This window comes from Passer montanus, unplaced genomic scaffold (genome assembly GCF_014805655.1).
Source record: "Passer montanus isolate IOZ18808 unplaced genomic scaffold, ASM1480565v1 scaffold121, whole genome shotgun sequence".
Lineage (NCBI taxonomy): Eukaryota > Metazoa > Chordata > Aves > Passeriformes > Passeridae > Passer > Passer montanus.
Window position 1 is genome coordinate 93805 of NW_024358834.1, and position 71850 is coordinate 165654.

The following is a 71850-nucleotide window of genomic DNA, read 5'->3' on the forward strand; positions in this document are numbered from 1 at the left end:
GAGATACTTGAGGTTTAGGTCTCTGCAAAACTGAGCTTCTTGAGATTTAGATCACTACAAAACTGCGACACTTCAGATTTAGATCACTGCAAAGCTGAGATTTAGATCCCTACCTCTGTGTGCTTTTTGCTGTGTCCCAGGATGCTGCTGGGGTGCTGCAGGTGGTTGTTGGTGCTGTGGCTTTTACTCTGTGGCCCGTGCCCAGCGCAGCCCTGGCTCTTTGGAGCTGGGCTGGGGATGTGCTCCAGCTGTGTGGAGGGCTGATCCTTTGGGTTGTGCCTTCCTGGCACTCCCCCCACCCAGGGACAGCAAGAGGTCTCCTTGCTTTCTCTTGATTTCTGTACTTTGATTTTGTGTTGGGAACTGCCCTAGTTTTAAAATGCCTAAATTTGTGTGTCTCTGGTGGACCCTCATGGTGACTAAAATCAGTATTCCAGAGCTGTGTCTGTGCTGCTTTTCCCTGCTGAGCAAGAACGCTGCCAGAAAAAAAAAACAAAACAAAAAAAACCAAAACAACAACCAGCTCCTTATTTTACATTTTATTTATTTTCTTTTTTTTCCTTTTTTTCCTCTTTTTTTATTTTTTTTTCTCAGGGAATAACTAAAAGCTACAGAGGCCATAAAGGATGTAGCTCATTTTATGGGCTTCACTATTGGTGCTCTAAAACAATTTTTTTTCCAGAAAAACTTTTTTTTCAAAAATCAGCATGTAAACAAGAAGCCACTTCAGCCTCACAGGCCACGCTGCTGTGATTTCCTCCCTGCTGTCTCGCTCACCAGCCGCCAGGAGTGGGCTGAGGAGGTGTCCTCCTCTGCACTTCCACACTGAGGGTACACCACAAAGCACAGCTTCTGCCCCCAGCACGTCAGGGACTCTGCAAGGAGCAAATCACCAGCGTTACTGGGTGGTTAGTGGGGTCTTCTACACAAAAATGTGATGCTGGAGCCACGTGGGAAGGATCTGCCCAGCCCTGAGTGCCCCCTCCCACCCTTCTCTCTCCAGCTCAGTCAGCCAAGTGTTCCTGAAGCAGGGCAAGTGAAGGTGGGACAGCTTTAGGGACATCTTTCCCCAGCCCCTCACAGAGCTGCCAGTGCTGCCTTGGCAGGCTGAGGGGATGGGATGGCATCCATGGGATGGGGGCATGGCATGGCACAGCATGGCATGGCTGCCCTCCTGGCACTGTGTCAGCCCAGCTGCAGTGACCACTGGCCATGGGGAGCTGCTGGCAGTGGAGCCAAGTGCAGCTGGCAGAAACCCTCCAGTGAGAGCAGAGGGCTGCAGTGTCCTGTTTGAAATTCCTCACCTTGGAGCAAAGTGATTAAAACCAAGCACAACCAAAACACAGAAGACAGAATTTAAGCAGGGAGGGCAGGGAGGCAGACAGTGCTGGCTTACCTATTAGCCTATTTACACACTTTGGTTTATTTCTCCAGTAGACTCCAAGGAAAAACACTGGCACTCCAGTTAAAATGATAATGAGTCCAACCCCACAGACGATGGGCTCGGAGTACAGGCTGAAGACCAGCAGAAAGGCCCAGAACGCCAGGTAGGTGATGGGGATGAGGAGGTTCACCTACCAGGAGAGAGCAGAGCAGAGCAGGACTGTGCAGAGCAGTGGCTGTGGGGTGGGGGGCTGCAGGCAGGGCAGGCTCCAGGCCCCCCAGGCTGTGTCCCCTTCCCTCCACCACCGTTCTCCCCTCTGCATATCCCAACAAGTTCACAAGAGACCTGCCTGGGACATGGTCTGGGAGGTGTCCCCATCCCACCCTTTGCACGACTATTACAACCCAGAAATGTAGCTGTAACAGTGTCACCTTGATAGGTCTGAAGATTTTGGGTTTCTTCCAGCGTAAAACAATCAGGCCTATAATGGTCACTCCATAGCAGAGGTAGTTAATGAACGACACGTAGTTGATGAGCGTGTATGTGTCTCCAACCAGCATGATGATGAGCGTGGCCAGACACTGCAAAGAGAGGAAGCACAGCCTTCTTCAGCTGTTACTGGAAAAGGCAGCTTAAAAGCAGCAAAACCAAGCAGAAATCCCATTAAAGCATTAAAAAATCCCTTTGTTTGTGGCACCTGCTGAGCGTGTGCTGCTTCCTGGGGCTCTGTTCCTTACCCCAGGGCTGTGCCACCAGGGCTGGGGCTAAATGGGTATTTGGGATGATTTGGGCCATGCTGAAGCCAGAGGCTAGAGGGTCTGTTTAAAAACACCCTGGGGTGCTGGCACAGGTGTCTCTGCTGCCCATGAGTAGGCAGGCAGGGCTGGGAAGGCTGGCAAACCTCCCACTCCACCTTTTTCTGCGAAGTGTCTTAAAAGCTGTTGAACCTTGTGGTGAGGACTCCAGGTGAAAGGGTTTCTTAGACTTTACATGTTGTGTTTCAGGCACTGTGCTGTTGCAGGTGCTCTGTATATTATAAAGAATTAGAGGTTTGCCCTTTCTCTTGCTGCCTCATGTCACAGCTGATCAGCATCATCAATCTTATGAGCAGTACTAATGTTTGGAAACTGGCAGATGGATGGTGGACATTTCCTTGCTTTTGCTTGCTTTTTTGAACTCTATGTCTGCCCAATGCTGATAGGGAATTGATTTTCACCTTTTTTGCTTTTATATTCTCTCTATATTCTGTACACATACATTTGTAGTGCTTTATATTATATACACTATTATAGTATTGATAGCTAGCTTTTTACCTACTCTATTAGACAGAAAGACAAAATAAATTCCCCAGTGGCTCCAAGCTGGGGGTCCAAGTTTAGATTTTCTGGAAAGCCAAGGTTAAAACCAACTCTCTGAGACACATTTTCATTAACAAAGTTTAGGTCCTATCTAATTGGGGGGGAGATTCAGAAAGGGTTGACCTGAGGGGGATTGCCTCATCATTTATGGGGTTTCTTGTCAGTTATGCTAATTTGCTAAACATATGGAAATTGTATGCACTTGATGTTATGTGTGCATCTTCGTCGCCTTCAACCGAGTGAGTTGTGCACCTGAGGGTCCTTGTGAAGGTAACTCCTTTTCAGCACCTGTGTCTAGCTTGTGATTTTGGGACCAGCAAAAAGGCACCAATACTGTAAGCCCAGGAGAGCTGATTTGGGGGCCAGGGCACTGCTCCTCGAGCCCCCCACCCACTCTTGGCTACCACAGGGGCTGAGCACTCACCTGCACAAAATACCAGCCCAGTGAACACTGGGGCCCAGAGCCTCAGGGAAACTAAATATCCAGATCCTTCCAGAGAGTGCTCAAGATTTGGTTTGTGTTGATCCAGACTCCCTTTGTGCTTCTGTCTCTTTTTTCTCAATTAGCTCTTTCCATAGTAAATTCCTCCCAGGAGGGAAGGTTTCTGCACCTCCAGCAAAGGAACTGAGCACCACCACAGCCACACACCCTGTTGGTCCCTCTGTTCCCCTGTTCAAAGCCTTGCAGGCTTGGCAGGGGGATTTCAACACCTTGAACTGTCTGACCACAAAATGGATTTAAAATTGGGCACTGTCTCATATCTGACTGTCATACAACACAGACTCTGCTCTCCCCTGCAGTGTCACTGTGTGCACTGTGTCACTGTGTGCAACTCCCTGCTGCCACTGAGGGCTTTGCAGTGATGGCACTTGAGTGGCAAGATCCATGTGTGGGTGACCCTGATGTGTCAGATCCACTCACAGTGTGGGTGCCATCCCCCCGTGGCTGAAGGGGGGTGCTGCCACTCCCCACCATCCTGCAGAAAATGCTGCTAGAAAATAGTTATTTCTGAACAAATAGATACTAATAGTAGAGTGTAGGCAGCTACAACGGCAAACAGGGCCACAATTTAGGCAAGCCTAATTAATACATCAGGTTCCTTGTCTCTTCCATTGAATCACACCTAGCTGAATCTTCCATCGAATCACTCCCCACAATCCTATAAAAAAACTGCAGTCCAAGTGTTACATTTAGCTTGGCCCCTTGATTTTTGGAACTAAAATAGTAAATCAGTGAAAATAAAGGTCTCATTGGTAGTGTTGAAATAGGCATTCTTGATGTACAAAAAAACTGCTCTCCATGCAGAGAGCTAGATATGATTCCATGGAAGAGACAAGGAACCTTATGTATTAATTTGGTTTTGCCTAAATTGTGACCCTGTTTGCTGTTGTAGCTGCTTACACTACACTATTAGTAGCCTTCTATTTGTTAAGAAATAACTATTTCCTAGCAGCATTTGGAGTGCACTGAGCTGCATTAAAACACCTTCAAACGATGAATTAATGTGCCATGTTGGTTCTGTGATTTGCACTGTGGTTCAAGGGGGTTGGCATGGCATGGATCAGCCAACCCCACAGGCAGCCTGCTCTTGTTGGGGCTGCTCCACAGAGAAACAGCCCCTGACACTCAGCTGTTGTTTCAGCTGGTGTATTTTTAAGGACAAAGGAGCTCTGCCCCTGCAGAACACAGGATCCCATCCCATGATGTCTGCCCAGGGCAGTTTACCTCAAACCTTCAATGGGCAATACACAAGATGTTTGTGATGGGGCACTAAGCCCCAGGAATGCCATAAAACCTCAACAAAATGCATATTTTATCATAAAAGCAGAATGAGCTTTTATGGTGGAAAAAAAAATCTTATTTGGTGAAATAATGGGTGTATTGTGCCAGAATTGCTGTTAGAGCCAGGAGACATGTAAACATGCATCTTTCTAGAGTATCTGGGGTCAAACCCTCGTGGTTTTGATATCAGTGGCAAATCTGCAGTTGGCAGCTGTTGATGCAGCCAAGATTTCAAGGAAATGGCCTTTGGGGAATTCCTTTGCTTGGGCCCTGTGGCCATGGACAGCAGCAGCACAAATAATTTTTCTCTTTGTCATTTTCTATGCCCCTGTAAAACCCTTCACGCATTCCAGCTGCACTATCAATAAAAGCATACAAATCTGTTTTGAATAATAACTTCCCTAAGTCATTAGTTTCGTGGAAATTTGTACTGTCTGAAAAGTGAGGGGAATCTTTTTCCCATGGGAGCACAGCAGGAACTGGATCCCCAGCACTCCTCACAGCTGGCCCCTTGGTGTCTGGGCTTTGCAGGTGACCTCTTGTCTGCCTGGTGTGCCATTCAGCAGATTCCCTACAATAATCATTGTCACTACTTCATTTTTTGTCCTGTGGAAAAAAATACCTGTGGCCCTCAGAGAACTGCCTGGCTACCCCTCACAATGTGTCTTGGTTGTTGAAAGTAATTTTTGGAGCACTTTGTCCTTTTCCTGGGCTCCCCATATCTCTGGCTGTGGTGCCAGGACCTAAAGCTGCCTTGCTGGAGTGGGATCAGTGACCATGGAGGTTTCCAGATTCTGGTGGGAAGCAGGCAACGTTGGTCTAAGGAACCTGTCTTTTCTTAAATGAAGTGTCTCTGTTTCAAAAGCCAGTCCCTGTCTCTTGCTGCAGAACAAGAATTAATGAGCTTACACTGCAACTCAGGTTATGAGGGAAACCCTTCAGGTGCCGAGGGGAGCGAGAGGAGGAGGAGGAGGAGTTATTTCTGAGGCTGAAGGCTCTGGGGCAGATGGAGCTGCTCAGCTGGCACCTGCCAGCTGCCATTCAGGGTGACCCACTGATTCAGGGGTAAAGCCACCTCTCAAGAGTTTTTCCAGCTCCTCTCAGGGGTTTGGTGTTTCTAAAAGCAGGTTGCATGGTGACAGAGCAGGGGCAGTAACTTACACAGATGAGAAGGGCAGGGATGGGAGTGCAGTTCTTGACATGGATCATGGCCAGCAAACTTGGCAAGTGGCCTTCCCGAGCACCAGAGAAACACAGCCTGGAAATAAGAAGGGTAATGATGAATCCACTGGGTGTGCAACAGCCTCTCCAGTCCCTAGCCACACAACACCTCTTATCTCAACCACTGCTCTGGTTTTCTCATGGAAAGGAGCTGTGGCTGCAGAGACAGCAGCTGTGTCCCTGGGGAAGGGTATTTAAACTAAACCCTGCAGGGTACAAGGCCTTTAACAGCTAATGTCACCTGGGAACAGACCTGCTCTGAGATGCCAGAATACCTCCAAGGACTATCTGCTGGCCAGAGCTGTCTCTTTACCCAGTGAGGGGTGAATGCTCTGAAGGTTGTGTGGGTATTTACAGTGTCAAAAGGGGTTTGGATAAGGTTTAACATGCCTTAGTTTTCACTTTTTAGTGTATAGCCTGTTACATATGCACTCCAATTTGTTGCATTTCATCATACCCATGAAATGGTTGGGAAAAATAATTTTCCCAAGGTACTTCAGCTGTTTTCTCAAAAAACTTTGTAACTTCTAAATTAAATTAAGACAGGTCAGTTATTATAAACAGACTTTATTGGTTACACTCTTACAGACTTTACAGATTCTGGCCCAAATATCAGCAGTATGCATGCAAAGCATCTTGCTTGAAAGGTGATTTTCCAGCATTAAAATGCCTGTAACTGAGTACAGCACCAGGCCCTAAAACTCCTCCTTGAGCAAAGCACAGTTTAGCTGTGAGCTACTGGAACTTTATTGACATAAAATTACTTTGGTTCCATGCCAAAGCTGTGTTTGGCTCTTTCTGTGAATTATTCCACATCTGCAAACACTTTCAATAACTCATGAGGGTTAATTTGCAAGAAATTTCATGATTCAATATTACATTTGCTGATTTGAAACAGAATAATTCACAACTGATTGTATCCAACACACCCAACAACAAACTCATGCTCTACAACATCCAAAATGTCTAGCTAGCATTTCTCTAGCAAATGCAATTAAAACAGCCCCTCCCCAAATCAGATAATGTTCATAAAATTGTACTCCATCTAACCTTGATGAGGTAAAAAGGTATCCATTTATTCCTCCAAATGTAGATAGGGCCACTGAGACTGGCATAACCCAGGAAAAATAGCCCAGTAACTTTTCACCAAATGTCTAAAGCAACAGAAGGCAGAGAAACTGAAACACACTGCAAAGCAGAGCACTGAAATCAAAGTGTGTTTGACACATCCAGGGAATGGTTTTACTTACTACCGCCACAGCGTTGGAGGACAAGAGCTCTTGGGGAGACATGGCAGTGAAATATGCAATGTTGGTGAACGTGTACACAAATGTCACCAATGGGATGGATATGAATATGGCACGAGGCAGGTTCCTAGTAAAAGAATGAGGAGGGTAGATAAGAAATTACAGTCATGCACAGCGAGACCACGACGACGGTGTGGGGCCTGGGGCAGTCATGCATTTGGGTGGTTCCTTGGTGTTTTCTGAGGGAAGCAGAGCTTCCCCCAGCTCTCTGACCACTGCAGGTTAGGGAAGGCCACAATGGAATGCTGTGTCTGCAGGGAGCTCCAGGGGACAGATACAGGAGCTTCCTTGGGGCTCTTGACTGGGACTGGCACAGAGCGGTACTGAAAAATCCCCAAAAGCCCTGGGGACAGCACCCTGGGGAATAAAATGTCTTGCTTTGCTTTACCTTCACCTGCTCTGAAAAGGAAGGGGATCCTGTTGTTCAGCTGCTGCCCTGGCCCATTGTGTGCCCTGAACCTGGTCAGGACATACAGCTTACAGTAGTACAGATGCACTTATCTCCAGCCCAGAGCCTTCCTAGAGGTGCACACCTGAGCTGGTCTGTGGCTAACAGAATGCATTTTTCTCTCAGAAAATTTGTGTCAGATTTGGGAATAAAGTTTTTAGAAAGCATGTTTAACCTTGTGATTTGTGAATTTGAATAGATTTAGTAAGAAGTAGTTTTGTTTGTCCAATTTTTTTAATACTTTAATTTCTCCACTAAGGCTGCAACAATAATAATAATAAAAAAAAGCCCATTTGCTCCATTCTCTCTTTATTTCTCAACTAAGGCCATATTTACCTTATTTAAATAATAACTTTTTTATTATTCAGCTTTGAAATCATGGTGGCCCATTAAAATATTGTTGTTTAATAATGACCACACTTTCTTTATTCCTGCCAAGATTTCTGGACACACACTTTGCCACTCGCTGGTGTGCAGAGATGTTCATAAGGCTGTAGCTTTAATTCCTTCCCATCCAAGCTGTAACTGCTTACATTTCTTGTTGTTTAATTGCTGTGTGCACTGGATGCTCAGAAGTAACTAATGCTCCAAGAGCTGCTCCTGACATTTGCCATTCCACTTTATTAACTCAGAAATGCTGAAACATTTAAGCTTTGCTGAACTAAAATTCCCTTTCCCTCCAGCCCTCTCAGCCTGCTTGTGATAAATCCTTTGCAAGCCCTTCCCACAGCCAGGATCAGCAGTGACCCAGGGTAAGCTGCCTTGGCAGGAGGGGCACAGAGTGCCACTTTCACTGCACAGCCAATCATCCCTTTCAGGTGTCTGTGGGAAGCTTTGGGTGAAAAAGCAAAGCAACTTCCAGGGAAATTCAACTTTTTTAAGACAAAGAAGATTCTTGCTGCAGATATTTGTGTGGCACCTCACCCATGGTTAATTTTCTCCTATGGAAGGTTGAGTACGATTGAATAGTGACATAAAGATACTGCCTTGTCTGTGGGGTGCTTCCATTCAGTTCACACCTAATTCCAGTGTTTCTGTAACGTGCCTGCTATCTGTTCTGAACAAAACTCTCTCTCCTTTAGAAGGACCAGTCCCACGGACACGGAATGCCATTGCAGCCCCTTATGAAATGAGCAGTGCTACCAGACAGCTCCAAAGTCCTAGCCCTCCAGGGAGAGCATCAAGGAGTGGATACTTGCCTGCGGGGATCAACCAGCTCGTCTCCTTTAGAAGGACCAGTCCCAGGGACATGGAATGCATTGCAGCCCCTTATGAAATGAGCAATGCTACCAGACAGCTCCAAAGTCTGAGCCCTCCAGGGAGAGCATCAAGGAGTGGATACTTGCCTGCGGGGATCAACCAGCTCCTCTGTGACATAGTTCAAGAAGTTCCATCCACTGAATGCAAAGGACCCTTGAAGAAAAGCTAATGCTAAATGTCCCACAGATGGAGTCATCCAAAATCTGAATGCATTGCTTGGTGTCAACTCTTTGTAGTTTCCTGCATAGAGAGTGCAAGCCAGATGTTAGGTCACACCTACCTACCTCACAGGCTTCAAAATAGGTAAGATTTTGCTTTTTATTCTTTATTAGAACTGAGACTTCATGCTGTTCCTGCCACCATGGGCTGACACAGCAGCTGCAGTGCTTTCTGCAGGACAGGGTCCTGGTCAGGCAGTTCAGGCTCCCCTGGCACCCTCCACCACATCTGTGCCACAGCAGCTCATGAGACCCTTTGGCAACCTGCACTGGCTGAGGGTGGATCCTTGGCAGTGCAAATTCCTACCTGCCCTTAATGCCAATCTCTTTTACAAGAGTTTGGTGTTGTTTAGTAGATATCCTTGAAAATAAAACGTCTATGTGTCTGAAAGATTTGTCAAGACTGTTGGACTAGCACCACTAGGAAAACAAGTTTTCTGTTCTCTGTAAATGTCACATTTCTTCGTCCTTTATATAACTCATCATATACATGATAAAAATATTACAAGTCTTTTGTACTTTTGGCTTTCCAATGAATGGTGAATCAGCGAGACATTTTTCACCTATCTTTAATCTTATAAATGACTTTTTGTAGGAAATTGGACTAGTGCCTGAAATGAAGCAGGTATCTTCCTGCCCTAGGCAAGGTATTGCTTATTCCTTTTACATCCAGAGCACTTCAAATTCAAGGAATGCACAACAGATTAAAAATGTTAAGTAACTATTCCAAAGAGAAAAGAAGTTTTCTGCTCTCTGTAAATGTCACATTTCTTTGTTCTTTATTTGACTCATCACATACATGATAAAAATATTATAAGTCTTTTGTACTTTTGGCTTTCCAATGACTGGTGAATCAGTGAGACATTTTTCACCTATCTTTAATCTTATAAGTGATTTTTTTTTAGGAAATTGGACTAGTGCCTGAAATGAAGCAGGTATCTTCCTGCCCTAGGCAAGGTATTGCTTATTCCTTTTACATCCAGAGCACTTCAAATTCAAGGAATGCACAACAGATTAAAAATGTTAAGTAACTATTCCAAAACGTTGTGAGCTGCTCTCCTTTATTCTGTCAAAAACCTACAAGGGGGACTGGAAAGGGACTTTTTTAGGGGGATACAGCTGATTTCTCCCTTGTGTCATACTTCCCCAGCTGTGTCAGTGTGCAGTCCCACAGCCTGGCAAAACCCAGCACACCTTCAGGTCAGTTTGTAAGGAGGAAACATTGCAGTGAGGAGAAAAAATCAAGTCTATCAACAGCACCATAGCAATGTTAGAGCTGTCTCACAGAGTACCTTTAAAGATCTGTATGAAGCCCACAATAATGATTAGGGTCAGGGCTAGGAGTTTTCCTGCTGTGAATATATCCTGAATGCGCGTCGCCCATCGCACGCTGGAGCTGTTCACCCACGTCAGGAGGACTGCAGAGCAAAAGACTGAATTCAGTGAAATGAAATTATGTTTATCTAAGAACATACAGACAAAGTAGTGACAAACACACTCATGTTCCTGCAGGGAGCTCTAGCGTGGCTAGTAATGAGGGTGAGGAGGAGCATTGCCTTTCCCAAGCTGCAGGGCACCCTGGCAGTGACCAGCCCTGTGGGTGCTGCCAGAGGGGCTCTCCCCAGCTCAGTAACTGTGCCTGAGCCGTGCCCAGCGTGCCAGGATCATTGGCTACTCACAGGAACAGGGAAAGTGTTCAGCCCTGCAGCTCAGGTTTGCTTCTGCCAGCCCCAGCAGTGGCTGCTGCAGAGCTGGCTGCACGCTGCCTGCTGCACCCTCACCTGTGTGATGTGAGAGAAGATGGGAAGAGCTCAAAGGTCACCTGTGCCAGGTGCCCATGGTTCTGCAGCACTGCCCATCCCACATGCTCACCTGGCACCGCTTTCCCTGCACCCACAGGGGTTTGGGTGCCTTTGTGGCTCCCTCCAGGCACTGCAGTTGCTGTGGGCACATGGAAAGGGACAGAATTGCCCCATCCTGTCACAGTGCCTCTCCTGGGAGCTCCCCACTGGCCTTTGGAGCTGGGGCCCTGACCCCAGCCTGGCTGCAGTGGCCCCTCCAATGGTCCCTTGTAAAACCAGGGCAAGATTTGTGTGTGTGCAAGAGGCAAATACTTACGTAAACACACCATGGAGAGGATCCTGGAGGCATTGTAGGGGGGAATACAGTTAGGGAAGACAGGCTGCAGGACATAGTTTGAGAAGGTCAGTGCAATGACAGCCAGACTAGTTGGGTACATGATAAGCACCGCACTCCACAGCAGCAGAAACCTGGAAAGACAAGGAAAAGCACAAGAGAGCAGTGCTGGTGCTGTGCTGGAGGAGGGCACACACAGCCAGCTGTGCACAAGGTGTCAGGGCTGAGCACCTCCATCCTGGTCACACACACCAGAGTGACTCCCCTCAGCCCTTCTTCCATGTTTACAGCAAAATCTGTATTTTAAATGAAACCTTGTAAAGCAAAGCATGGTTTAGGAACGTGTGGAAGAGCGAGGATTATGACCAGCAGGCATGTTTTGGTTTAACTCTGTGTCTAGAAAGGAGCTCTGCTGCTCCTGGGCTGACATGTCACCACAGCAGACAGTAGTCCCCACACTGAGGGCACCTCTGAAGGGTTTTGCCTGCAGCCATAGGCAGCAGCTGTACTTTTGGGGCTGCTACCAGCTCCCTGCTGGTCACTGGGGGCTTTCTTGTCACCACTGGTGTTGGCTCTGTGACCCAGGCCAGGGCAGATGTGCTGCAGTATTTTGTGATGGGTCTCACAGCTGGGCTGGCTGCCTGCCTCCAGCTGTGGCTTAAGGTGATTGCACCCAACAAGGTATTGTGCAAATATAAAGTGTGAGATATTTTGGTTTTTCATTCTGTTCAAAGAGAAAAAAAAAAAAGCTAAAAAGGCAGCAGTGGATGAGGTAAGTATTTAAAAATATTTGAAATATTATTATTTCTATAGTGAGTAGTCATTGCAGACAGTGAAGTTTTTCTTGCCATGCATATGCACACACAGACACACACAGTTCACATGCATGCACAAATATAATATGCAGGGATGCATGACACAAACGAGGATTTGAAATGATATTTCCAAATATGACAGTACAATTTCTATATCACATGGGTAGCTCTTTAGGGGCTGCACCCGCCCAGGGTGCTCCCTGCTTCCAGCCCTGAAATGTGGCACAGCTGAGGGAGCCTCTCTCTGTGCCATCAGCCTGGAGGGAGTGCTGCTGGCTGGGTGCTCCTCAGCTGAGGTGGAGAATGTCTCTCAGTCCCATCCTTCACTTTGCCTTCCTGTTCCTGAGAAGGATGGGGCAATTAATTAACAGTTAATTTGGTAACCAGACCAATGTAAGAGCTGGGTACCTTCCCAGCTGCCACTGTAGTTTTTTACAATAAACTCAACAGTTTTTTACTTTCTCTTTATTTTGTTGTGTGAATCAGTTTTTGGTTTTTTACCCCACTCAATTTCTAAAGTTTTTCATCGTGGTTCAGAGCAGTTTTCTCCAGTGATTGCTTTGTGCTATTTGGTGTTGTTGATGATGTACCCAGCTTGGGACAGCTCTGCAGATCCTGCTTGCTGAGTTAACTCAGCTGGTCCACACTGAAGAATAAACAGGACCCAAAGACTACAATAACAATTAGCTGAATATGATTAGGATACTGATGGTGCTGCCTGGGCTCAAGCTGTTTTGTGTGGCTGTTGACTGGCAGGGCCCAGGCAGAGGCTACCAGTTTTTCCCTGTCATGTTTATCTTCACCCATACAAATTTTATACAAATTTTTAGCCTATACATGTAGGCTGAGAATTGTGTAAAATATTCAGTGGGGGGAATAACTCTGAACATACTATTTCAGGCAAAATTGGCCCTTGTTTCTGTGCTGTAATATGGAGTGTAATGTAGCTGGTATTGGGAAGAGCATGGTTTAGAAGGGAATGGATTAATGACAGTCATGGAATTGAAATGCAGGATTGATAACACAAATTAAAGCAAATGCATTATTTAGCAGAGGGGGGACAAAATTGCACTGTCAAAGGTGAAGCTCAAAAGAGAGATGGCAGCAAAACAAGAAGGAAGCTTTGCCTAAGGTGTAGGCCCACTTTTATGGTGTTTCTATAGGTAAGTTTTAATCAAAACCTATTTCTGAGGAAAAGATCACCACGCTGGTGACTGAGATCACATCCCATCCCCAGACAAGCAGCTGTGGGGGCCAGGGGCAGTGCTGCCATGTGCTCACAGTGCCAGCAGCTGCCAGGGCAGCATGAGGACCTGGAGTTTTCCTGGGAAAATGGAGAGATGGTGGGGAGATGATGTGGGAGATGACACAGCATAACACACCTGGAATGAGGTTGGCACACCTGCGCTGGCATGTGCTCACATGAGGAACTGGAGCTGGCTGGGAATGGCTTTCCTGGGAAAATGGAGAGATGGTGGGGAGATGATGTGGGAGATGACACAGCATAACACACCTGGAATGAGGTTGGCACACCTGGAATGACTTGGTTCTTCAGAAGGGAAAGTGGCAGAATTATTGTCCTGAGGGCTGAGCTACAGCACTGGAGATGGGGATGGAGATGGAACTCCACTCTACAGCCTTTCACTGTTACTCAGTAGCTGTGATTAAAAAAATAAGAGAAGCTAAACCTTCTCTTGTTGCTGACTGAGAAGTGATCAGATCTTTTTAACAGGTTTGAGACAGCTGAATGTAAAGAAAAAAGAAGATGCAGCTCTTTGGCTGGTTTTGCTTGGTTTTGGTTGTTTGGGGTTTTTTTTTTCTGAACACTGGAGTTTGTAGGAGAAATCTGAGCTCCTGCACGTGCTGGTGGTGAAGGAGCTGGTGAAATAACCTCTGTGCCTGTATTCTAGCACTGGCTGGATGGCCTGTAAGATGCAGCTCTTTGGTTGGTTTTGCTTGGGTTTGGTTGGTTTTGATTGTTTGGGTGGGTTTTTTTTTTCTCCTGAACACTGGAGTTTGCAGGAGAAATCTGAGCTCCTGCATGTGCTGGTGGTGAAGGAGCTGGTGAAATAACCTCTGTGCCTGTATTCTAGCACTGGCTGGATGGCCTGTGCTGTGTTTGGTCGTTGAGCCTGATCCAAAGTTCACTGAAGCTAATGGCCCACAGTCCCATCAGTGTGTATATGACTGAGATCCTCTCTACTCAGAGCCCATGCCCCTGCCTTAGAAACAGCCCAGAGTGAGTGGTGCCAGCAGCTGCTCCTGGGGAGTGTGACATTCATGTGGAGTGCTACTCATCCCTGGACCAAAACGGAATTTTTTTGTAGTTACATCTGCATAGTAATTCCCTCACCTGTGGAAAGAAATAAACAACATGGTTTCATCTGGGTCCTAAATAATCTAGTGGACTTGGTGAAACTGGTTCTCAAATATCTATTTGGGATGTGCTATATTCCCGATCTCGAATTAGATGTGTTATTTGTGGATTCAAAGCAGCCTGTGAAAATACAAAATTCCAGTGTACCCTACCTGTGCATCACTAGCAAAAGAAAAGGGTTTGAAACAGGTGCTATAGTACAACTCACCTCAGTACAGTTCAGGAAAACTGAGCTGGTTTAAGCTGGAGCCAGTTAGAACACTATTAATGCCATCCTACTTACTGCCTTTGGAAAATTCAAAATTTTGCAATAACAAAAAAGAACCATAAAAGTATATTTGAAGCATGTTACACTTGCAGTTTAGAGTGGCACTTATCAAAGCTTTGGCTGCAAACTCTCCACTGATTTTGGTAAGGACACCTGCAGTCAGCAGGCTGTGCTGGTGAAGCAGCTGTGTTAGCTGCAGCATTACTGCTGAGCTTTCAGGAGGAGTTGTATTGATCAGAAGCTCTCTGGAGGGTTTTTCGTGAAGCTGGATTTATTAAGAATACCTGTTAGGCCTTTATTTATTATTTGGGGTAATGTTCTTTTTGCCCAGACTTGCAGGCCCACATGCATGCAAGGAGAGCTGTGCTCAGAGGGCTCCTGCAGCACAGGCTGTGGGCATTCCCTGCAGTTTGTGCTCACACACAAATGTTATTTAAAACCACAATAATTCCTAAATAGAGAGGAAAGCAGACTCTTTCTCTGGTAACACTGGAACCCTTCCTCACCTCTTCCTTCTCCCTTGGCCACAGGAGCTGGGCAGTGTCTCTGCTCAGGGCTGTCCCCAGCCAAGGTTTGCCACCACCACTGCTCAGCAGTGTTTCAGGCTGTCCTCGAGCTAGCCAGGGCTGCTGCTCTGCAGCCACAGCTCCTGCCAGCTCAGCAGATGGCCCTGTCCTGCCTCTGCTGTTGCATTCACCTCCTTACATCACACCTAGCCATGTGTGTGATGAACTTTTCAATAAAAAGTTATGCATCCAGCTATCAGTACTGCCAGACACAGAAGCTGGGGCATGAAGTACTCCAGTGGCTGTCACAATCAAATAGTATTTCTTTGTGCCTTGTATAGGCAGGAAAACCTGCATAGATATATATATATAAATAATAAATGGGAGGATTTTGGGAGACTGGGACAAGACAAAAGAAGTGGAGTTGCTGTGGTCTGGGTGGGTACAGCATGTGCACTTACAACAAACACCTTTTTATGAATAGACCAAAACATCCAGCTGGTCACTGGGAAAAGCAGATGCACAGGAAAGGCAGGGGCACCAAAGCTTTGTGTGCTGAGTTTGATGTACTCAGCTGTAGAAGGATTACATCAAAAGAGAGCAGCAGAGGTTTTTATCCCAGGCAGGCACAGTGCAGGCCCCTGGAAGCTCAGCCTGCCTGTGACCTGCCAGTGCTGGATGGGCACTCCCAGGTGGGAACCTGGAGGTGCTGGAGCTCCCCAAAGCTGCAGCCTTCAGGTGGTGGCTCAGAAAAGGGCAGCAGGGCAGAATCCCAGCTTGGCTTTACTGGAAAATATGACCCAAATTCCCCTTTTATGCCAAAACTGCCTGATGGTTTTTGTCTAATGCAATCCTTTGTCATAATAGTGGAACTATTTAGTTTCTTGAGAGAAGAGCTCACATCTCTACACAGGAAGGATGGGAGCACTACTTCCCTTCAGGTGACAGGTTGTGCTTTTTTGATATTGCTTGTGCATTACAAGCCTGGACACCAATTAATGCTGCCCAAGCAGAATTTCCTGCCTTGGGAGGTGAGACTGTCCCCAGGGACATGCTGGGGAGTGATCAATCAGAGGGTGTGTGGTTTGTTACAGCAGCTGCACAGCTTGGTGTTTGCAGGGATCAGGGAAGTTCTCTGAATGTGGCAGAGGGAGCTGAGGAGCAATTTAAATTCATTTTAATTAAATTACATTTAATTTTAGTTGCACTTGATTTCTAAGTAGTTTCATTTCCCCCCCTAGGAAGCACAATTCCTCTGGCTTTGTGGATCTCATGTTGCTGGCCTCCTTCACAGTGGTGTTCCAGGGATGGGACTTGTGGCAGTTTGTGGGGTTCTGTGCTCTCAGCCCCCTGTCCCAGCTTGTACACACTGCTCCTGTCAGCAGGCAGTGGCCTGGAGAGCAGGAGCTCTGCTGTGCAGCTCCTGCCCCAGGAGGGAACACACCTGAGTGGAGCTGGGATTTGGTTAGCCAAGCCAATGCTGTTGTTGCTGCTCTGTGATCTCAGTGTACTTTTCTGTGCAAAGCAGGACAGCAGTCAGAGACTCCATCCACTAAAGAAACACAGAATTCACGAACCAGCAGGAGGCAATGGCTGAAGCTTGACAAGCATCAGAAATGCACCTTGTGAGCAGGCAAGTCTGCAGTGCTGGCTGTGCCCTGTGCCTGTGTGACACTGGGCTGAGGCAGGCATGAGAGGACAGCCTTTGGGACAGGGTGACACACTGCCTGTGTTATGCCTGTTCTGATTTGTCCTTGCTCAGCAGCCAGCAAAACTGTTATAAGCTCATTTTCCATCTAACATGAGAAGGAATTCTCTGGTTTGGTGGGGGTTTTTTCCTTAGTCTTTCTCTAGTTTTCTGTACTGGTGCTTATTTTTCTTAACTAAGCCACCAGCACATGTTATGGCCTCTCTACTCACAATGAGAGAGCTGCTAAGAACATTCTGGTGCTACTCTAGTAGTCTTTGAGTACAGGCTGACAGCTTAATTTATTGTGTGGAATACATCAAAAAGCGTACAATGAAATAAAAAAGATAACCTCCTCTCACTTGTCCCTTCCTCACCTGGCCACACTACTCCCTCAGTACTATTTTCAAAGAGAAATCCTTCCCTGAGTTAGCATTCCCCCCTCTCTGTGTTTACAACTCTTGGTTATTCTGGACAGCAAGTCAAGCAGCTTTGCTTTATTTTGGGGAGTAGCTGCAGCCTGGCCTGGGATGGGTAAAGCTCCTCAGCACCAGGCACTGATCATTGATGGCTTGCACACAGGAGGATCACTCGGACACAGCATCACCCTCTTCTGCCCTGGACTTTGGGGCAGTGAGGGAAGTGAAAGGATCTGTCACCTTCTCTTGAAAAACAGCACTGGGAGGTCTGTGTAGGGACAATTTGGTATTTCTAACAGAGAACAGAAAGATTGATTTTGCTGAAGCATTTTTATTGACAAAGGTTGTCTCTTCCAAGTCCGATGGCTTTCCCACACCAAACACACGACAGAAATGTGCTTTCAAATGAGTTTATAGAGACAGGGTACTTACCCAGCTAACCCACCAAAAATCTCTGTGACATAGGAATAATCCCCTCCCGACTTGGGGATGGTGACCCCCAGCTCAGCGTAGCAGAGCGAGCCCAGGGCAGCCACGCCTCCACCGAGCACCCAGATGATGAGAGCCAGGCCCACCGAGCCCGCGTGCTCCAGAACTCCCTTCGGGGAGATGAAGATCCCAGAGCCTATGATGTTACCTGCAAGGGACAACACGTCAGCAGTCAGGACAAAGAAAGGAAATAGCTGGCTTTTATTTATTCTGAACAAGACAAACAAGCCCAGAGCCCCCACTCAAATAAAAAACTCAGCCATGCCACCCCCGTGCTCCCCTTTCAGATTTTGCATGACTGCAGTTTTTTCTGATTATGCCCTGACAGAGGTGTTGCCAGCAATGAAAAGTGGTAAATTTGTGTCCACCTCTGCTGAAGTCTCAGCTGAGGATCCATGAGTTTTCTGCCATCAACTTCCTCAGCTTGCATAACCCTCAGCTGCCATGCCCAAGCATATTACTGCAAGGAGTAAGAAGTGACTTTGTACTGAAGACTTTTCATCCACTCCTATGAGGAATTTGAACAAGTTAAGGTCCATTTCCAGGGAGTTTGGAAGGTCAAAAAATAAGAGAGTAGCATTGTCTATAACGATGGGCCCAAAGGGCGTGTTTGCCACCAAGGATGGATTTAAGATTGAGCTTGAAAAAGTAATCTCAAAGCCTGAAATATTAAAAATCCATAAAGCATTTTGTACTTCCAATACCTGTGCTGCTTAGTGATCGGCCATGAAATTTAAAGTTATAATGTGGCATGGCTAAAATATTGGACAATATGAGACAGTTGAGATGATGTGAGCTGAAGCAGTGCCGGGTGTAGAAAAGGAGTGCTGGAAACCTCCAGGTGCTCTTTTTCCATGTGGGGCCAGCGTGTGTTACATGGTGGGTGAGCAGCTGGCTCAGGGTCGGGCACAGAGGGTGGCAGTGGCCGGGGTGACACCAGGCTTGCTCAGAGTCTGAGCCTGCTGACTGTGATTGGCCATTAATTAGAAACAACCAACATGCCCCAATCACAGATGCACCTGTTGCATTCCACAGCAGCAGATAGTTATTGTTTACATTTCTTTCCTCAGGCTTCTCAGGAGAAAATCCTGGCAAAAGGATTTTTCAGAAAATATCATGGCTATGCTCATGCATATGGGGAAAGACCTTAACTGATAAAATCCCCTTAATGATCTGCTACCTGCCAGCATACATACCTGTCTACCTGCATTTTCCACAGATCAACGTGCCTGAAAACACTGCACTGCTGGGAGGAGCTGCTGGTATTCTGGGGAGCATGCTGAAGTTCAGACATAGTGTTTTTTACCAAGACATATCTGTAGGTTTCCCTTGCCTCCTTGGGATGGAGTCACATTCCTTTCTGGCCACTCCAGCACTGACCAAATGCCCAAAGACAGAATAACCCCTAAATGGGTCCACTGCCATCTCCTCCTGCTCTTGTTCACTTTAGCTCAGGTTTGCTGCTATTTTTGGCAGCAAAGAGCAGATGCAAATGCTCACCCTTCAGCAGGCTCTCAGTTTCCACCCCTATCCCTTGGGTCACCTTTCCATGTTGTCCATACACGAGGAAAGGATGCAATCCAAACACAGCCTGGCATCCCTCAAACTGGTAATGGACAAGAAACCCAACATTTCAGGGTGTCTGCAGAGCTGCTCGTGCTGCTGGCAGGGGCTGAGCTGGGCTCTCTGTACCACTCAGCTGCTGTGGGGATGGACAGACCTGCAGCAGGGTGGGGAATGGAGACACAAGCATCAGCAGCACCGTGGGAAGCAGTGTGACCTGGCCATGCTGTGATGAGCCCAGGGGAGAGAGCTGGCTCCTGGGGAGGTGTAACTGCAGGGAGCAGGTTATGGTAAGACTGCCAAAGCAGTCCTCCTCATCTGCAACTCTGAGCTGGAAACAGCCAGAACTTTCTTTGTTTAAGGAGAATACATTCTGGGTGTAACTATCTGCAGGACAAGGACCAGACAGATTTCTGGATAGTTCTTTCATACAAACATTCTACTAATTTATTTTGTAAATTAAGTAGTGAATCATATTATTAAAAAATGTAATATCCTTCATGACTGAATAAAGAATAAGGCAAAATTGCCTTCCAAAGTCATTATGGATTTCATATTACTTTGCATTCACAACATGTGCAAAATCCATATCAGTAGGAGTGGAAGTGCTACACCCCTTCTGATAACAAAATGTTCTCATGAAAATCTGCCATGAATGTGGTAAATGTGCCCAAAAAGTACCTTCACTTCACTTGGTGTAGGACATGTTTAAAAATAGGTGTGGTGGAGATACTGAAATGCTCCAGAAATTATGGTGTCAGAAACTGCCTGATGAGAAGCAGTTTTCAGGAGGTCTTGGTCAGCAGGAACTGGAGGGAATTTGGTGAGCAGCTTTAGGGGTGAGAAAATGCAATATGCACTCTTTCCCATACATACCATGGTATTTTGTCATCTCTTGTTTCTTGGTGTTTGTTGCCTTTTTTCCTCCTTTTCACAATAATATGGAATACTACGACAACCTCAGCTTTTGTTTAAAAATTATGTTACCAACCCTTATGAGTCAGAAGGCAAGCAAAATATCCTGAAATATATATATATCACTTTTGAGATCTTATCCAGTGTCATGATTATTATTATTTTTTTTTTGGGACAATGTTGAGAGCAGTTTCCACATCCTAGAAAAATAGGAAATGGGGGAGGGGAATAAAAAAGAAAAAAAAAAAAAGGAAAAAATGTCTGTGTCTTTTGTGTCTTTTTATCTCTCCAGTCAAGTAACATATCCAGCAGTGCTGGTAGTAAAATTAGTAGAATGTTTGCATGGAAGAACCATCCAGAAATCTGTCTGATCCTTGTCCTGCTCCTGCAGATAGTTGCACCCAGAAATTATTCCCCTCAAACAAAGAAAGTTCTGGCAGTTTCCTGCTCAGACAAAGCTGCAGATGGGGAGCCCAGCCTGTCCTCTGTGAGCTGCTTGCTCAGCCCAAGCAGCCCAGCTTGTGGCTCCTGGGTGGGGTGAACCCAACCCAGCTCTGCCACACGGCTGTGAAGGGGTCCAGCCTCTGCCATCAGCCATGCTCCATCTCTCACTCAGTGCAAGTGGGTCCCAAACCTGGTTTTCTGTGAAAAGAATGCCAAACCCCCCACCCTTTCAAATCTCCAGTTGTTTGTCTAATTCTGTTTAGGATCTTTTGTGACCTGGCCCTGTAGTGGGTTTCCCACACCAGTCACACACATGCAGTGTGTAGTTTTGTTCTGAGGTCAGCACCTCATGTAGAGCTAAACCATTTGGGAACTGTGGTAATGATGTGAACATTGGGACATTGGGTTTATTGGAAAATCCAGTGTTTTCATTTTGCCTTTGGCTTTTGAACTATGAGAGTGCATTTGGGGTCAGGTATGGGGTTTTGATGTCTTTTAATATAACTATGAGAACTGAAACTCATTTCTTAAACAAAAGCTGAATCCTCACCAAGACACTTCAAGAACTGCACTTTGAAGGAAAACAGTATCCCTGTGCTTGTGAGAAAATAAAGGAGCTTGGCAATACTTGGTATATTCACTTAGTATGCAAAATCCTTAGGGCATCTTTTATTCATCTGCAGCACACAATACACACAGACTATAAAAACAGTGGATCTTGCAGCCTGTTGAAAGTATCCATCAGTTCTGTAAGAATAGATTTATTATATGTAGAGACCATATTTGGTATTCCTTGGATAAAACCAAACAATTTCCTGTATAGCTAGCAAAGAAAAATATCACTCATGCCTTTTTATTGCATGCACATTTCTGTAAAGATCTGTTGTACATCTGAAATTCTGAGTGGATCAGTAATTTGTCTAAGCAGCTCTTTCCCCTTCAAAGTGAAGTATTAACAGCAAAGAAATTCTGTGCCTTTTTATTCTGTTCTGGGCACAGTGAGGTAAATCAGTTTGTGCCTAGTTGTTCAGTGAGGGATTAGAGCAGGCTGAAGAACTGAGCACGGTTCATGAGCAGAATCCTGCCAGACTGCTGCAGCAGTCACTCACATTCCATGGAGTGTCCTCAGGGGATGGCACTCCACACTCGGGGTGGGCACACAGCACCCAGTGCAGGGCTCAGGTGGGCAGGGTGATGCCCAAAGGCAGTGCTGGGTTAGCAGACACAAAGCCTGGGTGTCCTGCTGCCCTCAGCGCTGGTGTGCAGGTGCATCCCCTGGTTACTGAACCACAAGAGGAGCCAGTGAGACAGCTCAGTCACAGTATGAGCATCATCAGAGATGATATCCCAGCTGCAGAGTGGGTGTTTGACTGCTGCAGCTGTGACAGATGGTCTGAGTGTGTGTCTGGGTATATTTACTGTGAAGGGCAAGTCTGGCACCCGTTACTGGGTGTCAGTGTGTGCAAGCTGTAGAAAATGGAATTGGTTTTTTCTTTAAAGTAAATGTTGTGACCAACCTCATTCAGGTACAGCTCTCTCTTGATATATTGGTATACTGTATCCTCAACAGGCAGTTTTCATTGAGAATAGAATAACAATCAAAAACTTCTCCCATTCTCTCAGGACTCCCACATCTAGGTAGACATTGCCCAGGCCAACAGGATGACAGTCTGTGTCACTGCTTAAAAAAGTTCTCTTATCAACAAATGCTGAAGCTTTGCATCCTGCCTAGGAATTATAAATAAATATATCTTTTTCAGTAGAAAATATTGTAAAGAATTGAGAATCCTGTTTGGCAACAGCAACAAAGAAGCTTAATCAAAAGGAATTGTGCTTTGCAAACTGTTTAAATCCAAATTAAATATGAGGTGGATTATGTCAATAATGGTGACGATGTAACTCATCATGATATTTATTTATGTACGTATTTAGCAGAAATCTGCTAAATGAAGCAGCTTCTGGTGCAGCTAATTGCCAGTTAATTGGCTGCCAGGAGTTAAACACTCCCAGCTGAGGATGTTAGTGACCGGTTTTGACTGCCACTGCCCCTTTGTGAACTCAGGGCATGACACAGATACAAAACCAGTCAAGAAGTAAAATGAGCAGCTCATAATTTTGGTGCAAACTGGAAGTTCTGTGGCAGCACAGACAGTCCCAATGGCTCTGTTTATTCACAGTCAATAAACTTGCTGCTCTCTGCCCTGGCTGAGCTGGAGCTGTGGCTCAGCTCGTGCTGGGAGAGGAGGCTGCCATGCACCACACAAGTGCACATCCAATGCAAGGACTGAAGTGTCCCCTCCTGCCCCACTGAAATACAAAGACTAAATGAAATTCTGAATCAAGACAACAGGCCTAAAAAATTGCTAGGCTGTAGGGACTCGACAGAATTAAAACCATCAAACACTTCAAGTGAGTTTTCTTAACCTCTAATCAAACATGAATTTAGGCTATGTGGCAGTTAAGGGATTGGATGCAATTTCCTGGAGTTCTTTGTTTTTAAATAACATTCAGAAAACTCTTAATGAAAAACAGGTAAAGAATGAAAGGATCTATAAAGCCTGGAATTAAAATAATAGCCATTTAATTTTATATGCAAGTGAAAAAATGGAACTTCTGTATCAGTGGAAAATGAATTATGGCTGCTCTGCTAATATGCTTGCAAAAAAACCCCCTCAAAAATGTCTGTAAAAATAACAGTGATAATTTAATGTCTACAGGGATTAGTATTTAACAAAATTAAACTTAACACCTGACTTCAAATATTTATGTTAAAATTCCTAGCAAGTCAGAACATGACCAGCCATTATAAACTGCTGTTCCAGCATTCCAACTGGATTTTACTGTGTTAAGAATTTATAATCTGATTATACTACACACAACTTTAAAGATTTTAAAAATCAGGCTGCTTCTAATACTGAAAGGAGAGTTTTCTTTAACTTCTATTAGATGTATAAAGATGATCATTTACCTTCTGAGCACCAATATGCAGGTGTAGTCCATGAGGGCCTGAACAACCAAAATTTTCTAACCATGAAGGTGAGGATAGAACAGAAAACTGAGTTAAGAAAAGTAAATATTTCAGGCATAGATTCACTAATGGTACCTGATGCAGCCTTACAAGGTGTGCAACAGTCTGTTCCAGTGATTAGGGTTAGATTTTGCTATTGCATGAGGTACTGTGGAGAGCTGTAAATTTAAATTTCTATATATTAAAAATCAATATCTGCTCAGCAAGGCACAGCTGTGCCCTGCCCAGCTGCACGAAGGACAGGGAAAAAGCAGACTTGCCCATCTGGGGGGAAATGGGCTGGAAATATTTGTTATCTGGAGAACCTGAAGAGCCGTGGCAAGGATGGAATATCATTCTTATCCTGAATTTTAGCGAATGTTACTGTGGGTGCCAAATTTTTGGGTTTCTGTTCTCAACCAGTCTGCAGGATGATGGCATGTATCCTTCCCCAGAGAGAGAACAACCTCTGCCCTCTCATCTGTTATTTTAAGAAAATATAGGACTTATTGAATTGCAAAGACCACTGATAAACAGAACTAGCAAGTGGATACACCTTGTGCATGGCAGCTGCATTGTTGTGGTTTTAGGAGTGTGTTAGGCAGCTGTGCTGCAATTAGATGAAAAAATCACAATCTAGAGAAGAGCAATCAAGGTAAATTTGTGCTACCCTCAGTCTTCACAGGACCTTTAATATATCTGGGCCCATTTGAATGGTTCTTTAAAAGTAGTAAGCTGCACATTTGGCTCTGGCTTAAGGTATATAAACTGCTTAATGGTGATGGTTTGTTTGGGTTCCCTTTCCACTGGCAGTGGAAGGCAGCCCTAAAGGAATGCAGTACTCTAATCCTGCAAGATGCATTTATGGCACTGCAGTGCTTTGCTATTCAGCAAAGCCTGCTGCTTGCCACAGGAGACTGACCATGTCAGGCCATTAGTAATCCAACCTCTGCCAAAGTACCCAGCAGCTTAAACCCCCAAAACTGTGGTGATTTAAAATTTCTACCTTTTTGTAAAATTAGTGATAATTTGTCAATTACTTTTCTTCAACAGGAGCAGGTTAACCAAGAGAAACTTCATCAAGAAAGATTTCCAGCCTCTGTTTTAGTAACACGGTATTCACAAAATACAGCAGCTTTCAAAGGAGGTTCCTTTGGTATGTGTTGACTGCTTGTAGGAAGGGCACAGCTGTACCATAAAGACCTCACTAAAGGAGATACCATGTGGGGATATTCTCATTATAGTACTTGAGTCAAATGCAGATGTTCCAATAGGCAAAATCAGCACTGGAACCTCTGATCCAGTTCTCTGGCTTGCAAGCATCATGCTCTCCTGAGTGTGTATGTGGGCATACACTAGGTTTGATAGAGGAATTTACAAATCCTTTTGTCCTTTGGTCCAAAATTGCAGGGCCTACAACTGAGAGGGAAACCTGGTTGTCCCCATCAGTCAGAGGCAGTCCTGGCCTGCTGGAGAGCAAACATTCAGGTGATGTGTGCAGAGCACAGATCTGCACTGAGGCAGCTGAATGGCCAGAGGTGCTGGGATCAGGCCTCTTAGGAGCACGTGAAATAATAAAGATGACAGATGTCTGCTAGTACATGGTTTTATTCAGTTTTATTTGAGTAACACTGTTACAGTGTGTTTATTTCAAAGAAGAAGTTAAAGCCTCTATGATAGGATTTTGTTGTTGCTCTAAACTGAAACTCCTTTTATTCTGCTAATCCTTTCACAGGCTGCAGGCTCTGTCTCCTCTTTTCAGGCACACAGTCCACTGCTTTATTTCCTGCTCCTCTGTTCTGACTCTTGTACTTGGTCTGACTTCTCTACTTCCTTAACTTCTGACTTGCTCTCCTCTTCTCTTGCCAGCGTTGGGGTATGTGGGCTGCATTTCATTACCATGAGGAGGAAACCTCAGCCTCCCTTGCCCTTCTCCGTAGCTGCAACGATAAGGCAGAAACATCAGGAAAAGCCTTCTCCTGGGGACTGGGTGACTTTTTCAGTGGGATATTCCCACTGTGAGCTCCCACAGGGCAGCCGTGCCAGGAGGGGATTACACCCTGCTGCTTTTGCTGAGCTCCATATTGCACCTTCCTCCTTTGCCTTATTCCTTGTCATCAGGGGTCTTGTCAGGGTTTGTTGCAGGGCAGTGCTGCCAGGTGAGGATGAGGGAAGCTCACAGACAGCTGCAGAGCAGTCCTTTTTGGTGGCTCCCACTGCATCCCCACTGGCAGTGGCACCTGGGTCTATGGGGAACAGAGGCTCAAACTTCCCCCCTGTGACACATAAAGGAGCTACTGTGACCCTTGAAGCAAAGGAGAGAGGCTCAACCCTCCTACTAATTTCCAAATTCAAACTGAATGCCAAGCCTACCTTGGTGTTGTGAGAGGGATGTGGAGGAAACCCCTGTGCCAATGCCTGGACTGCCCTGGCTAGAAAGTGCAGCACTGCCCACTGACTGCTCCCTATAAACACTGCACCTTTATGTTGCTTTGGCCTTTGGTATCTGTCCCTATAAACACTGCAGCTTTGTGTTGTTTTGGCCCTTGGTATCTGTCCAGCATCTGGTTTATGTGCTCTCTGGATCTCAATATCCTGACTGGGAATTTTACCTGCAAATGGCAGAAATGTGTTGTTAAATTCCCTGATGGGGAAATGGGCAGTGTGTAAAGCTCTGCCCTGCAAGCATGCTGGAGGACATTCTCTAGGACACTGTGTGACTGATAAATTCTGATAAATTCTGGTTTTAAGGAAAGCACCTGACAGTGGAGATTGGTCCTTCTGTGGTGGCTGAAAGGGCAGATGCCAGCCCATTCAGCTGATTTCATGTTTGTCCCTCTGCTGAGAAATCCCACAAGTGACAGCTGCATCTCTGGGAGCACTCTGACAGGGCCCTCTACACTTGCAGTGATTTTTGGTATTTACCAAGAAGAAAAGCAGTTCCAAAATGCTGCTGTAAAGCTCACCAACTCAGCTGTAAAAACAGCCAAAGAGTTCAGCTGTGCTGGGGAGTGCTGTGGCTCAGACAAGGACAATATGACACATACAGCTCTTTACCTGGCCACTGGTAAAGTCCCCTGCACCACCTTTGAACCATAATTTGTTTTATGGAAAACGCTGGATATTTTCCTGTTTTTCTCCCCCTTACTCTCTTCCTTTTTCTCATTGTGATTGATCATGGTGAACAGATTATTCAGTCTGGAAAATCCATCAGCAGCTGCTGCCCAGTGGGAAAGCCTCTTGCTTGCTTGTTCATTCCTGAAAGCTGTCAGTCCTCATGGATGTGTCATTGGCCAAACCAGAAAGATTAAATAAAACATCAGGATGCAATTTGGAGAGTTACACAGCACACAGAAGGATTTTTTTCTTACACAAGTCTAGGCTCTAGAGGAAGAAACCAGCCTGGAAGCTGGCACATCTCTCTGACCCCCCCATTGCTCCACACTCCCTGCTCACCTCTGCAGCTTTCTGCTGTGAGAAGTGTTCCTGCAAAGTAAAAACTTTGTTTGTTGTATTGGTGTCCTTGCAGCCCTCAGCTATGGCTGCCAAAAACCCACATGTGCTCTGCACCAGCCAAGGGACAGTGTGGGGATTTATGGGACAGTATTACAGGAATGAGAGGTCTGGAGAAAAAACACAGCTTGAACTTGATTGCTCAACTGCAAATAAAGCAAAACCTAATTCCCACTCTTGCCTCTGATTTTCTCCCAAATTACTGGGTTTTATGCCTTCTGCTCTGATCCCACAAAGATGAGCCCTGCAGAAGTGTCCTCAGACTCAGGCTAGCTGGTGGATTTTTGACTGTGCTTACACAACTTCTGCAAACTTGGGATCCATTAAGAGCATCTCTAAACCAGGCATCACTTAGTCCTTGATTTCTGAAGGGGTATAATGGGAACTTCAGTATGCCAGACTTTTCAGGTAAAGCTTATTCTTCAATATTACCCTGAATATTAAAAGGCTAAAATGTTCAAAGTGCCTTCCTGAATTGAAATTCCTGGCAATACATATTTAAAACAAAGCTATATGAAAATGGCAGTAACAAATCATCCAAATACATCAACTGTCATGTTATAGCTCATGTTATTGAGAAGAAAGATTGATTCAGAGTCTCCTGTAAGGTCTGCTGCCATTGTCTAGGATCTTACACAACTTTAATTTGGATGCAGATGTAAACAAGACATGAACTTAGCAAAGCTTGGGGTTGTTGCAGGTTTCACACCTCCTTAAACGGATATCATTCAATGCTTGGAGTTTACATTCTTCTGGCTGTAAATCTGTGTTAGTTTTACCTCTTAGCACGGTAACCTCAGCATTTACATCTCTAAGTGGCTTTATCTCTGTTTTATCAGGGAATACAAAGATAGGCAATGGTCAATGAACTGAGGTGGAATTTAAAAGAAAAAAAAAAAAAAAAAGGTATTTATGCTTCCTGGGGTGTGCAGCACAGCTATTGCACAATGATCCCTGATTTAAAGCTTGCACTTGTCTCAAAATGCACTTTGGTAAACAGCTCAACCTGAGTTTAAATGAGATTACAAACACCTATCAGCCCAGCATACACTTAACAGACACCATATAGGATGCTGTGTTGCTGTCCTCATGTATTTAGAACCAGTGCTGACTTGTATCTTGACTTTATTTTTAAATATATAATTTATTTTAAAGAACAGGTTTAGACATTTTTACTGCAGAGAACTAGAAGCTCCTGGAGTTCCAAAAGAAATGGCAGCTTTTCTTGCAGTTCTTAAATATCTTTGATCTGGGAATTTAAGGACCTGTTGTAATAAGATCAGGAGTTAGCAACATTGCTATATAATATTCTTATGCATGTATGAATCTTGTATTTGCATATATCACAAGTATATTTTGAAATTAAGTATCTTCAGAATTATGTGACTTCGTGTTGCTCACTGGTGTCTTTATGTAACAGGTTTATCTAAGCGGTTGACCAGCTGTATAAAAAATTCATCAAAAGAATGTCACTCCTGCCCCCTGAACAGAAAAACTTGTTCATAGAATAGTCTGAGTGCACAGAAACATGGAATATAAATTAGCTAATCCTGCAAAATAGATGTTAACACAGACTTGAACATCCCTGCCATCACAGTGTGTGGGATCCTGCTTATAATCCACACCTTCTGTTACAGTTTTGTAAGAGACTGGAGATCTGTCTTGTTTTCTTCTTTCCTGGTTTCCTAAAGTATCAGACTTATGTTTGAAGCATGTTCTTTATAAATGTCACTTTACAGAAGTTTTCTCCTTGGTTTTTGGTTTTTCAGTTCTATCCTTCTGAGCAGCTAAATCTCAGCCAAGAGTTCCTCAGACTGTTTCAGAGGGCCTCAAAAGGAAACAAAGGCACTTCAATAGATGGTATAGTCACAGCCCTCTCTTCAGGGAGGACCTGTGAGGTGGTGGCTCAAAGTGAATTTGCTCCTTGTGCCCTCTGTGTGCCCCTTTCCCTGTCTGAAATACAGAGGATGATCCCCCCTGCTGCAAAGGGCAGCCAGGATGCTGCTCCTGTCCCTGGCTACGTTTGGTCAGTGACAAGAATGTTCATTTTTGGATTTGTGGTAAAAGGAGTGAGTGGGACTGGCCCCTGTAAGTTCAATTAATGAGAACATATGACACTTTTGGGCTTTGCTCTCTGCAGTGCAAGCTGAACACAGCAAGGTTCATTCTCTGGCTGCCAACCTCACCCAGGTATGTGGGCAATAAAGGATTAATCAGTTTTGCATCTAGTTGCTTTCATTTAATTTAAAACCTGATCCTGTGAGACAATGAAGTCCTCCACTCCTGTTGCCTTCAGTAGGATTTGAGGGACCAGTTAAGAAAAGGGACTTTCATTTTCTGTCAGGAGCACAAGCATGTGAAGGAGAGCTATTCCTTCTGCATGCACTTGTAATATGTACAGGATTGGGCACCTTTTGTAAAGTCTGCTTAAATCTTGCTGTGTTGCTAGGGAACTGGCCCTGTCCACAACCAAAAAACATGGAGACATTGTGTCCTACTGGTTTCTGGCAGAGTTTACCATAAGAAATGGCTTAATTGCAACAAGATCTACTAGCAGGAGTACAAAAAATGTGATTTGTCAGCTTTTTTGTCAGCTTGTTTTAAAATTACAAATATTTTAATTCTATCACACACATGGAAATCCCTTTCAAGCTAAAGGCTAGGCATGTGAAGACAGCACCAGAATCAAACACTTCTTTCCTTTATTCTTTAAAATACTGATTCAGCTATTTTTAAGTTTATTTGAGTCAAAGTACAGAGTTTGCAAGCTTAACAAGAGCAGGATTCTCTCTGCTCTTTTGTACTTGACTAAGGCTATTACTATTTTCAAGACTCTTATAAAAATACTTGATTATGTATGTTTCCAAAATGTATGGTTTTTCAAGTTTTTAGACTGCATTTAACAGCATCAGAAAAAAGAAACCTGTATTTATGGAGACCTAGAATGATATTTCTGATACAGTTTCTTATCCCTTTCAGGACATCAGAACTACCTGAGTTGTTTTACATTAGTGACAAAACAAGGCTTGAAACCCCAGATACCACAGAGTAAGTCTGCTATCAAAACAGGACAAAATCTGAGCAAAGAAAATGTAAGCCATGGGGAAATCAAAATGAAATATAGTCTGAGGTGACCTCCCTTAAAACAAACAAGTAAATCCTGTCCTATTAAGCTCTCAGGAGAGCTGCTAAAGAATTTTGAAATAATCCAGACAAGGAACTCAACCCCACATTTTCATTCTTGTCAGTCCTTTTCTTGCAACTCCCTAAGAAAAAATGATCCCTTGTGTGTTTTGTACAAAAGAATGAATTTTTATGATATAAAAGCACACACTTTAAAGCTGTAAGTCCTCATTCCTTGGCAGTCATTATCTTCAGGTTTATGGAGAAACACATATTGATCCTTTCCAAGGCACAGGTGGGCAGGGAGGCAAGAAACTCTTCTGGATTCATCAGCCTTCTCCATGGGGCCTGACCAGGAGCAATCTCACAGCACAATACCATTAAAAACCTGGCATATATGGCACCTGTTAATAGCTTTTTCTCCTTCTTTCAGGATAGTTACACAATTTAACAGCAAAAATATGGAAGACACTGAGGAACTGGGAGGCCAGCCCAGCAAGGATGTTTTTTCTTGTCACACCTGTAGCTGATAATGTCATATACGTGTACACAAGTGCAAAACTTCTTGTCTTACAGAGAAGGTGTTTCAATATTCAGACCTCAACTTTTGTCTTCCACTGTCTGGATGCATCTCCATAAGAGAGCAACTTTTTATACTGACTGTGTGATTTTTCTAGCCCAGAGTTAATGTGCAATAATTAACCTGCCTGTCTGTTGACCAGTGCTTCATGTGAATTAGAAATTTTCTGATGGGCAGCCTTGTGACTTTCATTGCCACAGATCACATTAGTACTGTGGATTTTAGCTCTCTGACCTAGTGTAATCAACAGAATGAGATTCTTCCTTAACTTGATTTCTCCTGGTATTTGTGGATGTAAATAAGGCCCTTACATTGTTCAAACATAATTTTTTTGTGGTACACTATTTTAAGATGTTTGGCCTGATCTAGATTAAGCAGCTTCATATAACTGATGAAAGAGCTATTGTATTTCACAGCAGAAAACTGCCCCTCATCCAGATCACTGACCTATTTCTTGGAGTTAGAGGTAGACTTTTTAAAGTTTTACTGATTTTAAATGGCATGTTTTACACTATTGGTATTTTGGTCCCACATCTGAAGAGTGATGACGCCATTATTTAAGGATCAGATACAAAAGAATTCAACTTGATTTTCAGATGCAAAAGGATTTTAGTTTTCTGTAAGTTTTGGTACTATTCTAAAGAAAGTGTTAAATGAATCAGAGCAATTCAGCTCCAGGGATTATTCCATTACTCAGTGATACTGAAATTCCTCAGGCTTAAACATCAGCAGTATATTCCTCACCACTTTCCTTGCTCTGAGATCCAGTGGAATTTGTCTCTATTGCCTGAAAGAGATGATGAACCATGTCTAGAAGGAAGAATTTAAACAGTTCACCCTAACACTACACTGGTTTGTACATTACCCTGCAATCAGAAAACCAGCATCTGCACGTTCCTGAAGATGGGAGCAGTCTGTAGACAATCACTCTTCAAATCTTGCTTTTCCCTCCTGACTTGCAAAGGCCAGTGCCAGAAGAAAACATGAGGAGAATAAAGTAATACTGCATAAAGAGATTTTGTGGAGGCTGACATGAATAAATGTATTTACTACTACACATATCTTTCCTCTGCAGGACAACAGGGCTTGCATATTCTCTATGCTCTCTCACTGTACAGAGAGGGCTACAAGCATTTTAAAAGGAATTAGGGTGTTGAGATGCTCAGTCAATGTTGGAATGCTGGCTCCCTGCTCTTTGCCATGGAACATCTGCTAAAGAACTCTCTGGGAGAGTTCTGGGTTTTTAAGGACCAGCAGAATAACACAACGCTGTTAGGACGTTTTATATTTGGGGCACTTCAGTACTGACAAATGCCTTCTCATTTTATCATGCTGCAATTAAGATGACAAAAAAGTGTGGCAGCTAGTAGAAACTCCCCCCACAGTACAACAAAAAACAGGGTCTCAAAAGGAAAAGTTTGGCACATGAAAAGCTGCAAACAAAAAAAAGCTAAACCTCCACCAAACCATTTCTGCTTGTTGTGAGCCTGCCAAAGCAGAGCAGACTTTCTCAACAGAAAAGGCTACATTATGCTAGAAGGAAATGAGCTGCAAGGCACAGGAAAAGGGAACACGAGTGGAGATTTATGGCACTGCTGAAAGCAGGCACTGTCCTGCCAGATCAGGAGTGAGACACTTACCAAAGGATGCTACCTTTGTTAGTTCATCTGTCAAGGAAGGAGTTTCTGTTGCAGGGTATCTGAGCTCCTGGCATTCACTGCAGAGAGCTCATTGCTTCAGCCTTGTGATCAGAGTCGCTGTGTCTCAATCAGAATTTCCTACTTTTTTTTTTAGAAGGTAGGAAGGTACAAACCCCCTTAAACTAGCAAACCTCACCCAAACGAAATCCACTCAAACCAAAACCATCAATGAATACTTGATAGCTAATGACATGGAAACAGAATTGTGTGGCAATAGTTGCAGAAAAATACAAATTCAGGTTTTATTTTTTTCTCTCTTCATATTCTACATGTGAGACTTCACATGCTGAATTCTCCTGGATGTAGACTGCAGCAGAAAGGCACATCTGTGGAAAAATAAAATTCTTTTCTTTTTCCAGAAATATTCACTAAAGAAAAATATAAAGTTAAGGCTTTTAGGTCTCTTCCCCTGCTTCAGGAATTTCTAATTACAGCTCCTTTTTAGGCTTCCTCTGTAAGTCAGTTTAGTCTCAGAGGTAAGCTGCTAGCCCAGAGAAGCTGCAGAATCTCCCTGAATTTTTACCAACCTTAATTTGAACTTTGCCATGGTTTTTACTTTCAAGTGAAACTACAACTTGTTTTCAGCTCCCTAAACTCAAGTGAGAGTATGTTTGAGAACTGTATGTTTGAACACCCTTGAAGAATGTGGGAATATGGTACAATATCATGCCATAAATGAAACTTGCATTTTGGATGAGCATCTGCTGGGCCAAGAGAAATATAGGTTGGATATCAGGAAAAGCTTTTCACAGAAAGGGTGATAAATTCTGGATGTGTTTAACAAAGCTTGGATGTGGCACTGGCTGCCAGGGTTGCATTGAGATGTTGGGGCTGGGTTGGACTCGATGATCTTGAAGATCTCTTCCAACCTGGTGATTCTGTGAATTCTGTGATCTCCAGCTTTCTTTTTTTCCAGCTGCAGGATCAGATCTTTCTCAGCAGTATGAACCTTTTTTCCTATTGGGTACCATACCAAATTATGGATACTTATCAGATTAAATGTACATATGCAATGTGGACATGTAATTTTCAGTAGCTTTGAATCTGAGCCTAAGCCTCTGGGCTATATGGAAAAAAACATTCACAAGTCCCTCAAAAGTGTCTTTGTGGTTTCTCACTAATAAGGAATACATGCCATTTATCTCAAACAAAGATTGACTACTAACTTTACTCATAATTTGCATTTATGAGAGGACAAGACACTGAATTACAGTTCTCCACAGTCCAAAGCTAGATCCTGAACTATTGCCCTGAAAAAAAACCCCAAAAGTCGTGCATTTGTAAATACTTTGTGTGTTCCATGAGTAAGTGTCATGTGGAACTAAATGCTCAAAATATTAATTAGCAAGGTATGCAACAGATAAGGAAGGCTGACTCCTTTCTAAAAAAAACAATTTTTTTTTGAGAGAGAGAAGCATTGAAGTGTAATCTGTATTACTGTCACAAGTCACCAAACAAAAGTGTGTCCTGAAACTTCAGCTAGCTATAAAAGTGAAATGCTCTCTCATGGATTCAGAGAGGGAGAAAACTCTTGCTGCAACAACACTGTTTTCTGTGACTCCAGGCAGGATCACAAAAATCAGGAAAAATCATCCAGTAATGGGATGGTGGTTCTCTGCTTTTTTTCACACATCTTTCTTTCTGCTGCAGGCCTGTAACTTGGGTACTACTCCAGAGAAGTACATTGGGTCTGACTAGCAATGATCTCCCAATGACTTGAGATGTTACTTGATTAACAGATGAGTCTGATTCAATGACCAAAACCCAGTCCATGTAAGCAATGGGGGCACGTGAAACATGAGCAGAGAGGATACAGCAAGCAGTGTGCATCAACACCTATCCACTTCCACTTGAAAAAGAGGAATATGAAGGCTATTCCCACGTGTTCTCTCTCCCCAGTGCTAAGCTAGCTGCTTGCTGAATCCTGTTCCTGCCTAGGTTTAGGCCAACAAGGACTATCTGTGGGATTTTAAGGGATGTCAGAAGGGCAGCAGGCACAGCAGTAAGGAGACAGCTAATTGACACACAGGAAGGCTGGCAAATGGTTCTTTGTTACTGAAAAAGTCACATTGGAGTGCTGCAGTTGGAAGTGACATTTATGCAAATAAAAACTTCCATGTACATACATATGCAATTATTTATGTATAAGTATGATGACAGGCAGATATAATTACAACCAAGCTGTTCTGTTGATGGATTACCATGGTGTGGGCAGTAAATTGCACTACACCCTAGGACAACTGTGCCTAAGGAAGCATCTCTGATGGAAGGAGCTCTCTCAGCTTGAGGGCATTCTGCTGAGACCATCCACTGGGCAGCTGACTGAGGTCAGCTGGCATGGAAGTAACCTCTGCTGCTCTCTGGGCAATTGGACAGATAAATTCCAGAAAGGTACTTCCAGAACTAGCAAAAACTGAACATACTGCTCACTGGTCAGCTGAACACAGTTTTGGTACTGTCCCTGGACCTGAATCAGGACCCAGTTTATAAGGGATCTTACATCAAATTCATGTGTGAGCAGGGTAAGTACCACAAGCATTTTTTAAGCAATGCCAAGTCAGCTGATGCAGATAACTTGACTGCCTGTGCTCAGCAAAATGAGATGTATTTAGTTTTAGCCGACATATTTCATTGTAGTTCAATTTGTAAGCCTTCTAGTAGGTCTCATATAACCTGATATTAAATCATTCACAAGTATACAACAGATTTCATCATAATGTTAGTATGACCCTGTGGCTACTTTCTTGCAATTTTACAACCACACAAATAAAGGTTTTAAGAGATGTTTAACTGTTTGTTTTATATAATGTTACTTGACCTGTATTAAACAGTCAAACAACCCTTTTTACATGTGTTATATATGCAATTTGTGAATACAGTTAAATATATATTTCTACGTAGGAATGGTGAATTTTGTTGTTCAGACCCAAAGAACCAGGCTGGTATAAAACATTAATTAGCCTGCACTTTCTAGTTCTTGTACTTTTCTAAAGAACAATGGAATCTGTTAGAAATTACATCAAGTCATGGAACTTCTTACTTAGCTTTTTATCTACACAGGCAAGACTCCAAGGAAGGCACTGTATAGCTAAGGAGCCTGTGCTTAAAGAAAATGCACACATTTCTAATGTGGAATGGTGAATTTTGTTGTTCAGACACAAGAACCAGGCTGGTATAAGACATTAATTAGCCTGCACTTTCTAGTTCTTGTACTTTTCTAAAGAACAATGGAATCTGTTAGAAATTACATCAAGTCATGGAACTTCTTACTTAGCTTTTTATCTACACAGGCAAGACTCCAAGGAAGGCACTGTATAGCTAAGGAGCCTGTGCTTAAAGAAAATGCACATACAATAATCTTAATTACACACACAGTTCTGCAAATGAGATGTAAAGCCAGCTATGTGTGTGTACATGAAATAACTGTTCAGTTAAATACAGCATTGATTTCTGTGTCTGCTAAATAAAATCTAGTGTGGATTTCAAACAATTACTATCTATATGTTACTATCTAGGACATAATAACACATAATGTATGTCACTACTTTTTAAGCTGTATCACTTCATTTCAGTATTGGCAAGCTTGATTTGCAGTGCATGTGAGTGCATTAGGTCATTAATGTCTGGAGCCCGTGAGAGATTTGTTTCCACTGTATATAACCATGTTTGAGACAGAGCAGTTTGGGTGCTTCTCCAGCATGTCTCAGGCACTTTCCAAAAGTGCTCTTTCTGTGACAGAGATTAATTGCCAGAAAGATTTGCTGCTACTACTAAACACTCTTCAGTTTTACAGTCATTAACTACCAGTCTCTATTTAGAGTTAAAAGGTTTTGTATTCAGTACTTATATTTACATCAGGATACTCAGAAGAGCTGTCCTCTGCCTCAGTGTGAAATAAACTTTGGAAACAGCCTTCTTCTCTAATCAGGCTTGTTTGTAAACAAGTAAAAAATATAAATAATGAAAGACTTCTGTTGTACAAAAGCTAGGCTGCTGGAAGAGATCAGGAGACTGTTCTATGGGGTGGATATAGGAAAGACACATTCCTAATTTGATGTAGTTTATTATGCATGGTTTTTTGTTAGATGAATGGTACTTCTTATGGCAAACCTCTCAAACCTCTATAAAAGGAGGATAAAAATTTGAAAGGATGAGTTTTGTGAGTGCATTAAGACATCATAGTAATTTATTGTGTTGATAAATACCTCTGTTGTAAAAGTAGTAAGAAAATTGCCCTACAATTCAAAGCATGTCAAGAAGATTGAAAAGGAAGACCTGTTTTCCAGGGAATTAGCACAGGGTATGGCAGCTTCAGGACAACTGGCAGGATGCAGGCTGCCTGTGCCCTCCCTGCTCCCTGAACCAGGATGTGCCCCATACCCACAGGGCAGGCTGAGCCCCAACAGCCATGGCATGTTTAACCTGGATCTACCCTGAGACGTCGTTTTTATTCTCTTGGTTCAACCCTGATGGAGTGCTACTAACAGGCTGCAAATTCTACAGACTACATCCTGCCATTAGGGGAATACCCTCAAATGCAGTGTGCTCCCACCCCCAAGGCTTCTCTTTCACTCATGTCACTGCTTTCTGAGTGCTCCCCAGCACTGTGTGACTCCCCAGCTCTGCAACTCATATAACACCTTATTTTAAACAAGCAGAATTAGAAGGCAACCACAAACTTATTAATCATGTGTTTATGAACTCATATTTAGAGTATTTTTCAAATACTGCCTCATGTTTCCTCTTCTTAATTACTAGCAGATTATAATTCTCTATATCCATCCTGCAGCTGATTGGAATTGTAGAACAGTCAGCTAAACCAGAACATTCAGTGTAATGCTGGCAGATCACAGCCTCAAACTTCTTACTTGATAACATAAAAATATGCTCATACATTTTCAGTACCTGCAAGAACATTTAAAGACAATTAAGAAAGCATAATCCTTATGTCCATACAGAGCAAGGAGAGTTTTTTTTCAAAAGCAATTTCTGGTTTTCTTGGTATCTCTCAGTATGACTGCTGTGGGATGCATCAGAATCTGATGTCTCAACCTTTGAAATGGGTTTCCCTCCTCCACTCAAAATCAGGAAATCCAATATGATGGCTGATGTAAAAGTCCAGGTCTGTCCTTTGGTCTGTTCCACACTGGCTCTGACACACTGACTGCATCTGCTTTTTCCATGCCATTGAATCACTTGGGAATAAATCTTATGGCTATGTTAAATTCTATCAAACAGAAAATTTGTGAGTTAATTGGTTGCCTAATATCAACCGGGACCAACTAGTTTATTTTATTTTATAAAGGAATTTTAAATAAGATTTCATTGAGTTAACTGCAGTAATGGCTTGCAAGCCAATCTGATGTAATTTACAGTGTCCTCTGATTTGAGGCTGTCATGTTTTATGCAGTGACACCTACAAAGTCAGACTATATTCCTACCACATACCACTTTGTTACAGAAGACTTTGATATGTGATGTAATTTTATGCATCTGCACACAAACAAATCAAACTAAAAAATAGGATCCTATGGTTGTGTTTCAAACATTTTCTATGAAAATATGGAGAAATTTGCAGAAGAATTTTTAGACTTTATGTGGCAAAGCAGATAACCTTCTCTAATACTTAGACCACTTGAGAGTACTACAGTTTATCAAAAATGTCAGTGCTGTTCTCTGCTCAAATGCCCCTGATTAGATGAGAGGCTGTTTCACAAGATTTATTTTGGACAGGCATGACATATGAATTCTGCTTGCAGGATATTGCAAGTAAGGTTGATGAAAGGTTGACTGGGAGAGAAGGGTAGCAGTCTCAAGGTACCATTCTGTAACACCTAGCAAACAATAGAGATGCCATAAATCTTCCCTATGGCCAACAGCAACTCGGGGGATACCTAACCCTGGAAGTGCCTTGCCTACAGCAACGTGCAGCACCAATACTTTGCTCTAACACAAGGTCATCTGTGCTCCACTGAGATCCAGAACCAAGATTTTCCCATTAAATATGCTGAGAGATTCAAAATAAAGGTATATTTGGATATGTAGAACACATCTCCCCAAAAACTGCAGACACAGATTCAGATTTCAGTGTTTCACTATGGGAATGGACTGAAATATTTTCCTTGCATGTAAAAGCCTTGACCACAATGGTCACATTCAATGGCATTGATTTTATTTTTATTTATTTTTTATTTGGAAGACCATATCCACCTGCATTGGACATAGAGGCATACATGACTAAGAGCACAAACTGCAGTGATCTGCACTGTGATCACCTATAGGAAGCGTGCAGTGAAATCCTCTTCCTCAAGCTCGGTGACATCAACCACAGAGTCACATCGGGGCGTCCCAGCCTGCTCTGCCACGGAGCAGTGCATTCCCACGGATGTGGCAGATCCTGCTGTGCCCGCTGTTACCTCCCTGGGCTGCCGTGGACCTTGTGAGTGTCACTGCGAGCCTTGTCCCCAGGCCCTGGCGACAGGAACGGCTGGGGCTCAAAAACCCTCTACGGGGTTTTGAGGCTGACTGGGTTAGTGCAGGCTGCTTTTATTCACCAATCTTCCTGCCCCACGCCTGCCCCCACACCTCCAGCACCGATGGAGCACACGGAGGGACAGAGCTGAGGACACCGTGCCCCAATTTCCCACTCCTGACTATTTCGGGAGCAGCAGCTCTGCCCGCGGTGTGAGCGGTGTCTGCTGCGGGACAGCCCCGCTGTGCCCATGGCTCGGGACAGCCCCGCTGTGCCCATGGCTCGGGACAGCCCCGCTGTGCCCATGGCTCGGGACAGCCCCGCTGTGCCCATGGCTCGGGACAGCCCCGCTGTGCCCATGGCTCGGGACAGCCCCGCTGTGCCCATGGCTCGGGACAGCCCCGCTGTGCCCATGGCTCGGGACAGCCCCGCTGTGCCCATGGCTCGGGACAGCCCCGCTGTGCCCATGGCTCGGGACAGCCCCGCTGTGCCCATGGCTCGGGACAGCCCCGCTGAAGCCGGCGCTGCCCCACCGCGGCTCCGGACACCCCGGCAGCGCCTTCGAGAGCCCAGGCTGCCACCTGCGCTTGGCAGAGCCCCGATCTCAGGCAGATAGACGAATCAACCTGGTTTAGCGCCGCAGAAGCCTCAGCAGCTCACCGGGCATCAGGAGACCGCAGGAAACTCCCGGTGCGGCGCCCGGCTGCAGAGTGTGCCGAGGGGCTGGCCGCAGCGGCAGCTCAGCACACGCCGTGTGCCAGCCCCGAGCCGCTCGGTGCAGCCCCGCGCTGTCCCCCCCGGTGCCGCGCACCTGCCCGCGCATCCCCGCACCGCCGCCTGGCCCCGCGCCGGCCGGTCCCGAGCCGCGGGGCTGCGAGCGCTGCGGCCCGCGCTGCCCTTACCGATGATGATGGCACAGGCGCTCACCAGCCCGATCTCCTTCTTCAGCGCCACCCGCGCGGGGCCGCCGGGCGCCCGCTGCTCCCCGCCGGCCATCGCTGCTCTGCCCCGCGGCCCCGCGCGCATGCGCCGCCCCGCGCGGGACCCCTGAGGGCGGCGGCGCCTGAGGCTGCACCGCCCTCCGCACCTGCGAACCCGGGGGGCCGCGGGGCCGGCAGAGCCAGCGCTCTGCGGGGAGGGCTCAAGCCGAGCGCCGGGCTCGGACATTCGGCGTGCCGGGCAGCGGGTCCTGCCCCCCGCCGCGAGCCAGCCCGGCGCCGTGCCCGGGCCCCCTGGCGACCGCCTCCTCTTGGGCTCCGTTAGTTGAGGTAGTGCGATAGCGGAAAGAACAAACGTTTCATTGCTTGTCATCGGTACCGCCAGAGTTAAAACCAAGACGGCAATGCCCAGGGTTGGCTGGTTTCCGTAATTTTTACTTTAGTTTCTCGGCCCTTTCTTCCCACGTTGTTTGACGCTTCTGACGGGATCCCGCCCCGGCTCCCTGGTTCCTGAGGGGCTGAGGGGCTGCCGGGGCTCCCTCCTCCGTCCCCCACAGCCCCGCGGGGCTCGCCGGGCCGGCTGCGGCTGCTGAGCTGCAGCTGCGGGTGTCTGCCGCGGAGCGCAAGGAAAGAAATGCTTTCTTTCCTCACACAGGAAAGAATGAATGTTGCGATGTGCGTTCGGCAAATCTTTGCTCTGTGAACAAACTGCCTTCACAGGAATGTCAGTGAATGAGGTCTGCTCTCATATGATATCAAAAAGCTCAATCGTAGCTTGGGGACCTGGGCTCTTCCCTCAAGCTGTAACAGCCGAGGGTTTATTGATGGCAATGCCCAGTTCGTCACTTGTTTGTAAGAGGAACACCTTCCTGAGAGCATTTCTGTGTTCAGAGAAGACCCCCGCGTGGGTGACCTATTCTGAAAGTGCACAGGTTAGAAAATTTCCTGAGAAGATTTTGTGGTGACTGACAGCGCGCACCAGCTGCGAACAGTGAGGCAGTGGGAGCTGGTTGTGGCGGGGTGGGACAGGGAATGTCTGGCTTTTCACCTCAGCGAAGGAAGTTGGGAGGTTTCTGTGGTGACACCAATCTGATTTTCTTTGTCTTCACAATGAAAAGTATGACCTAACAACTGGTAAGCCTTTTGAGAAAATCCGTGGATTATTCTTAGAAAGCTGATAATTGTAAGTGATTTTGCTTTATACTGCTGCTTTATTCTGCTGCTTTTATAGAAAGGCTTACTGATTTTCAGAGGCTGAGGCTTGTTTCCTAAGTGGATCTACTGCTCTGTTTCTGAACGAGCTGCCTCACTAACCACTTCTAAAATGTCCTTTTATTGAATTACTATGTGACAAGAAAGTTTGCAAGAAGAGTTACTTTTTGAACTGTATAAACAGTACTACTCTTCTCCTTTTAAAGACCACGAAATATATGCAAAGACTGGAAACAAAGTTTCAGGTATTCAAAAGTAACCTGATGTATTAGGTGTTTCTTCAAGCTGCCCTAATTGATTGCTTCCCAGCTTTGTTTCTTAGTAACTCATGTATAGTCTAGTAAGTACCTCTGAAAGTCTCTACATGTTAGCCTTGTACAGGCGTTATAATATATTTTGGGAAAGTTTTCTATGATAGTCTATTTCTTTTGTGAAAGCTAAAAAAAATTAGTTTCAACATCATTTTAAAAAGTACAAAAGTTAAGAAATGTGAATGAATGGTGTTTCTAACTCAATAGAGTTTCAAGAACCTAATGAAATTTAGTCTTAATTAACCTTTACAGAAAAACCACACAATCTGTTAAGTGAATGACACTTAGAAGGATAACACTGCCCTTGCTTTCTTTGGCTGTGGTAAGTGTTGCTTTGCTCTGAATATGTGTATGATCTTTGTGGTATTGTGAGGAAGAGAGAAATGCCAGCCAGCCCTCTTTACTGATTAGTGAGCAACAGAGCATGCTGGCTGTGGGATGATGGAAACGAATACTAGAATTCAATTAACTCTAATAATCTTCAACTGATCAGTAGCTGCAGGATTTTTTTTTATTTTTTTTATTTTTTTTTTTAATTTTAATAATCTGGCCAGTTTAGAGGGCTTTGCCAGGGAAAATGCTGGATATTTGTGCCTGTGTGTACTCTGCCTGCTGACAGGAATATTTTGTTCTGTAATTGTTCTTTAAGCCAAGAGGAACAGCTAAGTGACTGTGCCGATTTAACAGGTAATAAGAAGGAAAAACCTAACAGTAAAACACCAGAAATGTCTCCTTAGGAGAGGCAGTCAACAAACCATTAAAGCTGTGAAAAGCAGAGGAACCTTAAAGCATTTTGTCTTGCTATCCAGTTTCACCTCGGGTGTATTTTGAACAAGGCTGAAAGAGCTGGCACTGGAGAACCATGGAGTGAAATCTCAGCTTCATCCCAGTGAAACCTTTTGCAGCAAAAACGTTAATGAATGGCCACATCTCACTGTGGCTGAGAATGGCAGGATATTGTCTGTTACACCTCACAGTTCCAGCACCAATCCTGCTTTGTCAGCTCGATCCCTGAGGGCAGCACTGTGCCCTTGCCTTTGCGTGGGGCTGCTCCCAGGAGGAACAGACGCCTTTGTTCCTGGGCAGCTGTGCTTCAGGGGCTTCTGGCACAGCAGACCACAACGCTCAGCTGCCTGCCCAAGCAGGGACCTTAAAAATGTTCCAGCACCAATCCTGGTTTGTCAGCTCGATCCCTGAGGGCAGCACTGTGCCCTTGCCTTTGCGTGGGGCTGCTCCCAGGAGGAACAGGCACCTTTGTTCCTGGGCAGCTGTGCTGCCAGGGGCTTCTGGCACAGCAGACCCCAACGCTCAGCTGCCTGCCCAAGCAGGGACCTTAAAAATGTCAGTCTGAGGGGACCTTGCCCTGAGAGAGGAAATTAAAAGTATACACTTGCCTTTTTCTCGAGATGCTTAGCATTAATTTCATAGGTGCCTCTTTGTGGCATCCCTGCCAGAATGCACTTCCTGGTGCAGGTCAGAGCCCTGTGGGCAGCTCAGCCTGGTTCTTGGTGGGCACATGGGGTTGTGGGTGCTGGTGATGATGGAGGATGGTGGCTGTGCAGCAGCAGCACAGTCTCTTCCTGCCACATGAGACTGAATTCATTCCCTATGGATTAAAGGGCAAGGGGGTGCAGCCAAGAAATCTGTGCTAGTAATTTAATTTAGAATTGTATTCCTCGACCACTGTAGAGAATTTAATTTTTCTCATTTGTCCTGGGACAAATTCTTTCCCTAAATCCATATAAAGAACACTGATTTACTGATTCTTTTCCCAGGGTGTGCCTAATAATTTACTTTCCTTTTCAAAGTTTTGAGTGTTTTACTACTGGTGAAGGATTAAGCAGGTGGCTGTTTACAACACAAGTTTTCAACATGCCCACATCCATAGCAGAACACTGGAGTGTAAAACAGCAGTGAGCCAGAAACCTGTTGGAAAAGACAGCAGTGACAAAGGTTGCTCACATTAACTGCCAAAAACTGCTCTTTCTTTATTTTCTTCCTATTTTTTTTTCAGGCTGAGTGCCTGCCTGCTACACTGTGGTTTTTGCATGAGGGTGAAGAGAGGACTCTTCTCTGTTTGTGGTAGTGTTGGCTTATTTAGGTTGTGTATTTTGTCCTTCCTGTTGTTAATATAGTTTCAAAATGAGCAAGTCAGAGGGCATGTAGGTTCTAATTAGTAGTTATCTGAGGCAACTCTTAGAGCAGAAAACTCATTGAAATTGTTTTGGATTTGAACATACTGTATCTACTTGAGTGACAAAACGCTAGAAAGCAAAAAAGCCAAAGTTCTTTGTCGGAAGGCAATTGCTGCATAGCAACTGCATAGAGGGGATGCAGTGAAGCTTGCATGTGTTCTCCTTTGTTGCTATTTTTGTCCTTATTTTCTTCATGTTCTGAAATGTACAGAAATTCTTGAAGTTGTTGGAATGAGTTATTTCATTCATTGCTTCTTATCCTCTAAAAAAGAGAGAAGCAAATAACGGCAATTTGAGTTTTGTATTTTGGGAAGAAAAAATGAAATTTAATATGCTATTCGTGAAGGGATGCTGTGACTGAGATTTGAAATGAATGTGATCTTTGATATATGGAAAGCAAGGTTAAAGAAATGTAAAGATTCTCCATGATAGCAGATATTTTCCCCTGTCTGTTCATGAAGAGATGCTGTGACTGAGATTTGAAATTAATGTGATCTTTGATATATGGAAAGGAAGCAAGGTTAAAGAAATATAAAGATTCTCCATGATAGCAGATATTTTCCCCTGTCTCACTCCATTTTTGTATCTATCTACACAAATTTCTGTTTTTCTAAAATATGACCAACCTTACAAAACCAAAACTTACAAGAGTTATTAAAACATAATTCAACTTTGAACTTGATAATTCAACTTTGAACTTAATGGGAAACAGTTACTGGGAAGAATAACCTGTTTGTTGTATATTGTTAAATAAAACAGTGGGCTGGGTGGCTTAGCAAAAGGAAATTTGGAGAGTAATGGGATTGTAAAGTGTTTCTTAATTGCTAATAAACTTGTGAGTAAGGCTTTCCGTGTTGTGTCTGCGGAAATCTCATACAAAATGTGGGAGTCTGATGTTAACTGTCCTCTGGATGTGCCCTGCACAAGTGCCTGTTAGAGGGGTTTGGCCACCCCTGCAGCTGACACTGCAATGGGATTGCTGTTACTCTGTGTTTTATCACACTTCTGCAGTGGGACAGAAACTTGTTAGAGCATTAGGATTAAATAAGAACACAAACAGGAGAAGGCCACCCATTAGTGGGAAGTGACATCAGTGGGAGGGACTCAGGAAGCCTTTCCACTTCAGTGTGGAGGTGTCCCAGCAGGTAACTCTAAATGAAGCCCAGGTGCAGGTGGATCAGTTCCTAGTTGAAAGCATCCTAGTCTCCATCACCTTTCTCTATTGTGTTCAGTCTCTAAGCCAAAGGTGGAAACAGTGACCTTTGTATTTCTGGTACTATTTTCTATTGTACATCTACATTATAGAAGAAGGCACATGAGTATGTGACTCCTGGTTTTCAGAAAGCTGTAGAAGAAGAAGGCACATGAGTATGTGACTCCTGTGTGACTCCCCAGTGCCACAAGAAAATGGGGATGTACATTTGAAAAGGAAAGGCAGAATCTTTTTCTCTAACTCAGTGAAGTAGGAAAATGTCCAGAGTAGCTTTTATTGTGGGTAGCTACTCTTCTCTGTAGTAAGGGCAACAGGAGAGAGGTTCTTTCAATAGTGGAACTGTTCTGGCATTATGTTAAAGAGGCTCATAGGATCACAGACTGCTGAGTTGGAAGGGACTCCAAAGGATCATTGAAGTCCAGCTCCTGGCCTTGCACAGAACACCTCCAAGAATCACACCAGCTGCCTGAAGCATTGTCCAAATGCTTGGACTCTGGCAGGCCATGGTGTATGCCTTCTGAATTCTGCTGGGTACTGCATTTCTTTGAGAAGAGGCACAGGTAAGGCTGACTGTTTGCACTGACTGATGCAATGGTTCCATGACCCTCTGCAGGATCTGGGAACTTTAATTCCATCATTTAGGAATCTCAGGAAGTTCTATAGGTAGTGTCACTGTGCTTTGTGCTCCTCTAGCAGGAGTGTTGGGCTTGTGCGCAGCAGGGCCCTGCCTGGTTTTGGTAACTCCATAGCTTCTATAAAGGACAGTATTTTGACAATGTACAGAAAATTCAGGGCCAGCTGCTTCACATCCTTTGAACAGCACACTTTTATCTGTAGATTCTGGTGACTGGAGTGTTTGCGTCTTTTAGGTAGATAAAGTTCATCAGGTATGAACCGCTAGATACTTAGAAACCATTAGATACACAGATATCTGTGCAAAAATCTATTTCTAAATTTCCATCTACATGAAATGGGTCATTTAATGTTCAAATTCTATCATTCTATGCTCTCTTCAAAGACATTTCATGATAAATCATAAGTAGATGAGTGTAAGTAAATTATGTGAAGAGCTATTTGTGGGTTGTTGATGAATGAGGTTTCTGGAGGCAGAGTTATTGAACAAACCTAGTTTGAATTAAGCATTGGTTCATTTGGTGTGTTATGAGAGTCCCTTGAAATGCAGGGTGAAGGGGAATGAAAGGATGATCAATTTCAGAATAAGCACTTGTTTTATGCATCTTTTTAAAGCTCTCTGACAACACTGTAGTATTTCACTATAAAAAGCAAAAAAATGGTCTTAAATCACCAATATAAATCATGTTGACTCAGGCATTTAGCTTGAGGTTCACTGGAACTTTTCATATCCTTTACAGAAGGAAGAGAACCACCAGGTCCTTTTCCTCTTCATTGCTACCTACCCTGCCCTTCCCTGCTCTGCATAGGTATGGTAGATCCTTTTTCTTCTTGCACCATTTTTTCAGCTGCACATCAGCATCCTAACTTTACACCATTTCACCAGTCAGCTGAGATTGTCCTGAATTTTATCCCTCACTTCTGCATTTGGTGAACCCATGAATTTTTAGTGTCTGTTTTGTCACTCAAAGTGAATTATATTGGTCCCTGGTTAGATTCCAGGTGAATCACTCAGAAATTTCTTTCTGGTCTGCCAGTGCATTTTGAATAATTAAATCAAGAGGGGCAGGGTTTTTTATTATTTTTTAAAAAAAACAGTTACACAGGTAACATGAAAATTAAAACTTGGCTCTTATTTAATATCTTCTTGCTTATGGACATAACACATTTGGTAGAGTTAAAGCTCTAGTTTAAAGGAAGCTAGTTCATCTCTACCACTTCCTGTTTATCTACTTAAAGCAGTTCCTCATCAGACGTGAAAACCACGACTCATGTAATGCCCTCTCTGCGAACTCTTGTCACAGAAGTGCACTAGATGGCACTCTGGATCTGCATTTCACACTAAATGTGATCTCAATTGCCTCCCCTGGTGATTCTTGTAAGTACTTACTTTCTGAAGTTTGGCATCTAATACTGTAGCAGTCAAGTCTTGTGTAAGTGGGTTGGAGTTCATATTATCATCAACTTCTTCCCCCTCCCCCCCAGTAATCCTTCAGCATATATTTCTATCTCTATATTTCTAAAGCACAATTTTATGTATGCCACTGAGGGAGTATCCAGCTCTGTGAGGGCACCTGGGACATGTTCCAGTGTTGGCTATGCACTTGTAGATCCACGTTTGATGCATGAAGAAGCAAAATAGGAGGAGCAGAGGATGGGGATCATTCTGCCATGTGTTCTCCCAGTCTGGATATGGCTCAGATATAATTTGAATGAAGGCATGAAGGTTGATGAGACCAGCCATTGTTACCATGATATATATGTATATATATATAACCAGAATCCATAGAAAAGGTATAGTCTATGCTGAGGACTTTAAGTAACATTAGTTTTGCTATTGGCATTAGCTCTGGAATTCTGTTTCTGATTGTATTTATGTTGCCTGAAACCATCCCTACTGCTTCATTTTGCTAGCATTATGTGACCACAGCTTGGACCCATTGACTCTGCTCCTGCTGGGTGCTCTGTGGGCTCCTACAATGGTTTTGGAAGTGGAGTCTGGACCCTGCTTTCTCCAGGGCCCAAGGCATGGCTGTGTGGCTGTGCTGTGGGCCTGTAATCAAGGTGGGGCAGCTTTCTGCATGTAGGCCAGCTCAGCTGCCAGAGGAAATCTCCAGACTGCTACTTCAATGATTTACCACTGCTAGACACGATGGGGTACACTGCTGTCTCCTGCCTTTTTGAATACTGTGTCCTGATAGTTGATTTTGTTAAGGCGAAGTCAGCGGTGCTTAACTTACTCTGGTTTGGCTTTACCTTCAAAGGGCAATGCTTAGGATGCCAAGTTAACTTCATTCATCTAGGATTTTAGAGCTCCCTCTCAACTCTTCCTGACCTGTGAACACTCCTGAGTCTTCCAGGACAAAATAAAACAAGTTAGCTGAGCCACCTGACAGTGGTTTGAATGAACTTGTTTGATTTTGCCCTAGAACTGACTAGAAGTGCTTACACAGCCAGTTACTGGGACTCAGCTGTAAGATGTTAACAGCAGAGAAACAGAAAGGAGCAGCTTTTTAAAAGGCCTGTGAACTGTGTGCCCTGGGTGAGAGGCTTTCTATTAGCCTGTTCATTTTCCCTGGGAGAGATAAGGTGTGTGTCCTGTGTTCTACCAGAGGAGCTCAATAAAAAGCTGTCATGTCTCATGTACCTTTCCTCAAAGGTGTGTTCTTTACCTGTGCAGCACAGGTGACATTCCTGTACCCGAGGTGTCCAGTGGAGCCACACAATGTGCTTTACAAGGCTGCTTGCAGTGGAAGCTCCATTGTAGAACCTTATTTTGCTGTGTACTTCAGAGAATGGGGAAGACAGTTTGGCACACTAGTTTTTTTAACAACCTATGAAATACAAAAGTGCTTTTTGTTCCCACTTCTGTTAATAAGCTGGTGCATCTATTGGATCATGGAATAGTAAGGAAATTATAACAATTTTATCTGTACATTATAATTTTTGAGAAGAAAAACAAAGTTAGAACTCTTCACTTAATGTGAATATTAGTGAATATGTGCACAGAGAACCACAAATAAAGTAGATCCCCCTGTTGTCCAGGAGCAAATCTGTCTGCAAGATGAAGAGTTGTCTTACAGACAGAAATCTATATTTGGTTTAAGTGATGTAAGAACCTAATAATAAGAGAAAATCCCCAAGAGGTGATTCTTCCAAAAAATGCTTCATCATTATGTCTGCTTATCATCCCCACTCTTGAGCACCTGAAAACTGTGTGTGGTGTGGACTGTGGGTAGCTCGCCTTGAGGCTCGTGAAAAGGAAGGCAAAACTGCTGCAAAACATGGAGGGGAAAGCGAGGGGCAGAATCCCCGACCTCTGCCTTCCCAGCTGAGGCTCCGGGAGCTGACGCCGCCCGCCCGAGGAGAACCCCCCGGTCCCGCAGCCCGGGACCGAAGAGAGGAGGGGGCTGCGGAGCCCCCGCCCTGCTCCGGCGGTGGGAGCTGCCCGAGCTTCGGCGGCAGCGGTCTGGCACCGCTCCTGCGGCTCCAAACGGCTCCACAGATCCGAGACGGCAGATAAGACGCTTCAAACAGCAGGGAAAAGGGGAAAAAAAAAAAAAGAGAAAAACTCTGCTCCCCCCATCCCTTCCCAGCAGCACCACAGGTAGTACAGTGTGGTGGTGACCTATCCTCTGCTTTTTAAAGTAACCTTGGCTTTTTCTAAACTTGTCTCTACTTTTCTCTTTGCTTCCCTTACTGTTAAATAAAAATATATTAATTTTTTGGCATCAACATTTAATCTCATTTGGTTTTAATCTCATTTTTTGGGAATATTTAGAACCTTCAAAGTTCTTTGTGGTTTATACATGGAGACTTAGTTTTCTTTGTTCCTCTGGGTTTAAATCAGTTCGTAACAAGTGCATTTAACAAGTGCATTGTACTTAGAGTTCACACATGTCCCCTCCAGTACTTACTTATTAAATGAGTTCACAGAAACTACACTGTGAACCTGCTGGAATAATTTTTATGAAATAATTTTCTCTGGCAAAGAGGGAAAACAGAGCTGCAAGGAAGTTAAAACCTGGGCTTGGCTTCCCCACTAATGACAAAGTCAGGCCCCAAAATTTGCTGAGACAGAGATGACAGGCTCTCGCAAGTACATTGGGTCATCCACCCACCCCTCCTTTCTGGTTGCTGCAGGGTACAGGTGCACTCAGACAAAAAGGACTGGGGCTGCTTTTGAGCTTTTTTGTTGCTTTTTTTTGCTAACACAAAGCAGAGCAGGAGTGACATGTAGACAATGCAATACACCTGTCCTGTTCAAGTGCACCAGACCTTTTTTCCCTCACAGGACTTGAAGAGTATGGACTGCAAGAGTGCTGCAGCACTGTTGGTTTTCTGTCAGTTCTGGGGGATTATTTTTAAATGTCAGTCTTGAGTGCCAGTGCTTCCCAGTAAAATAATTTCTGTTTAAGGACAAGCTGCATGGGAACAGGGATGCTGTGTTTAGGTAGGATTGCCTGTGAGCCCATTCACACACATCTGTTATGTGCACCAGCCCACAAAACAGTGAATGAAGCTGAGATACTGCTGCATAATGTCATCTAGTTTCTTACTCTCTGGACTTGGTTGCCTACCTCTAAAGCAGATGTTTCCTTCCTGTTGCAATCTGCCTGGAGAGTTGTATGCATTACATTATCCTTTGGTATTATCAGTGGTGGACCTTTTCAAGAAGAGGAGGCACAGGACACCTTTTCTTTGTGTTAGGCTTTGACAACATCATTGCAGGGGCAGGGGATTTGTTGTGGAATGCATCATCACAAACATTTTTGGTGATAGCATCAGAGTTTTCTCCTTCTTGCCCTTTTCCTTTGGAAGAGATTAGGCTCTTTGGGTGTTGCCTGATGAAGTTTGGGAGGTGGATGCGTCCAATAAGATTTTTTGGCAGCACCTCTCTTTAGAGTTACTGAGTGTGCAGAGCACCCTCAATCCAAATAGGGAGCAGTCTGAGTAAATGTAAGTAGAATCAGAAGATTCTCCAAGGCAACACATTTCTTCTTTCTGGAGCAACTCACCAATAGAGAAGAAGATTGTGTTGGAAGCAGCTGGGCTATTCTCTGTGTGTGTGCATTTGGCCAATGATCCTTCATGTGAGCACATCAGTCTCATGAAATGTGCAGTTTCAGCTGGGTGCTGGAATTCACATGGTGTTGGTATGTCAGAGTAAGGAAATGGAAGGGGAGTTTGTAAACTATAAAAGGTTGTGTCCCTAACAGAAAGGAGGACCAGAATCTGGAGATCTTCCTTTAATGGTAATCTCACTGATCTGTCTTCCAGTATTCTGTATGTTAACAGAGCAAAGACTGCTGCTTTTTCACTGCAATTTCAGTGTCTTCTTTCTGCCTTTCTTCACTATTCTGCCTTTAGTACTCCTTTCTTGATACCCTGCATATGTGCTTACATGCCTCCTGACCATCTTCATACTCCTTTCAAACTTGGAAGATGTGGACAGACAGGCATGTACATAACATGACTGCAAATTCTCATTTTCTTGGGAAGTCTTGCTCAAAAGTATTCAAGAGCAGCTAGTTCTAAAGTACTGAGGTGCAGGAATCTGGCACTACGTGAGGGATAGTGTTGGAAATATTGATAATTTAGACCTTGAATTACCTGTGGAACTATAGGACAACAGACTGTTCAGCAAGTGCTGTTAATGAAATGTGCCTAAGTGCTTTGTTGAGGTGGAACCACGGTCCATACTGTGGCACATGGAACCTATTCAGCTGGACAGTCTCAAATTGTTGAGTCAAGTCCTGTAGTGTTTCAGGAATAGATCAGGAAGCTGCTGACAGCTCAGACAAAATGGTGTTTTTCTACCTGAGCTGTTGGCCCTTCAAAGTGAGCTCACACCAGATCTTTGGGGCTTTGGGGAAGCCAGTGACAAGTCAAAGAATCTTGTTTAAATTGGTTGTAGCTGAATTCTGCACTTGCTTCTCAGGCTTGATGTATTCCTTTAATTCACAAACAATATCTGCTTCTTTCCACAGACAATTCCTAAGATGACCTCTTGAAGGGAAGGGAGCAAGCATAATTTTCTGCTGTGCTGGTGATTCTCAGTGGACCAATCACAGGTGGGTGGAGAAGGCCAGAGCCAAGAACACCTGCATGTTTTACCCACTTCTCTTTGGTTACCCAGCATGGCTGCTGATGGCACCATGTGGTGCAGGATTGCAGGCTGCTTGGTTCCTAAAATCTAACAGGCATGGTTAGACACTTTGCAAGGTCTAAGAACCAGCATGCACCTAGGTGTTCTTTCTGCTATCTGATGCTAAGTGCTACCGATACTTAACAACATCTAAAGGCTAGTGCTTTCATTTCTGCTAGATTCTAGTCACACTGTTTTCTGTCTTTTCATACATATCTGTGTCTGCTCCTACCCACCATGCCTTATGTGCATTTTATCTTACATGGACAAAGTATAAGTGGAGCTGGGTAGTAGTTTTGTTTGACTAGAGGGTTCCTGTAAATGGCAACCAGAGGGCCTAGCCCACCCCTGTGGCACAAGCTTTTAAAGTCCCATTATTGCTCTGAATCACACCTTCATCTCCACACCCTGAGTCATATATTAAAATAAAACTGTGGGAAATAATAAAACCCACTTATATGAATGCATTTTTTATTATAAGAGTTCTTTTTTTTTTATTACTGCTTTGAGGCTAACTCATCATCTTTTGTTATGTTCATTACAAAAGGGCTTGCTCTAGTCCCTATTAACTTGAAGGGAAAGGAACAGAATGCACAGACAGAACAGTTCCTTGCTGGCATCCATTCCCTTGTCCTCAGTATTCCTCAGTCTTTACCACAGCTGCTGTACAAGAGCCTTCTGGGGCAGGCTGGGTTACAGGGAGGATTGACAGGGCAAGTTTGCAGAAGACAACCCAGAAGATGGGGGCAGATCATATTCTCTTTAAGTCCCATATCCAGCTTCTGGCCTGTTTTTCCAGGTACTCCTTATACAGCTACTGTCCTTTTTCAAGCAAATTTCAGCAGTTTTCAGCATTGCCCCAGCAAAGTGAGAAGTTTTGCTCAGTCACAAAAAGGTGGAAGATGAGATTGGAGAGGGAGAAAGAAAAAGAAAATAAAAGGCAAAAGAGTTGTTTATATTTACTAATTAGAAAAGTGAGTTGTTTCCATTTAAAAAGGAATATTCTACAAGATCATGTTTTTGTTAAGTATTTGGGCTCTGTAGATTGGGGAAATGGGTGGAGCCCTTTTCTTTCTTGGGCTTTGTAAATTAAAGTATTTGTATCTTGACTGAAGCTTGAGAAATTCCTTTTCATGTTCAATTTTAGCTTGTACTTGTTGATCACACCAGTACCAGGATTTCTTGTTCAAAATACAGCACATAATCTGTGCCATTTTCTCTCACCCTAGGATGGAGCTGAATGTACAGAAACTGAATCCTGACCCAATACTCCACTGGAGCCTGGCATCATACCAAAAGAATTCCTTTGTGCACCTCTGGCTACAGTTTCCAACTTCCCCCCCCTGCCCCCCAACCCCTTCTTTTTCTTTTTCTTTTTCTTTTTCTTTTTCTTTTTCTTTTTCTTTTTCTTTTCCTTTTCCTTTTCCTTTTCCTTTTCCTTTTCCTTTTCCTTTTTCTTTTCCTTTTTCTTTTTCTTTTCCTTTTTCTTTTCCTTTTTCTTTTCCTTTTCCTTTTCTTTTTCCCTTTCCTTTTCCCTTTCCCTTTTCTTTTTCTCAGGCAATAGCACAAGCCTTAGCCTGTGCTCTAGGAATAGTCTGATATTCAAGATCTGCCTCTGTTGCAGGATTTTCTGCCATTCCTGTCACACATTCATCCAGGTCATCTTAATTTCTTTTGCCTTTCCAAAGAACAGGTGCTTCAGAGACTACAGCCTGAAGGTCTGATGCAGCCAGTGGCTTCCTGTTTGCTCTATGGGGAGAGGATGCTGAAATCTTCATTACAGATTTGCTGTAGCTTTTTCCCTGAATTTTCTCATAGAGGCACTACTCAAAAAGGTATTTTTATGATATGGGCTTCTGTTACTCTAAAATTCTGGTGCCACCAAACTTTCCATTCATAGAACACCCAACAATTCTCTGGTGGTGAGGACTTGTGGTGGATGACTTCCCAGTAGATTTTTTATATACCTACTTTTGTCTGGTTTTGAATATGGATTAAATAATGCTCCATCATCAGAAATGTATGTTCCCTGATGGACCATCCACAAGTCATTTAAATAACATTCTTCTATTTTACTGAATGTCTTTTTAGACATATATTATTCTCTGCTTAATAAACCATGCAGGATCTTAAACTGTGCCAAGTCTACTTGATCTCCAAGGATAGCATGTATTTTAAAATTATTTTACCCATAGACTCATTAAATCATGAGATGTCTTCTGCTTCACAGCTAAGAAATAAATAGAAGTTCCTGTCAGGTAATTAAAAAACCCAACACACCAAGGAACTAGCTCTTGAAAGACACATTAGATCAACAGGATACCTCCATGTAGACCAAATTCCTGGAAACTGAGAGTCATCTAAAAATAATGTACACAATGGTTTAAATCTCTGGACACAGTTGTGAAATCCCTGCAGGTATTTTATTCCCTGTTTCTCAGTAATTCAGGTTTCTATTGCTAATGTCTGGAGAGCTCCCATGGAAACAAAAACTAGTAACAGAAATAGAGCTGAGGGAAACACATTACAAAGACTTCATAAAAACTCCTAACCCATGAGATCTAGGTATTCTATGGAGGATATGGAATAATGGATTTGCTCACCGTACAAACATAAGGCTTCTTGCAGGCTCCTTTCACTCACTGGCCTTCTGAAACTGTTCATCCAAGTTCCAATGCCCACCTCTTTTGGTACTCAGTTATTGTAGGATATGTTATGAAACTGAAATACTGGCTGCTTCATTCTTTCTGTTCCTGTGGTTTGTCAGAGCTTCTCCCTTTCTGAAAAGAAGTGAATTAAGGGAAGTAAATAATAGCTTTGAATCTGGGTGTTTATCCACAGGGAAGCTGGTCATGGTCCTTTTCTTTGGGTGAGTAGTTGGTCTGGTCTTGGGCACTCAGTATCTAACATTTTGCATGCAGTAAATGGATGAATGACTTATATCCATGACAGTGGGGCCTGTGGGAAGATAGAATAACTGGGAAATTCAGTTCTTATAAATCTATAAAAATAGCTAAGAGGTGTAATGTATTGTAATACTGCCACATTAACACAAACCAGGCTGTCTTTTTATTGTTTTGATATGCAGCAACAACTTTATAGCTGTTGCAAAAGGTGTTATAAAGCTTTGTTTGAACATGGAGGATATTCCAAATCCAAATTTTGTTTCATTTTTATGTGGTTTCAGAAAACTAATATTAACTAGAATACACTTGCATTTACCCTGCTTGTCACAATTACAAGGCAGGTGCAGAAATAATGAAAGTTGTTTTCATTCAATAGCAAAGATTCAGCAATATTTGTGCTATCCAGCCGTCTATTTTTTCCCTTGTAAGTGAATTGAGAACCAGAGCTTGTGATGCACAATCACTGTCTTCAGTTGCCAGGTCTTTCTTTGCCTTTCTTTCCCCATGTCTCCACAGGGTATCTCAGGAGAGCCTGGTGTGTAGGGCAACTAACACTGGGAGTCAGACAGGCAAAGAGTGCCAGGGCCCAAAGCAGGTGGAAGCAAGGTAGCCAAATGTGTGTTGTAAGGTGGCAAACACCAGAGCTGTTTTATTCCTGAGACAGCACCTCCCAGAGGCATTTGATGGTCCCTGGTAGCTGTGCTCACTCTCCCCATTTAGTTCACCCTTCTTCCCCTGCAAACAAGCTCTGGACTGCTCCCTACACCCCCAGGCTGTTCTTCCTCCTCCTCCACCCTTTTCAGTGGAAAAGGTTCTCTTGTTGTCTTTGTGACTTACATTCATTATTCTCTTCTTCGTAATTTCCATCCTCTCCCTGACAAGGAAGGGAGGAGGAGGTGGTGAAACCCAGAGGTGACTAACACCACAATAAATCAGGTTGCCTGTGAAGAGATCCATAGTGTTTCCCCTCCTGAAGTGGGACAGCTGTCAGGGTTTTTCTTTTGTTACTCCACTATCCTGCTGCAGAACAACAAGCACTTTTTGCAACAGTTCTCAGGGAAGAGGCAGCACAGAACACAGCAGAGAAGCTCTGTGGTGTGATAGACTCTTATTTGGACCTGTTGCATGATGCCTAGACTAGGGGGAAAAGCAGTCCTAAAAGGAGGCCAAGAGCAGAACAGTTTCCACCCTAATAATGACTTATTTTGCTGTTTGCTCTCTGAAACAGCTCGGAGTGGTAAACTTCCCTCGCCGTGTTCCCCTGAGAAAATACCCTGACCTCTCCTCCTGTGGATTTTTTTTTTTTTGGCCTATGTATTCTACTGTGTTCATAACCAGAATTTCTGTTCTGTGACTCGGGAAGCCTGACTGGAGCAGTGTCCGATGCCTAGCTGGAAGTTTTGGTTCTTTTTTGCTACCTGCATGTGAAGTTGCTTGGCTTAGGCTGACTTCTTGCCTATCTCCATGCTAGCACTTGTCTGCTGTCCTCAGCACATCACAAGTGATATTATTTAAAGGGCTGGGACTTCAATCCTTTCTTGAATTTTCAGTTGCTTGGTTCCCCACAAAGAGGGGATTTGGTTTATTTTAGTCTGTATAGCTGGGAACTGATGATGAGGTACAGCTCATGCTCTTTCTGAAGCTGTCAGGGGAGGACAGCTAGAACAAATGTTTCCACTTAGAATTATTGCTGTGCATTCTGGAAATACCATATACATATAATTCCTTAGTGGTTTAGGCCTGTGTCTGTCCAGCTGATTCTGGCTAATCCTGTCCTGGGGCTCAGACCTGCAAAGCAGTGAACAGTCAGGTTATTGTGGAGAACTTAACCTCACAGAGGTTAAGAAAATAAAGATTTCAACAGACAGTTGAACTAACATTATGCATGTATTTCCTGTCTTCATGTACTCTGTTTAGTGTGAAATGTACTTCTGGTGTTCAAAATAATAGTAAGTTTCCCTTTCAGGTAAGAAATTACTTCTGAGGGTAAAGTTTTCTTATGGCTGGGGTTGTATGAGAACCAAATAAATTCAATGTCCAAAGCAAATCATGCTTGGTTTTAGTTCCAAAGATGGCACACATTTACATGCATTTAGCCTGTACTTTACATTGTTAGAGAAATAGAGCTGAGGAGGTTTGGATCTACATTTGGTTGTTGAAGGGAATTGTGTTAATGGCAGTAATGTAGTCCAGGAATTTTGCCCAATTTTTGTTTATTCTCTTTCTGGTCACTGGAAATCTCAGGTCTCTTTCTCAGTGTTAAAATGGGGATCATATGTCATTATTTTTTGTGTAAAATTTGACATCTGTGTCAAGGTGATTCTAGAAATATTGCTAAAAATGAGTGAACCACCTTGGAAATGATGGCCTGCAGGTGATGCAGGCTGCTTTGAGGTCCATAATGGCTATTTTGTGCAACTCTTCTGTAGAGCTTGTTACATTAGAAATATCAAAATACTTCTGAGATTGACTGGGAACACAATATAATCTCGTATTTTTTAACTGACTCTGCATTATGTTGGTACAGTGTATATATTGCTGATCATTTTTCTTTTACATTGTACCAACAGATAGTAACTCTAGCTGAAAAGTATCATCAAATCAGTATTGAGGAGGAGAAAGATGAGTACTGGACACAGATTTTAAATGGTGGACGTTAGAAATTAGTCCTAATTGTATAGTATAGGTTGTCCTAGTTAATATCCACATTTCAATTTTAGTGTTAATAACAATAGATCACCCTGATTATCTTGTGTGATAATGTACAAATAGGCATATTTTGCCAGAACTCTGGAATTGTTATGACAGGAACCACAAGAGATGGGATGAATTTAGGTCTGTGTGCTGGGTTCTGCTCCTTGGGATGTCTCTCTGCACCTCTTCTGTGCTGGTAAGAGAAGGGCTGGCCTATTCCTCTCTTCTGACAAGAGAGACACTGCCCACATTCTATTCCCTCTACTCAGAAGTGAGCTAGGCTCAGTACTTTGCTATGTCAGACAGCTTGCATTCTTCTCCTGCACTCCTCCATGGTTGACTTTCAAACAAACAAAAAAACCAACCAACCTGAAACAAAAACCCAACCCTTCCCCCTACAAAACCCCAGATTTGCCTAAAGAAGGCCTGTTTCTGGTTTTGTGGTGTATGAAACAGTGATTTCACTGTTGATAAGGCAGCTGAATAAAGTCTACCTGCTTTCCATTAGGGTAATACCACATTTATTTCTTCATGGTAACCCAGAGCTGTAGTGGGATTTCATCTGCTTTTGCACCACTCTTTTCCAGAATCAGCCTTTCTCCTGTATTTTCTATGGAGAGGGGATAATAGGGGGGAAGCATATTTGAGGTTAGTATTTTTTATCCTTTTTTTTTTGTTGAAACATTGTTTTTACTCTGATCCCCACACAGGAGCCCACAGTAATCAGAAAATCTGTTTTACTTAATGGCAAATGCAGGTAAAGCTTGCTTATAGGAGAGCTATTTTAGCTTTCTTAGTTCTGGCTCTATTGTAGGATGTCCAGAGGAGAGTATAGACCTCTAGTGCCTTAATTTTTCTAAGTTCTAGTGTTATAAGAGTTATAAAAGTTCTCATCACAGCTTGCTTGGATTTACTTTCATTTTTGGGATTCCTCAGTTATTGTGGATCACATGTGCTAAATGAAGGGATTCGGGTTTGTTCTTTCCTTGTCAGCAGCACTTAAAAGTGCTAGAAGTAATTCCAAGGAAGAAGTGAAAGATGAATGTAAACATGAATGCAAATAATTTGGAAGTATAACACCCCTGATGTGATTTCTGATTTGAAACTGTTTTGAGACCAGTGAATGCCACAGAAGTACCTGATTGGGTAAATGCAGAGTAATGCCATGAGATGCTGGCAAACCAGGTGTTAAACTCAATAAGATGTGTTTGGAGGATTGGGGCCCCAAATGTGATTCTCTGGTTTCATCTTGAGCTGTGGGTGAGTAGGTGTATGCTGTATGACAGCAAAGTTGCTGTAGTAATTATTCATTAGCTTTAAATAACAGGGTAATTATGAAGTTAAAATTCATATACCCCAACACACCCATTTTTCCTAGCCTTTCAATTTCTGAAGAATGCCTACAGCCGTCTCCTTTGTGTTGTAAAACAGGGCACTAGCCCTAGTTGTACATGGTTGTTTCTTTGATTTTTGCATGCTCCTTGCAACAAGAATGTTAACTGGGGTGAAAAGGTAACATGAATCAGGGAGGCCAGCACCAGGAGAAAATAAGAACTCATTTTCTCCTATGCCTCCAAGGATAAAGAAGATCACTCTGGCACTTATAAACACATGTATACTCCACACAGGTCAGGTTTCTCTGTGAAATTCTCAAATTATCTGGTTTTCTTTACATTTCTGTTCACTTCTATTCTAGGGCAAAAAACAACCAGCAGAACAGAGATGAAGAGGACAAGTAGCAATATTTTTGAATGACAGGATCCATTCTGGTATTCTATATGCTAAATATTTAACCATCAGCTACTTTTGGGTGACAAGGCATGACCAGTGAACTTATGTTACATAGACAGAACTGACAGAGTTGGAATGCTTCTGAATAAAAGTTCAGATCCAGGAGCTCACACATTGAACCTAAGTCAGTGTTTCAGGATCTGGGAATGAAGTCTGCAAAACGACTCTCTATGTGTAACTGGGGACCATTGCCTGTGATATGCTGTGGCTGGTTCTGCATGGCAGCTGAGATTTACTGCACTCAATAAATTTACTGCACTCAATAAATTCACTGCACTCAGTGAATTCACTGGACTCAGTAAATTCACTGCACTCAGTGAATTCACTGCACTCAGTAAATTCACTGCACTCAATAAATTCACTGCACTCAGTAAATTCACTGTACTCAGTAAATTCACTGCACTCAATAAATTCACTGCACTCAGTGAATTCACTGCACTCAGTAAATTCACTGCACTCAATAAATTCACTGCACTCAGTAAATTCACTGCACTCAGTAAATTCACTGCACTCAATAAATTCACTGCACTCAGTAAATTCACTGCACTCAGTAAATTCACTGCACTCAGTAAATTCACTGCACTCAATAAATTCACTGCAGTCAGTGAATTCACTGCACTCAGTAAATCAGGGCTGCTGCAGGACGTGGGGCAGGGTGCCTGGCCTTGATGTGATGTGCAACCTGTACTGACAGCAGGGGAAAGGACTCTGCACACCCGTGGTCCTGTGCATAACCATAATCCCAGGCAGCCCCTCCTACAGTGCCTGTGCTGGAAACCCCAAACCCTGCCCTCCCTATACATTGGGGCCCTGCCCCTGTGGAAGGGCTGGGGGACTCTGCAAGGGCAGTGTGCTCAGCAGTGCTCTCCCGCCTGCCTTGCCAGGGACACACTGTCATTGTCACTGCTGGTTTCTTTTACTGAAATTGCTCAGTTTGCTGTTCTTGACAATTAAATGCTGCACCCACTGGCTAAGGGTTCATTCTCTGTTTCTGGTGCATCATATTGTGACTGTCCCGTGGAATGTAGTGGACCTTATGCCTGTAAAGGCATTTCTAGCTCAGGCCCTCACACAGGCTGGGGTACATGTGACATGTCTTACATTGCAGATAAATTTTCAGTGCACCAAACTGATGGGATAGAAGGGATCAGCAACAGTGCCAGATTTGTTTGTTTTCAGAAGTGTCTTCTTCAAGGTCCAACTGGTAAGTCTGCTCTAGGATCTGACAATGAGCTTTCTAAACAAGATCAACAAGATGGTTCTGAGTTTGTAATCCCAGATTATCCCATATCTTAAATGTGAACCTAAGCTTAATGCCTAGTGCTCTTGCAATTTTTTTCTTGCCACCTGTAAATATTTGCAGCTTGGTATCAGTAAAGTGCTAATAAATTCTAGTGAGTCATCTGATGAGTTAGGCGGGAAATTATGATCTTGTGTGGAAATTGCATGTACCATTTTTCTGTTCTAGTGGAGAGGATGTGAAACTGCACTCAATAAATTCACTGCACTCAGTAAATTCACTGCACTCAATAAATTCACTGCACTCAGTAAATTCACTGCACTCAATAAATTCACTGCACTCAGTAAATTCACTGCACTCAATAAATTCACTGCACTCAGTAAATTCACTGCACTCAGTGAATTCACTGCACTCAGTAAATTCACTGCACTCAGTGAATTCACTGCACTCAGTAAATTCACTGCACTCAGTCAATCAGGGCTGCTGCAGGACGTGGGGCGGGGTGCCTGGCCTTGATGTGATGTGCAACCTGTACTGAGAGCAGGGGAAAGGACTCTGCACACCTGTGGTCCTGTGCATAACCATAATCCCAGGCAGCCCCTCCTACAGTGCCTGTGCTGGAAACCCCAAACCCTGCCCTACACATTGGGGCCCTGCCCCTGTGGAAGGGCTGGGGGACTCTGCAAGGGCAGTGTGCTCAGCAGTGCTCTCCCGCCTGCCTTGCCAGGGACACACTGTCATTGTCACTGCTGGTTTCTTTTACTGAAATTGCTCAGTTTGCTGTCCTTGACAATTAAATGCTGCACCCACTGGCTAAGGGTTCATTCTCTGTTTCTGGTGCATCATATTGTGACTGTCCCGTGGAATGTAGTGGACCTTATGCCTGTAAAGGCATTTCTAGCTCAGGCCCTCACACGGGCTGGGGTACATGTGACATGTCTTACATTGCAGATAAATTTTCAGTGCACCAAACTGATGGGATAGAAGGGATCAGCAACAGTGCCAGATTTGTTTGTTTTCAGAAGTGTCTTCTTCAAGGTCCAACTGGTAAATCTGCTCTAGGATCTGACAATGAGCTTTCTAAACAAGATCAACAAGATGGTTCTGAGTTTGTAATCCCAGATTATCCCATATCTTAAATGTGAAACTAAGCTTAATGCCTAGTGCTCTTGCAATTTTTTTCTTGCCTCCTGTAAATATTTGCAGCTTGGTATCAGTAAAGTGCTAATAAATTCTAGTGAGTCATCTGATGAGTTAGGCGGGAAATTATGATCTTGTGTGGAAATTGCATGTACCATTTTTCTGTTCTAGTGGAGAGGATGTGAACAAAGATGGGATTCTAAAAAGACCTGTGTGGACCATGGAGTGTTCTGAACTCAAGAGCTGAAATTGTTCTCGTCTAGTGCATTTTCTAAGGTGAAACACTGGCAAGAGTGGAGAGTTGGACAGACTTGTGATAAGGGAAGAAATAAATTGAAACTGGAACTTTCTGAAGGAAAACTGTTGCTATGCTGGGAAATATGGAGAGCAGATCTGTGAGACTAAGTATTTGAAAACAAAATGGTAATATTAGATAGCTAGTTCTTGGAATCTAGTGGAGGCTTTTCAACAGTGAGTGCTTTGTTGCTGCAGTGTCTGGGTGCTCTAACCCTGCACTAAGGTTTGTGGCATTTATTCAGAGATATCCTATTAAGCTGCAAAATCTGGCTTTAAGAAAAGCTGAAAAAGAAACAAGCTGTTGGATATCTTAATGGGCAACAAATGGTTTTCATGTTAAAAAAACTCCAACCCAAATCTACTTCTGCTAATTCAACTCCAGCAAAAAGTCTTTTTGCATTGTCACTGAATTAAAAAAAATAACAGTAAGAGTCTAGACCTGTAAAGAATGGGAGAGCTCCTATCCAAGCAGCCTGGACAGGGCAATCATTTTTTCAAATCCTGGGCAATTTGTTAGTGGAGCTTCATCTTTGTCTGCTTCTGTTCATCCTCTTGCTTTTTGTCCTCTAAGCAGGAGTGTTGTTTTTAAACACCTTGGTGGCTTGGAAAAAAAGTCTTGTAAGTCCCTGAGTAACTATGTCTCTCTGTCCACTGCTCCACTGTGCCCTACAGCAGAAATGAGACACTCTTGGCCATGCAGTGTGTAGGTGTGTGGAGGGATGGGCAACAACTCAGTGTTTGATACTACAAGAGTATTTGAGAGCTCATTGATCTGAGGTTGGTGTAGCTGTAAGAAATACACTAAATGAAGAGTGTTTTACACAGTAGGAAAGTGGAAATTGGTACAAAAGCGATTAGAAACAGATGATCTGTGGCTGTTTGCAAAATGCTAGGAGTTAAAATAGAAGGTGGTTGTGGTTTAACTCCAGCCAGCAGCCCAGGCCCATGCAGCCACTCGCTCACTCTCCTACCAGAGGGATCTGAGAGAGGATTGGAACAGTGGGAGCTGGAAAACTTTGGGTTGAGGTAAAGACAGTTTAATAGGGAAAGCAAAAACTGCACACAAAAGCAAAGCAAAACAAGGAATTAATTGACAGATTCCCATGGGAGGCAGGTGTTCAGCCATCTCCAGGTGAGCAGGGCCACATCCTGCACAACTGTGATTTGGGAAGACACTCCAAACATCCCCCTTTCCTCCTTTTACCCCCATTTTATACACTGAGCATGGTGTCAGATGATCTGGAATATCCCTTTGGTCAGTTTGGGCCATCTGTCCCAGCTGCGTCTCCTCCTGTGCACCTGCAAAGTACTTGCTAGTGTGGCAGTACAGAAATCAGAAATGGCCTTGGCTCTGTGCAAGCCCTGCCCAGCAATAACAAAAACATCTCTCTATTGTCCACACTGTGTTCAGCACACACCTGAAACACAGCCCCACACCATTGTGGAGAAAATTAACTCTACCCCTGCCCAAACTAGCACAAAGATCAAAACCTCCTAGATGTTTTCTTGCACAATATTCTAAGTTGCAGACATGTGATTATATAAATATATACCTTGCTCTCTTAGGTGTATTCCTTGGGCCTCACATTGTATTGTTTCATAAATAGAATCTGTAAATGCCTATTGTATTGAGCCTTTGGTTATTTTTATTTCATAACACTATCATAGGGTTTTTTGGTTTTGTTTGTTTGTTTGTTTGTTTTTCATTTGAAAGCATCTGAGAGCCAAGCAGGTGTTTATAGGAAGCATATTTACCTGTATTGCTGGATTACTTATCCAATGGCCCCTGATCCCGTCACACATTTTGCACCCTGGCATCACAGTGACATTAAATCTACTCCAGAGTCAGGTAAATATTTCGAGCCCACATTTTGAGTCCTAAAGACTGAAGCCTTTATATTTGCAAAGTAAATCTTGAAAATTTGAATGCCTGGCTTTGGATGGTGATGGCCATGATGGACAATCAGGAGCACAGTCTTCTTCACAGGAACTATTGGTGTCTAGAAGCTCTGAGAGTTTAGATGTCTTGGGCAGGATTCTGTGAATTAACACTTGTGTGGATCTTAGCCTCACCCTGCTGAAATTTACCCAGGATTTTTACAGTCTGTTGATGTATCAGACATGAACAGGAACTTTTCTCTTTGCCTTTCAGTGCTCTGTGCTAACCATAGAGTCATTTTTCTCGTGTTGTTCCAATTAAATGATTGACATGCCAGTCCATTGCTTCAGAGGTTAATGGCTACATGGAAAGTAATAAAGTAGGCCCTTGTGACAAAACAGAAGCTTATCACACAATTTCCTTTCTGATCCTCTGAGTTTTGACACTGAAAAGAAAAAAAAACATTGGTCAGTGAAACTAGGATATTTCAAATGGAATTAACTCAATTTTTGTGCTTCTTTTTCCTTGTCTCTCCATTAAAAAAAAAAACAAACAAACTAAAACAAACCAAAAACCAGTGTGTGGAAGTTTCAATTATTTTGTAGATTGAAGTGAATAAAAATTGGATTATAGACTCTGAGAAGCTGAGGATTGTAAAAGCAGAACTCTCATAAAATGAGTGTCTGCTTATTAAATAGGATTAGCTCTGTCATGCAAGGGTTCAGGCATAGCAAGCACAGGCAGAAAACAAGCAATTTTCTCACCTTTGTAGAATGGTATCCTATCCTAATCCTTATGGTGTCTTGTACCATCATAACACTATGATTTCACTTAAAAACTCTACACTTCAAAAAATAAATACATCCCCACCCCCCCTCCCATGTGATGTAAAGACTCGGCAAAATTGCAAAATATATTTCAAACAGGGAACATTGCTGGTAGAGTAAAAGAAAGAGGAAGGTTTTATTGCTAAATTAGGAAGTAGAAGTTCATCTGAGAGACGTTTTCCTCAGGAAAAGATTGGTAGATGTGAGGCAAGGTGACCTGCTGCTGCAATAGAGCAGCTTCCATCTCCCACCTCCCCCATCCCAGCACAGAGTTCTTCCAGGGTCACAGTTTTGCTGTGTACCTCATGTACCTGGCACCCAAACAACAGCAGCAAAGAATGAAATCCCATAAGATGGTCTGGGTGGCAGCTGAGGGCTCTGTAGCAGCAAGGTATTTGATATCACTGACCCCTTCTTGGTGCAGTACTTTGCCACCTGGTTTTTTGTGTATTAGTTGACCTGTTCATTCCAGAATGCATGCTAAGGTTTTTCTGTTGGTCATTTCAGCTATTCAGTTTACTTGATTACAGTTTGCTCCTAAGCCACATGAAATACCCAGTCTGCAATTCAAAGAAATTTAAGAAAAAACAAAACAACAAACATCCTTACTCTTGTGGGTTACATGGACAAGGTGCAGGAGCTCAGATACCAAACACTAATAACGTCATTGTGAAAAAGAGCCTCAGCAAGGAATTGTTTAATTCCTCTTTCTGCTCAGAGGGACTCAACAAAACACAAGGTCAGTGGTCACATATTATAACAACTGATGTTTCAACCAGATGTGAGAATTTTTTATTCACTAGGGTGGTGGTGCAGCACTGGAACAGGCTACCCAAAGAGATGGCACTCACTGCTCTTGGGCTGTTCAAAAGCTGAGCCTTGACCAGCCTGCTGTAGCTAGGTTTGTGCTGAGCAAGGACATTGGACTGGGGGCTCCAAAACTGCCTCCAGCCTCAGCTGTTCTGTGATCTGTACCTCATTCTGTGCATCTTAGTTCCAGAAATGACTTATTATAGACCAGATTTTTAAATACTGTGACACAAAAATAATAGATGGTTTTCAACTCGTCAGAACACGTAATTTTTCTATGAAAAAAGGCAAATTCAGCAGACACACTTTTAAGTAGACTTAAGACTGTATTATGTATTTTAGTAATTTTAAGCATAATGATTTGTCCTGTCTATTGTAATTTCCTTGATCTTGTCATTTTATGGGTAGTTCCAATCAGATTTGTAATTTTCTGTCTTGCTTTCCTTCATGTAGAAAGGACCAGTAGTGTTAAACTGCATGAAAATGCTGTCAGCTTCAGTTGTTTGGCCAGTGGGAATTATGTAGGATATAGGACCATGAAAATTGAATTTTCTTTGGAAGTTAGTAATAGTTTTCTCCCCGTTTCCCAAATATCCACATTATGTATAGTATTCTTAGTGAAAATCAATGACATTTTGAATTACATTGATGAAACTAAACATCCAGAGTAGTTGGTTCTTGCAGATGAAATCTCTTCCTTGATGACCTTCAAATAATTGCTGTAACTATTAAGTTTGCTGATATTTTTCAAATAATAGATTTGAGGAATATTCAACAAGATTCACTAGTTGAAAAAATCACTTTTTTCCTACCTTATATTTTAAATAACTATAGAGCATAAATAATAACTATATTGTATAAATAACTAATGACAATATAAGCTAAGAAATTAGACAAAAAATCTTCTCTTTTGCAGATGTTATATCTCTTGTAATGTGAAATGTTATTCTTATGCTTTAGGAAGTGTTTATCTTTAGTCTAAGCAATTATCTGATTGGCACCTTCTTTCTTTTTCATTTCCCACTATCTTTTCTATTGTCTGGATTCTTCAGTTTCTCTCTTTCTTTCCTGAGAACTGAATAATTATTAAAAGAAAAATTCTGATTAAAATATAGTTAGTTAAATATGTATGTTTTAGCAAGTGTTTCTAATGGAAAGCACTACTTGTGATGTCTGCTGCTATTATGTGTATTTTGAAATTTTTCTAGATTTGGAAAATGCATCTTGTGTGGACAGACAAAAACCTCTTTCCCTTCCAGAGGTAATTTCTATCCTTACAGTGCTTGATTCAACATGCTTAGACTATGTATGAGATTAAAACCCAGGGAATGGAGAAGCATATATAGAGCCTGAAGAAAATAGTCAGTTATTAAAACAATTTAGCTCGTCATTAAATCTCAGATTTTGGAATATAAATAGGTTGCTCCTCCCTCTGCCTCATCTGTCATTTTACTACAGCAGAAAATCTGGTGCTGGACAGAAGAGGAAAGGTAGCTTAGCAGTTAAAATAGAACTCGGAGCCAGGATCTTGATTTTTTCCTCACTTCACCAATAACAAACTGTATCATCCTGTGCAACCTACCAAACCTCTGAGTCTCACCTACCACTCTGTAAATGTCATATAACTACACAGGATGCTGCGAGGTTTAATTAGAATTAATTTTAGTCTTTCAAGTACCTTGTGTTTCTCAGATGAAACGTGCTATTCAAGTGTGAAAGATAATTATTATGTTGCGTCTGTGTTTTTCTGATACATTATTACTATTTTATTAACCATGTTTTGGAAAAAAAACCCCAAACCACTGTACATACTGCTTTTCAGTTTGGTTTGTATGGTATAAAGTTAGTCCCTATGAGCACAGTAAATAATTAAACTAATATTGGCATTGAGATGTGAGGTTGTTTTATTTGAGAATGTTAACTACTATTAGCAGATTGTCACAAAATGTCTGGCTGGATCCTTTGAGCACCACACATCATTCACTTAGGTGTGGGATGGTCATATTGCCTGTAAATGTAGTGAATTAGCCCAGCAAGGGCAGCCTGGAGAGTCTCAGCTGAGAGCTGCCTTGTGGAGCAATCGTTCACAAAATTGTCCTGGCAATTGGTGCCTGGTGCCACCCTAGCCCTTGCCAGTCCTGTGGGGAGCTGAGCACACCTTATGCAACAGGCCACTCCTGTTTCTATTTTTTTTCCTCTCAATTGTAGCACTGAAGTCCAGGGAAATCCAAGATACCTGGGTGACAGGAAGCAGGTGGAAGCTCGTTGTCTTGGTGGATATGAGATAACTGTTGTTTCCAGATGGAATCACAGCTACAGAAATAAAAATACTCACTGAAGCAGCAACTCCACACCCCAAGGACATAATAATTCAGAAAGTGTTGAGTTATTAACTGTTCTTATACTTTAACATGGATTTGAGCATGTGATTGGGCTTTTCTTGTAGCTGAGAGCTCAGGAGCCTGAAGTAGAAAGGCAGTATTAACAAATAAGGTCAGATCATCTGGGGATAATGAACTTCTTTCAATAAGGTTATTGTTTTATCAGCAGGTCACATTCTTTTTGTCCTCACTTGCCACGTCTATAAAGTATGACTTTAACACACAGGACTTCTGTGTTAATTGCACTTAGATAAATGTGTCTGGAGAGACAGTCCCTGGCAGTCAAGGCCACTGATGTAACCAACTTACCTTGCCCACAGACACACTTACTGGGAATCTGCTTGAGCTGCTTTGGTGGCATCCTATTCCAGAGTAGGTTAGAGCAAAAAATCAAGAGGAAATGAATCTCTTTATGGTATTCTTACACTTTCTAAATCTAGCAGGCAGATGCATACCACAATACTACCTAAGCAAAATGCAGACCCAGCTCATCCACTGAGGCTGAATTTTTATTCTGCTTTAATAAAGCCACTATGAAGCAAAGCCCTTCAGAGTGGAAGTCTTACTGGTGCCATTGTCCCCACTGTCCTAAGTATAAAGTAGCATTTGATAATCCTGACAGATGTAGAGACAAATGTGAGCTTTGTCAACTTTATGCAAGAGTTCTTTACCAGCATAGACCAGATAGTAACTTCAAGATCCCAAACTTACAGAAAATGTGTATCTTAAATGCTAATCCAGCCCTGATTAAGCTACACTGACATGGGAACTCCAGGCTGACAGCTAAAGGCCACATCTAGATGGCTTTTCTTTTGCAAGTAGGCATCTTTTCTTGGATTTATCTGGCAACTTGTGTAGATGTAGGATACGATGCTGAATGAACAGCATATGCATTTTGTAGGGCTGGTTAGATAAAAAAAGTCATTTGACATACTTTGCTATTATCAGGAGTGATGTGGTACTGGAACATTCTCAGAGCAGGGATTAGGCACAGGTCCATTTGATGACTCCAGCACTTCCTTGTGCCTCCGCTCCTGTGTGTGTCAGCCTGTGATGGCCACGTTAACACGTGGGATGTGAGACCTGAAATCATGGCACAAGCTAAGTGCTGATTGTGCTCCAGTGCCTGGTGACCACTTGGATGTCTGGGACCTGATGGGTCTGGCATCACATGGGCAGTCAGCAGTTTGCTGTCTGGCACATCTCTGTTGCCCTTTGAAGAATAACTGGTCATGGACATGAGCTCAGCTGAGCCCTTAACCAAGAGACCAGCAGGTCTGTGAAGACACTGACAGACTGAAAGGAAATGCAGATGGGTAATATGTGTTCCCAAATGTTTATTATTTAAAGTCGGTCACTGCAAATATATAAAATGGAAGGGTCAGAGCAAGACATTGTGCCTTGTTGGCTTTGCCTTTTAGATTTTAGGAGATCAAAAAGAGAAAAGGAGGAATATGTCATATTGCAGGTAATTAAGGATTCATCAGGAAATAAGGAACACTTGGTTCTTCTCATAGCTTTGAGGACAAAAGGTGAAGGGTAGCTGGTATAATATCTTCCATATGTGGCATGCTAATTGGAAGAATAGAAATGAGGTATTTGGAAAGCTGAATCTAAGCGCTTATAAATGGAAATTGCTTTTGCTTAATGAGTTTGCTGGTAGGCTCAGTGCTTTACACTTGGAAAATAAGAAAATTTTTTTTTATTATATGTTTGTAAATTAGGGTTAGCCTACTTGTTGAGGTAGTCCTAAGGATTTAATAACTCATAAGTGAAAAATTGTACTTTTTCTTTCCCTATAAGTACTTGAGATTTAATGATGATTCCCAAGCATTGCAGTATCTTCTTACCAGTGCCTTAGTCTCGGCTTTGGGTATTTTAAAGTCTTTCCAGAGTTTTGAAAACCTCACATTAGGAATGGCATACAGGAATAGCTTGTTTCTCAGACCTCAGAAAAGTGTGAGGGTTATTCAGATTAGGTATAGCTTTGTCTATGAGGACAGAAGGGCATCACCACTGCTGTGTTGTGATAGACACCCCCTGGCCCAGAAAAAAATAGGTCTCTGTGCAGGTGAGTCAAGCAGTGGAAACACCTTCTGGGTAGTTCTGTCCTGCCAAAACACAAGTTCTTGTGGGATGGGGAGGGCAGGACTTCGCTGCGAAAGGCTGTACCGTGAGGAAAGCGGAGCGTTGCTCGTGGTTCCCGCTAGATGGCAATTCCAGCCCGCCGGACTGAGGGCTGCTCACGCTCCCGGCCTGTGCCAGGGGCCGGGCGCGGGGCTGCGGCTTCGGGAGATCTGTGCTTTCCTCGGACTGGAACGTGCAGTCGTTTCCACACGGCAAAGGAAACGCTGCTAAAGCCGAACGGCGTTTTGGATTGCACATGTGGAGTCACACGTGTTTTGTTTAGCAAAGGGTGTGCTTGGTTTCTGTGCTGAAGAGCCCCCACCTCCTCGGGGGCAGAGCAGCAGAGTCAGCAGCAAGGAGAGCTCTTGGCAGGGTGGCCAGCTGCAAGTGGGCTGCCAGGAAGCCAGGAGAGCCCTCATTAGGCAGGCAAGCAGAGCCTGATCCAAACCTGCTGAAGTTAATGGGAGAATCTGGGGTTAGTGCAATTTTTTTTCCTATTTCCAGGTAAACCACCCAAATGAGTCTCCTCTTAGCAGTCTGCTTTATGTACATTACATCATCTACTGCAATTGTTAGTATACTAGGAATAAATGCCTGTCTGTACTATTTGTAATGAAGATACAGCATTCATGGGCTCTGTGTGAGTAACTTACAGGAATACTTGTGAGGGAATTGAATTGTTTTTCTATTTTTTCTCTAATTAGAATTTGCAACAATATAACTTTCTCTTTAACATGTGTTGTAGAGTATAATTTCTTTTGAATGAAGGAGAGGGAGACCTTTTATCCTGACTATTGTCTCAATACATTTCAGCTAAAGTTCTAATTAAATGTAGAATATCAAAAGTTGTGCTGCCCTAACATGTACCCAGGGACCTTAATAACAGTTGGTTCTGGACTTCTAAAATGTCATAGTTAGCAAAATTCAGGCGAAAGCTACTATAGTCTTGCTTCTCTCTTTAAAGTTGCTCCAGTACTGGCAATACTCATCTCAGAGATAACTAATATAAAACACTGGACAATAATCTGTACTCTATAATCAGGAAAAAAATCCCTATGGATTCAGTGGGAATACTGCCTGGGTAAACCCACAGGTATTGTGTGCATTGTGAGATTGCGTGCAAAGAAAGATCATCTCTATAAACTAACTTTATGGCCTATTTTAAAAAAATCTAAATAAAGATTAATGGAAATAGCTTCTCTGATTACACCACTGCTTTATGCTTATTTGAGCAACTTTAAATAGATAAGAAAATATGAGTTTCAATCTGTGCCTGGTGCCCCAGAGTAATTGAAACTCCCCTTTGTTGCAGAAGTGCTGGCTACAACCACTGTAAAACTGCAAAATGTCTGCCAGTTATTCTTGCAGAATTCTGGCTCTCTCTGTCAAAGTTTTTTCACCCCATTCACATAATTTTAGTGAAAATTTTATGTTTATTTTAAAAGAGATATCTAATCTTTTCATTACAGGAGCACAACATTTGAAAAAAATGAAAGCTAGCAGTGCCAGGTTTTCACATTGGTCAGTCACAGCTGGACTCAGGTAGCTTTGTGCTAGCTTTTGTACAGAGTTGATTTGTGATTGTAAAAGGATGCTGGTTTCCTAACAGCTGACTTTGACTGCTGCACATTACACACACAGAAAGGTTTTCATGTTTTTTAGTCTACTTGAGTTGTGCTGCATCCCTGAAAGGCTCAGGTTTCTTCTACAAGATGCTGCACTGCAGCTCTGAGGAGGTAAAGGAGTTCCCAGTTTGTGTGGATGGGTGATGAAGCTGTGTTTGACCTTAAAGAGAGATGAGTTTGTCTGCCCCCATCTCCTCTCAGCCAACTCTAGACACTCTTCAGGCAGATACTTTCTTATTCTAGGCTTGATCCTTCCAGTTCTTCCATGTGCTCACTGAAATTCAGCCATGTCATCTTTTCACCCTAGCGGGCAGAATCGAGGAATTGATCAGTGTGAAAAGGATCATGGCCAGATCAATTTGGAAGGGAAATGCAGGGTTTGGTGTTCATGTGGGTGCTTAGTGAGATGGGAGAAACTGTTGATTGGTGTCCTTTGTCTAGAGCTTTCAGACTTGGAGGGCAGATCAGGTAGGAGTCTGGTTCCTAGGCA

At 43.3% G+C, this 71850-nt stretch overlaps 1 protein-coding gene across 4 annotated transcripts; it reads right to left on the bottom strand.

The window, feature by feature from the left end:
• Positions 1–524: 524 nt before the first annotated feature.
• Positions 525–40000, bottom strand: SLC7A10 (solute carrier family 7 member 10). 4 transcript variants are annotated; one of them, XM_039698163.1, is made up of 11 exons: positions 39896–40000; positions 17620–17824; positions 11098–11249; positions 10272–10397; positions 8848–9001; positions 6997–7120; positions 6797–6900; positions 5687–5783; positions 1816–1965; positions 1397–1574; positions 525–875 (listed from the first exon to the last, which is right to left on the bottom strand). In XM_039698163.1, exons 1-11 carry the CDS (start codon positions 39987–39989, stop codon positions 733–735), a joined length of 1527 nt encoding a protein of 508 aa, XP_039554097.1. In that variant the 5' UTR covers positions 39990–40000; the 3' UTR covers positions 525–732. The 4 variants fall into 4 exon arrangements, with proteins under 4 accessions (XP_039554097.1, XP_039554099.1, XP_039554096.1 ...); XM_039698162.1 differs by having other exon boundaries at positions 740–875; positions 1397–1965; XM_039698165.1 differs by lacking the exons at positions 6797–6900; positions 6997–7120.
• Between the last annotated feature and the right edge of the window lie 31850 nt (positions 40001–71850).

Bases quoted from the DNA above. Each gene is read 5' to 3' on its own strand.
- SLC7A10 (XM_039698162.1), bottom strand. From the start codon at position 39,989: ATGGCCGGCGGGGAGCAGCGGGCGCCCGGCGGCCCCGCGCGGGTGGCG. The intron at 10,398-11,097 runs GTAAGTATTTGC...TTTGCTCTGCAG, and splicing joins CCTCTCCATGGTGTGTTTAC to TCCTCCTGACGTGGGTGAAC. The intron at 7,121-8,847 runs GCAAGTATCCAC...TTCTTTTACTAG, and splicing joins GAGCTGGTTGATCCCCGCAG to GAACCTGCCTCGTGCCATAT.